Source organism: Aythya marila (assembly GCF_965140915.1).
Source record: "Aythya marila genome assembly, chromosome: 2".
In the NCBI taxonomy this organism is placed as follows: Eukaryota; Metazoa; Chordata; class Aves; order Anseriformes; family Anatidae; genus Aythya; species Aythya marila.
In genome coordinates this window covers 92,413,590-92,475,761 of record NC_139043.1, presented here as the reverse complement: position 1 = coordinate 92,475,761, position 62,172 = coordinate 92,413,590, and the positions used below count along the sequence as shown (strand labels likewise).

The following is a 62,172-nucleotide window of genomic DNA, read 5'->3' as shown; positions in this document are numbered from 1 at the left end:
GTACTGTCTAGCCCTGATTTTGGTGTGTTGTGCCGGGCTGACTTTTGCCCAGTGACTGCTCTCTCAAGCCCACACATGTGTGTTTTTTTTTTCTCCTCCAGGCTTGCATGTTGAATTTGCAATGTTATAATGAGAGCCATTTTATTATGATAATTCGTAAAGAAATCTGTAAAGGGTAATGCTTGCAAATTTCTGAGCCAATGTTTGCCTTCCCCTGTAAATACATGCTAAGTCATCATTTTTAAGCAGTAGGTGATGTTTCTGAAGGCTGTAAACAGCTGCAAATACTATTTAGAAATCACTATTTCATTTTAAAATGTTGTCCAGTTAAGAAGGCAATGGAAATCAAAGCTGCAACTAGTATGTATTTAGTACATGGTAAATCTGGAAAGTTGAAGAAAAGATGGCAGTCTGTACTGGAAACGTCCTTGCTGCTACAAGGACAAGTGGGAAAAAAATACTTGAGCACATATTTAAGGAATAGATAAAACAGAGAGCATTAAATCTATGTTATTGCTAAAATGAATGGTCTCTACTGCATGAAGGGTAGAAATATTGCATAGAGCTGTTTCTGTAATGGGAAGTATTAAGAGAAATAGTGTAATATATTATGATGGTAAAATATTTTCTACTTAATTGGTAGCAAGTTAGTATGTTAAACAGCAACTGCTGACAGGAAACATTTTGATGGATTGAGTAACTTGAAGTAACTTGAGCCTGGAAGTATTAAAAGCACTTGGTGAGGAGCATTGTGAACCTGTGATGCGAGTTTTCAACAGTCATTGGAAGGCTGGGAAAAAGTCAGAAGACTTGAGGAGTGGGAGAAAGGTTGAGATTGTTTCAGTATTTAGGGAAAGGTAAGTAGAGAGATTAAGAGCTAAAGTGCCCAGTGTAACTGCATTGTGCAACCTGTGCTCTGAGTCAGGTTGCTGGAGACTTTTTCAGCCACTTTGGGGAGGAAGAATAATTTTTTTTTTATTATTTTTTTTTTGACATAAACCCCTCGAGAGAAAGTTGTAGCATCAATGTTCTTCCATCCAATGTATCTTCCTTCCCTCTGCTTCCTACTGTGAGAGGGTTATGGACTACAAATTTCAATTTGAGGTAGGTATGAAATTTTGCAATGTGGGGAACGCCAGTGTCCTGGAAGGAATATGCTATTCTCTCTGAATTCTCCTCCTATCAATTTTAGGTTAATTTGGATGCTTTCTCATTTCTAGTCCTCTTGCAATTCACCTTCTGATGCTTTTTTCGGGTAATAAATACTTGAGGTATGTCTTATACAAATATAGCCTTAGGGCTATGGACTCTGCTTAAGGCTGAACCTTGCAATTTCTGTTACCGTGTCCCTTACAAACTTGCCTTGAAGAATTCAGGCTGTACTCACAGCCAAGGGAATTCTAGCTTGGAAGAAAAGACTTGTCTGTCAGGACAGTTTAATTTGACAGTTCAGTGTTATAGCAAAGAAGCTCCGATGGGTTATGAAGATGTAAGATTGGGAGGAGAGTGAGCACAAGTAGAAAGTGCTTAGGATGTAAGACTTTGAAACAGGTACAGTTTCATGTTTGCATGCACTTGCTTACTCAAGTAACAAAGTCTGTCGTGGTGTTCCAGAGGAAAAAAGTGCCCTTAAGATGCTGCCCCCTTTGTATGAACAGGAAGGGGAAGACTGTAGTTCTGTCACGGGAATTTTGGTAGAGGTCATGTCAGAAGTGCTCCAAGAACAGGAAAACTGTTATTGCAGGAGTTTCTTAATGGATTTTTACATGCCTATTTCAGCTAAACAATAACTTTACCTAGTGCATATCCCTGCTCTGAGCTGCAGCTACTACAGCTGAAAAGTCCCAGCCCCCTGGCTCCTGTCCCAGACAGCTGAGTCCAGTGACCCATGAAGTCTCCCTTCTGGGGAACAGGAAGAAGGAGCTCAGAAGTCAGGAAGTTCAAAATTCCCACTATCTGCGAGTCTCGTGACAATGACCTGCGAGAGATTTATGGACTTCAGAAGCTTTAATATATGCAGTTTAATTATTTTCTCAGCATGCACCTGTATTAGCTGGGTGGGATTTTTGTTAGGAACAGATCTCTGACCAAATTCCTAGGCCTGTTGCATATATGATTTTAATGGACATCTAACTATCTGTAATCAAAGACATAAATATTTAGTGCAGATTTTAATTAAAAATATTTTAAAGGAAAATTTAACTTTTACATATGCTCAAATTTGATTTTGTTGGGATGATCCTTTATGGAAGTCTTTACAACCCATAGTCTTTCAAATTTAATGTGCAACAGGTAATAAATTGTCCATTCGAGGCCTAATTTCCCTTGTTTTTTCCCCTAATTTAACTTTCTGATGCTCCAAAGCTTGCTTTAGAAATTAATCTTCAAAAGCGATCAAGAGCTTGCAGCTCCTAGGTTCTTCTCACAGAAGCCACCCCTGTGGCCCAGTGCTACCAAAACTTGCCACAAGTCCAGGTAGATGATGTCAGTTGCTCTTCCCCTATCCACCAATGCTGTTACCCCACTGTTTATGTAAATGTATATAAAAATGTATCTTTATGTAAAGATGTTCGTGCAAAATTAATTACTCAGGTTTTCTTAATGTAACTTTTTTTTAATTTCTGATGCTTTATTTTTTCTCTTTGCAATGCTTGAAAATATAGAATGATCATAAAATTACCAATAATTAACTATTTTATGATTATTAAGTTAATAATTATTATTAAATTGTAATCATGACATAACTACTAAAATAACTACTATTTAAATGCATAAAGGGGTTTGCAAAAAGTAAAGTCTAGTAAGCAAGTGGAGTCTTTAGTCTTCACAAGCTCCCATTCCAAATCTCAGGGAGGGGTGGGGAGTGTGTCAGTGAATGGAGAATACAGTTCCGTGGGTTTTAATTTTTATGTTGCTGATCCTTAGGAAGTGTCTGTTTATTTACAAGGGAAGTGAAGGAAGACAGAGGACACTTGGAATAACTGGCAGGCTTTCCAGGTTTAAAGTCTGGCTGGACAGAGATGTGAAGGTACTTGTTGGTAAGTAGGATTCAGGGCACCATGTAGGTGGGACAGTACTAATATAAAATTGTGAAATTGGTTGAAAATAAAGCAAATAGCAGCACTGTTTATAGAGTGCTAATGAGTGGCTGTAAGCAGAACTACATGTATCACTCCCCTAACATGGTTTAGAGCTACATCTAATCATGTCTGACAAAGGCTATCATCTTTGCTTACAGGCAGGTGCAACGGTTTTTTATTTTTTTGGATGAGAAAAGTTTCTGTTAACCTCCTGACATGAAAACACTTCTGGTGATAGAAAGCTCGGGTCCTTGCTTCTCCACATTTTTTTGACCAGCTGGAAGAGTGCTACCAGAGGTACGAATATGCAGGGCAGGACAGCTAAAAACACACAGATGGCCTGTACCCAAGGTGGGTAGGCTTTCTCCTCCTTCATAGGGAAATCTTCCTATGGAGATGAAAAAAAAAAAATGTTAGGAGCACTTATGTTTTGTTATGATTTCCATATGTATTTTATTATTATTATTATTTTAAGTATAGCAGAAGTTTTATTCTTGCTCTACAGTAGCATTTGGTGGCCATGTCCTTTGGATACTCCTCTCATGAGTCTAAACACAGCTGTAATTTATTTTCTTTTAACTTGCACCCTCCCTTGGTAAGATCTGAGTTTATTCCAGTCTATGCATATATTTATATTACAAAGGTTTATGCCTTTTTTGTGAATGTGACTGCAGTCTGTGTGCAGTTTAGGGCTAGAATCTATCTTCAACCCCCTGCCCAAAGCCTCTCTGAGAGGGATGCAAGAAGCTGCAACTGATATTGAATCAGCACGATCCAGATTGGAAGTTCTCATCATCAACACATCCTTGGCACCGAATTAGCCAACACTATTCTTGGACCACTGCCTCTGTCCCTGTGAAAGCCGCACAGTCGTGGATTTGTCAGTACCCCCAGAGATGTGGTAGGTCTCATGGGGAAATATTTTTATCCCCAGTACATGTTATGCATCTCTGAAGCTCTGCTCATACACCTGTTATACCTCTGAACCCAGTGTAGCTGTGGGGTCTCCGTGAGACATTTTACTTCAACAGTTCTCTGCATTACTCGCATCTGTAAGAAACGTGTAGTGTGGTGACAGGATTTCTCAGAAAGAGGCCTTTGTTAACTGGAAAGCCGTTTTGGTATTTGTAACCTCGTAATCTCTGTGCACGCTGCAGCCTTCTCACTCTGGGCATTTTATCACTTCAGACTATTACACAGGTAAGTAGTAGCTAGCAATGATTTTAAAGGATCTGATAGGGGAGAAGAATATGTAATGTTCACTTCTGTTCAAAGTGTTGCAAATATTTGGGAACGTACGTGTTTAGGGTTCCAGGCTGTGTAGGTTGGTGGCTTCTGTATTTGGAGAGCAACAAAGGCCACAAAGACAATTAGCAGGAGCAGAGGGCTAATAAACCTCCATGTGATCTGCCAGTAGAGGTTTAGCTTTCGTCCAGTCATCCATTTCACATCTTCACTGAACCTTTAAAGAGGAGGCACGTTTATGAAGATGTCAGAGCTGAGTGGCAACAATTTCACTTTTTCTGTGTTTTTCCTATAAGTTTTAGCTCCCTAAATCTTTTCTATTCCGTACCCCTCTTCAATAACTTGCTGTATGTGTTAATAATATCAATATAGTAGGGCTTCTTTGATTCTTAAGAGAGATGAGTGTAACTATGTCAGTTTATGTTACCTGAGTGCCTAGTTTAAGGCTTGCAAGCACAAAAAAATGATGAACTTATTACAGCAGCTCTGTAGAACTACTCAAACCTTTAAAAAAAATTCCCAAGGGGATAAACATAGTTTGTTAGAAAGAAAGCCTGAATTAACCAGCACCAGATAAATCAATCAGTTGATGGTCAAAAACATTGCAACCTGAACCAGCGTCTTTGGCAGTGTGTATTGGCTGTTATAAAAGATTGGGTCAATGTCTACATATGCACCTCTTTGTTTTGTAAACCAAATGGGCAGTAAATACATGACATAGGAATGTGTGAAACTGGTTATGACGATGTAGGCTGGAGTGAGCACCATGTCACTTGGGAAATGATCCAAGGATCTTAACAATGGATCTTGAAAACAATGCAGGGACTTTCGCTGTAATTAAGGAGGATTTTTTCTTATATTTAAAATCATTATTGTGCCAGAGTAAATATTGGAAAGGCAAAGGCGAAGTCCCAACAAGTGCCAGAGAAAACAGCAGAGAGAAAAAGAAAAAAAAAAAAAACCAAAAACCACCTGTTATTTGTTGAGAACTGAGGAAATTGCTGGACTGGAAGGATCCTGATTAGAGAAGATAGGTTTAATCTCAGTCAAAATGAGGTTTCTTGTCATTTGCAATTACAAAGTATGTAAGAAAGTTTTTAAAATGAAGAGTGAATTTAATCCATCTTCATGTCTGAGGGGATGCTCAACAAGCTGGCTGAACATTTTAATGTGGGAGACCTACCACGTGTTGCTTACCATAAAGTGTTTTGGGGAGAAGCTAAGCAAGAAATGCAAGAATATACAGAACAAAATGGCAGTGACAGAAGATATATGAAAGGATTCTGCCTTCTAGATGTGCTAAGCAGAAAGCATCCCTCTTGTTTTACAAATATGAGATGAAGCAAAGAATGGTAAGGACATTCACAGAAGTGGTAAGTGCTACAGAAATGTTAGTATTACATATCTCTATGTAACATACATGGTTTGGGAGGGAAATGTCTCGTAAGAGAAAAAAGTCCACGTTTGCAACTTACCTTTTAATTTTATAGACATACACAACCCCAGTCACTTCAAAGAAGGCGATGACTAGGAGAGGCACTGAGCCTGCATAGCGGTCAAAAATGTCAATCCAGTAACTCCCTGAACTCAGTGTAAAACAGAGAGCAATAAGGAAGGAAACTAGGCATATTATACCTGAAGGGGAAAAAAAAAAAAAAAAAAAAAAAAAAAAAGGTATTTTTGTAACTGGAGAATGGAACTTGGTAAGAATATTTTTGTTCTAAATTAGTTTTGCTCTTACTCTAGTGATTTTTATTCTCTCTTCATGTATGGAGCTAGCTGATACCACTTCCCAAACTCCGTTTTCCCGTGTGGTGGCCAAAGGCACCCCTGTGACTTGAAATGTCCTTAACTTGTTTGAGGTTCAAGCAGGTAGTCTGCTCACAATTAAAAGATCAGTTTCTGAATGGAATGGTTACCTCATCGAGTTGTAAATAGGTTTGTTTTTACATGAAAAGTTGCAGAATGAGAAGGGTGTAATTTAGATGCCACAGGAAGGCTGTAATGAAGGAATGACAGCAATATTCCACATATGAATTTAAAATGAGATGTTACCATCTGCTCCGGTGTGTTCACCGTAAATGTGAAATAATCGGTAGCAGCACAACCCTGAACGAAATAGGGGTGAGTGACCTATCGCACAGCCACGACAACGTGGTAAGTTCATGCACAAATGGTTGGGGCAGACTGGCTGATGCAATTCACTGCCTTAAAGTGATTTGTTTAAGTGCCAAAGGCCTCAGTGGAGGCACAGCTCTTCCTGATGGTTGCAACAGCTCAGAGCAAACTGGACTCCAGACCTGGCAATTTATTGAGCGCGCTCAGACTGAAACAGCTCTTGCAAGCTAAGGACAACAATGACAAGGGCAGTACAATGCTGGCAGCTGGTGACTTCTGCCATAACTGCTACCTCATCTGTGTGCTTATCTTCTGCAAATACAATCCACTGCCGTTACCAGCGCTGTACAATAGCTAACTTAATATTGCAAATTCTTAATCTCTTTATGATATTTATTAAGCAGTTGGTCATTTGTGCCTCTGTGCAGAAGCCGCCTCCTTTGAACAAAGCAAAGCAAATACCTTACCAGATAAAAGCTCTTTCGGTATTGACTTAGATATGATCTGAAGCTCTAGAAGAGGTGTGAAGACTCCCTCGATGTTCCCAAACATGGAAGAAAGGCCCAAGCTGAACAACATTGTGAAAAACAGGATGGCCCAGGCCTGTGAGCCTGGCATTAGGATGATGGCTTGAGTGAACACAATGAAAGCCAGGCCAGATCCTGATACGCTCTGTAGAATTCACAAATAAATAAATAAATAACCACATTATACAGGCCTAAATTTAGCTTGAGGCATAGAGTTACAATGCACTCTTTGTATCTTCCCTTCTGGACCTCAAGAACAGAATTTCAGTTAGCATGATTTCCCAAGAGAGATGGACTAGTTCAAGTATCACTCTGACTTATAGCAGGAATAATTGGGAGTGCTACTGTTTTTCGGGTTCGTGCTAGATGAGATAATCAGGATGTTTCTAGCCAGTATACCCCATTAAGCTGTACAGTTTATAAATGTGTTTCTGAAGGTGGCCTCCTAAGGCCATAAATAGAAAAATATATTTATACCAGAATATATAAAAATACCATATTTGACAATCAAAAAGTGGGGTAAAATCAGTGGGAATGGTGAGGCTTTTTAACATTGTCACCTCTTATATGGTATCCTTCCCTGGAATCAAGGATGCTGATCAGGCTGGGGGAGCTATGTATACGACAGTCAACACTTGATATCAGTTGTGGGGAGCATTTGTGGGGGTGGAAATGAAGAGTTCCATTTTAATTTTTAATGGTCTATCAGAGATGAATAGAGAATCATAGAGCAGAACTTCAGAGGTGGGTTCAGAGAAGAGAAACAGGTTTATGAGTATTCACTGAAATAGCAATTGTTTTGCTAAGGCCATCTTAAATAATTTTTTAAAAAATCTATGGTGTAATAGCTGCTGGAAATAAAAAAGATGCAAATCTATTATTGCTGCTCTAGCAGTGAAAAAGTTGAAAAATTTATGAATACAAAACAATCCACCATTGCCATGACAAAAAAAAAAAAAAAAAAAAAAAATCAGGCAAATTTCTTAGAATTCAGGGGAAAGATGTTTAAAACTAAGCAATGAAAAATGCTAATGTAACTCTATTTTGGAAGCAAAATATCTCTAGCTCTAAAGGGTGATAGTCTTTGTGATAAAGACTAAATCATAAAGGGTATAATCAGAGCAAGACAGACAAAACTGTAACTGGGTCAGGTCAGGGCTGGAATGCCTTTTTTTGGACTTCTCCATAAGTAAAATATACTATTTCACCACAATTGTGTTTTAAGGATGTTGTGCATTAACATGCTCTATCTCCAGCACATGCTCACACATTTCTCCTAAGATTTTTTTTTTCCCCTCAAGCTTCTCTCTTACTATGTCCTCCAAACAGCCCTGATCTTTGGTAAGGATTTGTAACAAGAGAATACAAATGTAAATGATAGCTACAGCACTGTATGGGATGACTGGAACAAGTGGAATGAGACTGGAGAAGAAAACAGAAGAAACCATGTTAGTGACAAAGGGAGAGTTTTAGGATGGTTGAGAAGGGAAAGGAGAGGATCATGATGTATTTTTGTATTGTGTATTTAAAACAAAACTGAATAAAAACACATTGAGATCCTGTGTAGAGAGTGGAAAACTAAAGGGGAGAATGCAGGAGGGAATAGGAATTTGGAAAAGACGACAGAAGACTGATAAGATACCTTCCTGGTGGTCATATGTGTGATCAAAAGCAAACAGTGCACGTGTATTTTAACAGAGTTTTGATACCTTAATTACCAAATATGGATTTAGCAAATTCCCATTGAGCATCCTTTTGCTATAATCTTTCAGTTAGATATTTCCTCTGTTCTGCTTATTCCCCTCACCTCACCCAAAGTAGAACTGCATTCAGTGTCCATTGAGTATGCTTCAAGTAGGAGGACCTTTGAAGACTAGTTCTGGGATAACAATATATTATTTTGAATGCTATGCCAGACAGCTTTGAATTCACGTTGTCCTACAGCAGTGTTGATGTTTGATATTTCAATATTTTTTTTTTCATGATTAGATAGCATATATTCATTACAAGTAAAGTACAAGTACTTGTAAGAAAAAGAAAAATACCAGTCCTAAAATTTTTAAGGGTTATTTTGTTGGACACAATTATAGTACCTGATCAAGAAATTCTTGAAGGTCACAGCTTTTCAGTTTGAGTCCAGCAATTTTTTCTGGATATGATGAATTCAGGAATGTAATCCAGTCTGTATAGTTCTCTCGCATGATGCTTTGTTCTGGAAGATCAAATTCATTGATGATACTGATAATATTCCTGCCAGAGAAGCCAACGTATGGAAATGCTATGACATGTATTCAGGTGTTAATAGAAAGTTGTGTTTATTTTCGGTGCTTTTATTTATAGCAAAAGAAAATACTAAATATGGATCTGTATATAAATATATATAAATCAATATTGAAAATTGTAATACTCATAATAGTAATAAAGTAGGAGAAAATATTAATTAGTTCTTTCTTGCAGATACAAACTCTGAGTACATCATGCAGATGTATTTTATTGTAATATGTATTTTTTTTTGTATTACTATAAAATGTATTTTTTTTATTGTAAAACATATTTCTATTTTTATTTTATGATATGTCAAAGCCATTTCCACCACTTGTGTTTAATAACTTAATGAATCCTGTGGAATACAGAAAGGTGGTTTTTAACTACTTCTAATGCTAGTCTGAGATGATCATTAATTAGTGCTGTTATATACACTAATTCCAATGTATTCTTCTATATTTTTTTTTTTTTTACTTCTTACAAATGCTACCTCTGATCATTCTTGCTTAAGTGCCTTGATGCTTCATATTTTTCCATGTCCCCATACAGCTTTTCCTTTTCAGTGAGAATAAATTCTCTAAATGCAGGTTTTCAAGTAATGCATTATCTGTATAGGTGTTGAAACCAGAGCATAGCACTGGAAATGGAAGTTTCTCACCTGTCCAAGCAGTCCCAATAGCCTGTGGTTGCTTTAAACCCCAAAACAGAAAAGACTGGGATGGAAGCATAGAGGGATGTCAAGCTGTTCACAATTGCTACTGTCACAGCATCCTTTTCACAGTCATTTCTAGAAATAGAATTCAAACAATGTGGCTTAAATAGGCAAAATTTACCTTCCCTCCTCCCCCAGTGATATAGAAAATAGTTCCGTATTTATTTTTAGCCTACAGTACAAGTTGTTAATCTATACAGAAGGTATTTGCTGAGCATAAGAAAAAAATCTGTTGTAACTAGTAAAATAGATCTCTAAAACTTATTATTCTTTCACATTTCTGCAAACATTGTTTTTGAAAATGTCTCTTTTTAGATTTTTTCCTTTTTTTTTGACCAAGGAGGAAAAAAAATATCTAATTTGGCCTAATGGGAAGATGGCAGATGCTAAGATTGCTTAGAAATATACCAAAGAAAACGTTTTGAACATTTTAGAAAATTGCACGAAATGCAGCAAGAATCTAACCAATTTTTAAAGGTTGCAGCTCTACTTACTTTGGGGGGTTGTAGCTTGAGAATGCAATAAGCCCTCCAAAAGCCAAGGAGAGAGAGAAGAAGATCTGGGTGGCTGCATCAAGCCATACACGGGGATTTTTCAGAACATTCAGCTGAAATAGTTAGAATAAATGCATGCGTTTAGTTTGAATTATTTTTTTCTCACTTCAATCATAACTGGTCTCCTGTTTCACACGTGTGAAATTGTCAGTTGTGTTGCAATCTAAAGACACGGCAAATGGGAAGTAGTACAAAGTATGTCAGTAGAGCAGGTGTTTTTGAAGACATAATATGGTCTATTTAAAGGAATGTGCTAATTATAAAAACTGTTTCATTTTAAAATTCTCATTGAAATAATTGTACATCTTTTCTGTCTGATAATAGAAATGTGTTTCTGGATGACAGGCAGTAAGCACGCAATAGGAACAGTATGTTACATTTTTTCTCACTGTATTTCTTTTTGTTAAAATACTTACTGGGTATCTTTTAGTTTAAGAATATTATCTTCCTAAAACTGTACAAAGTAATACTTAATCTTCATTGCTTTGCAGCAAACTGATTTCATAGTGAACATCTTAAATCCAAAGTACTGTGAAAACAGCATTAAAAAGCAACAGGACAACATAGGAAAAATGAGAAATTGATATAGGGAAATTTGGATTTTGATTTACGAAGGTTAGATGTGATAGAGGAAGCTAACTGAGAAAATCCATGATTTTTGAGTTACAGGGAATAGTATGCAATTTTAAATAAATATCAGGAGAAAAAAAATTCAATATTGAAATTAGTCTTAAAAAAAAAAAAAAAAAAAAGAAAGATAAGATCAGTAATGCAGAAAATGTTGAATGTATTGAACAAATTTTTCCTGCAGTTGGCTAAGTAGCACTATGTTCATACTTTATAAAGTCAATTACTTTCCCATCCATTATCAAGAAGTGGGAAGAGAAAACTGAATTAGCTAAGAATGAGCATTTTAAAAATCAGTTGCCCTAAAAGTAATACCTGGGCTGCTGAGAGTTTCACTTTGCTTTATGTTACTCTGAGCACAGATCAGTCAAATTGTCACCCTAGTCATCCAGGCTGAACAACGTGCTTTCTGGGTTGTGTCTGCATGTTTGGGCTATTCACTTGTAGGGATGAGAGTGTGCCCCCAAAAGTTAGTAATGTTTTGGGCTTCTCTAAAGCTGGTCTGAGCTTGAAGAATCAGAACAATGCATTCACCTCAATTTTGACAGATGCAGTAAATGCTGTTGCTGCAGACACTTCCTCCACAAGTGTGCAGGAGAACTGGTATTATGTCTATACAGCATCGTATAACAAGCAGGTATGTGTGACCATTATCGGCTGAAATGCTTCAGCTTGGATAAACAGACTATTTTGAACATATATTTAGGAAGATTTTAACCAAACCCTCCAATGCTTGCTGGTAGGACTTCATGCAGAAGCATATTGCTGTTGCAGTGCAGAAACAAAATATTTGTGTTGCTACCTGGCCTGGACAGTTTGATTATGTGCTGCCAAGTCAGTGGTCAGTGCAGATAGATGAAGCTGTTACAAATCTGGCTTCCTGATTAGGGTACGTGGGGTTGGAGGTAGTTTAGTTTTGTGTTAGATGTAACGCGTTAACTAACACTAGAAAGTGTTAGTTACAGAACTACTGAACAGTTTAAAGAAACTGTGGACAGGAAAGTGCAAAATAGTGCATCCAGCTCATTGTACTAATGTACATGTGCCTGAATGTTCCTGGCCATTATTGTTAGGCCTACCTTTGCTTTCGGGGTGCTGTGTTGAGACCTCCTAGAAAAGCCCCTTGTAAATCCTGCATGTACAGTAAGGTGAGAAGTACCATTCTGCTTAAGCACATCGTAGCAAAGTTGTTACCTGAACTTAAGCAAGTAATTATGGACCTAAAAGTTACTTTATATTTTCAGTAATATGCCATATAGGTTTTGTAAGCATGTTTTCAGAAGACAAAGTGTGCTGAGGCTAGAAACACGTGGATGAAGATATAAAATCAGAATGTTAATAAGTGAGCACTGAGTAATGAGGAAAGGAAGCATTCACTGCCAAAGAGCCTCCAAATATTTACAATCCCTATAAATCTTTCAGATGTGAAAGAAGCTGGAAAGGAGGCATTTGTGCTCCTGAGCTGACATGTATAACCACAGAAGCTGAATGCTGTAAAGGCTTGATGGGATCCTTTTTCTGCTGGCTGTGAGGTTTGTTTTTTTTTCCCTCCCTCCAAGAACTTTTCCAAAAGTCTCTGTTCCAGATGCTGTGTTGCTGCTTTCCCTTCAAGGGCTTGTGAGCATAACTTCAGTATCTTTTTTTTTTTTTTTTTCCATTGTCTGCTTCACGTTCCAGGCAGCCAAGGATTTAGAGGGTGTAAAGTAAACCATCAGACTTCTCCATGCCTGAAAGTCAATGGAAAGAAACACTTATTATTTGTTCTAGAAGGTAAGGAGTGAAAGTGTTAGATGGCAAAAAGCCAACTATGTATTTCTGCATGAAAATAAAACCACAGCCTGCTGTGTTGATCCATATGTATGTAGTTATTATCTGTGAGATCTGCTAATGGGAACTAAAACCACAAACTTAGAAAGTGAATGAACTCCTACAATATTTGAAAAAAAAAAAATGATAATTTAGCTGTTTCTCAATTCAAAACTACCTAAGATGTGACTTTTAGCACTAGGTATTGCTTTCTTTCACAGATTATCTAAAACAACAGTGATGTGTAATGGTTACCAGAGAATGGATGTGGTAGCTATTACAGAGCAGGTATAATTTCTGCTGCAGTGCAAAATTAGAAAACAAAACAAAACAGCTGCTTTTGATAAGCGGAGGAAGTAAAAAAGTTAATGGAGGGGAAAAAAAGTATGGTTGAGGCAGAAGGGTTTTTATCCTTTAGAGATTACAGTCTTCCAGAGAGGACTTCACTTTGCTAAAGCATTACAAGCTTCCTGCAGAAGGACAGGAACAGGAGAGCAGTTCCCCCCTGTACAAGCCACTTTGGGACGTCCCCTGTGGAGCAGGGATTTCACTTGTTATTATATTTACTGATGGAAGTGGTGGAAATAGTTAGCTTATTAACATTAAATAATCTAACAGAAAAGGCAATACTGGTACTACAGCTGTGAGCAAGGAGAAGAAAAAAAAAATGTAGTAGTTGTATTCTTACTGTCTTTTTGCAATTCTTGAAGTGTCAAAATCTTCCTTAACAGTTGTGTTAGTTTAACAAAGCAACCCCTCTGTCTTACATTATAACCTTCTGTGCAATAACAACACACATGGTAGCTATCACTTACCAGGCTGTTGCATCAGTTTTTCCATGTTTGTAGTTAAGAATGTAGTTCCATCTCCAAAAGCATCTTCAGATGGCTCTACAAGGATGTCCCTGGGAACTGCTTCCGTAAACAGGCTAGTCGATAACTGCAGGCTGATTGCAGTCAGATTTTGATTCTGACTTCAGTCTACAAAACCATCTGCTCTTCTTTGATGATCCATTCCTCCTCAGCACTGTGACACCTTCAGGATTTGTCATTCTTGCACTGAATGCAGACAAATCTAGTTTTTGCATTACATTCACTGTATAATGATCCTAAGTCCCGAAGACATCTGATATCTTCTAGAGAAACTTGACAGCTGGGCTGAGACCAAATCCCAAAATGCCAAGCCCTACTCTGGCTGTGTTGTCCAGATCTGATTTCTGCATTAAGACAGTGGATCGAAGCAAGGAGGCTTTCATCTGGAGGTGTGTGTATATGATGTGTGAGAACACAGAACCATGGTGGTGTTTGTATTGTTAGATTACTCAGCTGTGAGGAAGCATTCGTTGCCCTGTCTGAGCCCTGCAAAAATGCAAGTGCGTGTCCTTGTCTCCTGCAAAGACCCAGGCTGTCCTTCCTGAGCTCTGACAGTATTCAGATGGATGCCCTTGTCACCGGGCCTGCAGGGGGAGGGATAAAAGAAGTGTCATGTCTGAGCTTTCTCTTGCTGTTGACCCTTTTCAGGCTGGCAAGTAGTGGATCTCTGGGCTTCTTGGCTTATGTTGCTCTTAAAGCCTGTGTTCCTGTTGCAGGCTATCCTGATCTGTGTTTTGCAATCTCTAGAGAGGATTAATACCTGTAGGCGGTTAATGCTGTGTGTTGTCTCTTTGCTTTTCCAAGCATTTCTGGAACTCTTGGTATTTCGTGTGTTAAAGAAAAAAAGGAAAAGTAATGTTTCTGACTGTAGTGGTAATACTTACATCAGGGGTGAAGAGGTAAGCCAGACCTTCAGTGGCTCCTGGTAGAGTGAGTCCATGAATAAGGAATATAGTTAGGACAAGGTAAGGAAATATTGCTGTTACATAAATAGCCTAGTCGGAAAGTGAGAAATAAGAGAAAGTTACTGACAATAACATTAACTGTTTGCAACACGCCATCCTAATAATAGTAGATGCTACAGCTACAGATAAGCACTGAAATCTTTAAAGGAATTATTAATTACTTTTAGTTCTTTTAGTTAATAATTTAATGATAATGTATTAAATAATACTTTAATTAAAAATACAATTGCTCTTAATACTGTGAGGGGAGACTGCTAGGGCAGAAACATTTGCAAAGGAAAAGGAGGTGAGCACAAATCTGTGCTGCTGTTGTGGTCTTGCTGGACCAGCAGCACACTGAAATGGCACACAGCAGTGAAATTCAGTCGCTGGAAAAGAACATCCACAGTGCAGAATAACACCCTGCATTGCTTGCTCTCTCTCTATCCCTTCCCTACCTTTCCTGTGGTTTCAATTCCTCGGATGGTGCAGAGGTACACAATTGCCCAGCAAGCTGCTAAGCACAAAACAAGCCACCACTGCAATGTGCCGCTCTCAGTGATGTCGGGTGTTATGTTCAGAGTCTTCCTATACCAAAAATAATTGACTGCAGTACTTTCGTAACATTCTTCATTGAGCCCTGGAAAAAAATGTGGCATGTATAAGAATAGAAGTTGAAATGTGGTCGTATTTTGCCTGGTCACTGTCTAATAAGAGGCAGTGCTTTACAGCAGTGGAGAGTGGCAGGGCCCTCTCTTTGAGCCCTCCAGATGCTGCAGCTCCTGTTTTTGCACCTAGCCAGAGTCGCATGTCTGGAGAGCTCAAAGCATCCCTGTGCATCTCTGGAAGCAGGGATTACACAGCACAGAGCCAGCGCTGGTACCAAGCCCATAACCAAGAGGTCCAGTGTACAGCGGGACTAGGGGAGCTGCTTCTCCTCTCTCTGCCCGGTGAGACTTGAAGTGCATCTCTTCCTCTGCTGAAGACAGCATGCTGATTTCTTGCAGTACCTCCTCCTCGGGCTGCTGTTTTGCATGCAATCCCATTCAAGTTTAGCATAACATTTTTTTTCCCCCCCCCTCCTTTGATGATTGCAAGTGCTGTTAGCTTAGGCTATCGGCTCCTGCTGGGGTTATCTGATGCACTGAGCAGAGCTCACGCACAGCACTTTGCTGCTCTCCAGACATGATTCCCCATGCTGCAGGGAGGACAGCTCCTTCTGCGTGCACTGAAGGTAAGTCAGTCATCACATCATGACTAGGAAGGGACAGAACGTGTGTGCGGGAAGGAGAGTGATTAAAAAAAAAAAAAAAAAAAAGACAACTGCATTTTGGCTACAGCCTGGTGCTGCATTTACTGGTAGCAAGTTCAGGTGGCTGAATGAGGTAAGTGGCTGCTGGAGACCTCCTTTATTCTCTTGTTTTAACTCCAAAGCTAGGCATGATATTTTAAGATAATCCTAAAGCTACAAGGAACAATTCCCGCATCTGATTTGATTTTTTTCATGTTGTTTGAGATGCCAGCTTTTTTAATCAAGCTCTCAAACTGCTCCATTTCTCCCTTTCCTTGTGACCTTTCACTCCTTTCTGAAACAACCACCTTCCCCAGTGAAAATCTGAACATACACAAATGCGCAAGGTGGCAATCATGAAGTTGCAGTCAAGCAGACTTGCTCGGTTCCTTTCACTGTGGTAGAAGCAGAGAAACATTCCATACTGTTCATACCTGGCCATCTCAACAGTGATTATTGGATTGTTTGTTTCACTTTTTGCTCTGCTAAATGGCCTTTAAAGAAGTAAAGCAAACTGTAAGCAAGTATAAGAAACTAGGTGGCTGCCCCATCAAGACTTTGTTGTGCTTTAGTCAGAAAAAACTCGTTTTTCATCCTCCTTGTATCGCTCACTCCTGTCTTTCCTTTTTTCTCACAAGATTTATGTAGGAGATGTTAATTTGAGTGTCTTCAGCTAGAGGAAAGAGGCAAACCAGCTTCTCGCTGGGAGAGTGTTGTGGTTTAACCCTGCCGGCAGCTAAACACCACATAGCATTCACCAGGTACTAGGAAGAAAATTAACTCTGTCCTAACTGAAACCAGGACAGAGAGGTTTGTGGAGTGGTGCCCGAGCAGAAGGAGGGAGCCCCCTGCAGCCCCCGTCACCTAACCCTGAGGTGCAGAGCCACCAGTGTTTTTGGAGGACCAAAATAAACCCTGGAAGCAGACATGGTAAAATTCCTAGTTATGAGGTTTAAATAAATAAATAAATAAATAAATGTAATATTGATAAAGAGAGAAGTCGCTCAAAAAAAAAAAAAAAAAGCTGAAAAGTAATTTTAAAGAATAGTGAACTGTCTTTATCCTGTTCAGGTCCACTTTCTTAGGTCTTAATAATGTTCTTTGTAATGAGTAATGTGTATCTAGTCTGAGCCTCCAAACTGTCTCTGTTTTCCCTGCCATCTCAAAAGTTTGTATTTATTTGCTCCTTTTTTTTCTTAACACTTATTTAGTTTCCTTTTCTGAAATCAAAAGGGTGGTGGACTTTCTGGCTGGTTATGTCATAACCAACGCATCCCCACCTAATGGAAAGTTAAGTCTCAATTAAAGCAGTTACTGAAAGATGTAGTCATAAATTTGATTCATAATTATGTCTGCAATCTCATGCCTTGATATGTAGTTTATGGTGATGGTCACAAGGACTGTTTCTTTCTGGTTGGAAAGCACAGGACGCTTTTTCAGGCTGGTCCCTGTATTATAGCACAAGCACAAAAACCAAACTTCTCTTTTCCCCCCATTATTCCCCAAGCTCAGACATTTGTGATCCTCCTGGTGCTGTCAGGGGTGCCTGGAGCAGCAGTTACCTGTTCTGTTTTCATTTAGAGGACAGACACTCCAAGGCAGGGGCTCCTGGAAGGAGTTTATGAAATACCACATCACCCAGGTTAAAACGGTGTTGTAGTACAAGCTCACCAGAACCGACACCATCCACGAACCAACCCCTGCAGAAGACACAAGACCTCAGCTTAGAAAACCTTTGGAAGAAGTTACCAGACACAGCACTTGCTGTTAGAAACTCACATCTCCTAATTTCTCAAGATTTATATATATATATATATATATATATATATATATATATATATATATTTTTTTTTTTTTTTCCCCAGAAATTTTCATGGGAAAGAGCCATTTGTGTCCTCAGTAACCCAACTCTGGTGCACAGTCCCCCCGCTTCACCAGCCCTGCTCCAAGAAGGCCAGTGCTCCCCTGCTTTGTCCTTATCCTGCCTTGTGCTCAGCCTTTTACCCTTCTTGAGGACTTTGTGCCAGCAAGCACCCATCCGAGCAAGCAGGTGAGAAATGCCAAGAGCAGGGCTGTGGGTGCACCAAGAGCAGAGACCTTCTAGGTCCCACAGCTTTGGGCCTTCCTTGTTTGTCTCCAGGAGCTGCCTCAGGGACAACTGCTGAGGTTGTTGAGGTCTCCTGCGGTCACTTCCAGCAAAGGGGGGGTGGGAGAGGGGAATGAGTTTTTCTCTGACACCATTAAGGTTGTCTAATATGAAAAATGTGAGAAATAAGTGCTGCCTTTAGGAATAGGGGCCTGTTGGGATCAGACATTTGGGGTGCCTGACCTATGGAGCCCTCTGGGGTTGCCAGAAAACAAACAAGTAGCATAAGAATAGGGGCATGTAGGTGAGGCTTAAACAGACATTGCTGCTAGTCTCTGTCATGAAAGCAAGATGAACCAGAAATTAATTTCCTGTGGTGGTTCCTTTTGCTAAAATATTGTGTTTAAAGTTGCTCCAGTTCCTACAAAACATATTGGGTACTATACAGCCCAGGGAAAGTCTGAAATATAGGCTACTTATTTAGAAAATGGATGTTGACAGCCTTGCTGCAGTATATAATTCAGTATTTTCTAGAACATGTCACAATTTTAATAGCAGACCAAAATAGACGGAAGTTTCACAGCATAAAGGCACTCTTTTGTCCCATAGTATATGAGCATATGCCCTAACCTGGTAGCTTCTGCTCCTACAATAAGGAAGGAGGGATATCAACACTACAGATTATACTTGCTTGCATTTTTGCAGGGGGAGGATGGACAAGCCTAACTATCAGAGATGGGTCTAGCTGGAGGCACCACCCTGCTGCTTGGTGTTTCTTCCTGGTTGCCCTCTTACCTTTCGATAACTCCTCTTACCCACCCCTTCTCCTCCCACACACACCCACAGGCATAGCTGTCACCACCGATCCCATTTTCAGGCATCTGCTTTGGGCTTAGGAGATGTCAGACTCCTTTTCTTGATCTCCTGTCTGTCTGTCCATCCCCCCTCCAGTCCAGCTCTTCCTGGAAGGACAAGACAGACTTCTGGAGGAGCTCTGAGGCAGGAGCAAGAAACACCATGCATGGCAGCTGTCATGAAAGCTCCCAGATGTGGTATGAATGGGCCAGTGTTGGCTGGCAGAGCTCGAGATGGGTCAGCCCCACCAGCCCATGCTGGTCCTTGCACAGACAGCTTTAACACCTCACTTGACACCTCAGACACCAGAGGGACACAACAGGCTCCTCAGCACTGTGGGAGCAAGCCTAGTTCACATAATTTGCTGATTCATTTAATCAGCCAGTGAGGTTTTCCTTATTACTTATGTCTCAGAGAAGGCTCTGATTGCTGTGCTTCCCACAGCAAAGGTTATAAGGTTTGCCTTTATGGCTCACATGTGCTTGGAATAACACCTGATGGGAGTGATTTTCTAATGGGCAACAGAGGCTGTAGGAAATCAGTGCTGAGCAGGAGCTCAGCTGCGGTTCCTTCAGCCTGGACCCTGAGAGACCTACCAACTCCTCCAAGATAAGGTGAGATGGCACTCCAGGCGCTGATGCTGCCTTTCCTCAGGCACTGTCCTAGGGCGAGTTCAAGATGCAGCAGTGGGATTCCTTCAAAGATGAGAGCGATGAAGTATGGGATCAGGAATGCCCCTGGAAAGATAATTAAGAGCAATTGAGCCACACAGTTATCTGCATCTCACTCAGATCACTGTTATCTCCTCTACTTCATGATGGTAACAAAGTCCTTTAAAGAAGTGTTGATAGAAGCAGCATTGCTGGGGAAGCCTGTTGGGTAACTTGTTTGTGGGTTGTTTTGTTGGGGGAGATGGAGGAGGGAGGGCTGGGAACCTTAGTCCTAAAAATGCTTCCCCTCAGGCACTTTGACATCCCATTAACACAGCAGCTCTACACAGCCTCTCCCTTCCCTCCGTTTCCCTTTCTTTTGTTGCAGGGATAGCAGCAGATGTACAAGCTGGGGAGTATGCAACTGGAATCTCTAAAAATTGAAAAGGTTTTATGGCTGGCCCTTGCACGACATTAACGCTTAATACAGTTCTAGATATGCGGTTGTTAATGCTGTTCCAATGTCTTCATGCAAGATCTTTCCTCCCCAACGTAGCTTTACACACTGATTTTCATGAGACCAGGTGAACTTGAACATTTTCATGAGGCCATGTTAAACCTTCTGGCACTTCAGTCAAAGGGGTCTAACAGATGGATATTTATTGGCATGGCCAACTATCACCATGCCCGCAAAATGTCTTTTCTTTGGGGAAACAAACACAAATGCTGTCTCAGCCCCTTCCATCCCTCCTATCAGCTCAATCCAGTTCTGTGCCACTTCATCACTTAGTCAGCAGTTCTGTGCCTTGTTATGCCATAACCACAGCCCTGGTACTGAGAGCAGAGCAATTCATCTTTCCACTCAGTCTTTGGCCAGGAGAAGGAAGTCAGGCAGCTAGCAAGGATTTCTGCTCTTCCAGGAACTGCCTCTGTTTTGCAATCACTGTTTAGAAAGGCTGGGCTTATAAATTGAATCACTTAGGGCTAGGAATTGCAATAACTTTGCTACCTATTGCTAGGTAATTGCAGTAACTATATGATACTCCCAGGCAAGGTTTGGTGTTGTTTTTTTTAATAGTTCAGTTCTTTATCAAGAAATGTATGGGGCGGCGGGGATAGATAATGCTTCTCTAAATGAGAGACTGCACTTAATTTGCCATAGGTGGAAATAGGAAATGAAAGTCTCTATGATCTGTTTTCCTTCCACGTTTTTAACTCCTAAGAAGCAGATTTGAAAAAGAAGCATTGGAGTTGATTTCCAGCACGTAAGATTCCCACTTTGGATGCTTGGAAGTCCTGCTCAGCAGTCCCACTGCTCGTAGGAAGCTGCTCCTGAGAGCAATTACAAAGCCCCCTAAGAGGGAGATTCACAGAGGGAGGTAAGGACCACAGCAGTTCCTTCATGTAAGTGTTATACCACCCAGGACAATCCAGGAGATGCTGAGCCCTTCCTAGCAGGCCATTCCACAAGGGACCTATCTCCCGTTTCATATCTACCTGGAAATAGCTGTGTAATAATGAGTGCAAACTGCCCCGTGTTATCTCTCTCTCCTTCTCTGTTTGCCAACAGACAGCAGGGCACATTTAAATATTCTGCTGATATAAGCCTGTTTACTTTGTACTGGTTTGTATGCATCTCCATTACATTTACAGCATAATGTCATATTTTGCTCCAGTGAAAAATAAAATCTCAATGTAAAAAGTATGCTACCTGCAAATATCATATGATGGCAGAAGACTGGGTTAGCAAGAAACAGAGCTAATCTTTCTCAAACCAAAGTCAAATAAATGGCTAATAGTGTAGAGGCTCAGTTCAGGTTCTTCATTTATTTGCTTGCACTGTTTTTAGGCAAAAAGGAAATAGGCAGGAAAACATAGATAATCTGCTCAAGTACTTGAAGCTTGCACTTCTCCAGTGTAAAATTCCCTACTGGCATAAAGTAAAAGGGGTGCAGGAAAGGTAGTAAATAAGTAATGGTGAGTAGGAACTCACCATCACTGTATAATCAGGGGGTCTATTTAATCGATAGGGGAGAGTGTGCCAGAAGACAGAATTTAAATACATTTTTAAAAGATGCCATGGGAAATCTAACTGTAGGAAAGGCAAGGAGAAAGTCCAAGAAGCAGAACAAAGAATTGTGCTGGTGTCACAAAACAGAGCCCACCATTCAACCACAGGTACGGCAAAAACATACCAGCACATGTATCATGTGTAGCACAGGTACAGCAGAAATTCAGTAGACTTGACATATTGGTAAGTAGGTTCCGTTTACAGTAAAGTCCAAAGCAACAAGGAGCACAAATGCGTGTCATGCTCAGTATTGTTGCTGAGAAGAGCCCTTAAAGTGGGGACAGCTCTACAGTCATTGCAGTAGAAAAGAAAAATCCCAGTGCACTCTAAACACATTTAGTGTTTTTAGAGGCTGACCTCAGAAATGCCTTGGGGACCCATCAACGTTTTAATTTGCCATTAAATCACTGAAGTGCTTCCAGCAAAAAAGTATTTTCAATGTACTCCATAGCAATTGAGAGGCAAATCAGGTCAGAAAAGCTGTCTTAACCCTATTCAGCCCTCTGCCTGGAAAATGATAATCGATGGGGATGATCTTTGTATATTACCTACATGTAACAATCTGGGAGAGAAGAGTAGGAACTACTAGAGAGCCTGTTGAGAGTTGTGGATGACCTTGTGGCCGCACCAGCAAGCAGAATGGCAAAGAGTCTGATGATGGAGAGCCATCTAAAACTGAATCATGGCAGCCAGCAAAGCAGAATGACACCACCAAACTGGTTTTGTCACGCCTTAGAAAGAGAAAGCAATGGACCTGACTAGTGGAGATGTTAAAGCAATTTTAAGTACAGGCCAGGTGACCTGCTGATCCAGACGTACCAGCTGCAGAAATTGGTGAGCCTCAGTGAGAAATGGAGAAAAATACCCGATAGCTTTGCTTAATGTTGGAATATCAGCGATGACTTCCTAAATGGTGAAGAAAAAAACTTAGAGGAATTGATAATGATCAATATGATCAATATTGAAAATCTTGACAGTGCCGGCAGATCAGCTAGCAAAAGTAAGGCAAGTAACTTAAAATAATGATCTATAGACATAACAACATTTGAAAGGTCAGGACATGAATAACAATTTTCCTTCAGATCAGAGATCTAAGAATGGAAAAAAAAATTGTAATGACTGGAGTAATCTGAAAAGTGGCAGAATAGTACGGTACAAGACAACAAGTAGTCAGAGATCCACATCACTGGTGCTGTTTGTACATAGGAGAAATGGTGATGCATTTTTCCAAAAGGCTGAGAACTGAATGGCAAGATACCTGTGGTAATTTATGTTTTACCTACAAGAAGTGGCAGGAGGTGCTAAGTGCTTACTCAGACTCAGAGAAAAAGCTATTAGCTATTGAAAGGGGATTATCAGAATTGTCCTTTTTCCCCCACAAGGGTTCAGGTATAGTAGTGAACTGAAAATTCAGCAAGCCTGAAATTAGAAAATAACACCCTCAGGTGCGCAGCATGGATGTTGGAACCTAAGCACCAACTACTTCTCTCTGCATATCTGTTCTTCCTGGCCCATACTGCTTGCTCGTGAGACTCCTTAGCTTCTAAGGATGTCATGATTCCTCATGGTGATGATTCTTTCCATTTATTGAGCTTTGGAACAAGTTTCGTTTTCTGGACTGTTATAGCATCCTTCTCAGCTTCTTGGTGAAAAGCTAGGGCATGCAGTTCCGTTACTTCATAATTTTGCTTGTAATAATTTAATTAATTCTTCTGTCAAAACCTGAACATTTCTGCTCTTTGCAACACACTTTTTTTTCTTATTTATTTTACAATACCTTCCAGGCCTATATGCTATTTCTCTGATTTTATTTTCCTTCTGAGAATGCAGTGAGCCAGGCAACTGCATTTTATAGCAAGCTGTCATTCAAATTTTAGCTAGAGGTCAGGTAGGCCATGGGTTAGGAATATCTGCAAACCATTGCCTCAGAAGTAAATGGAAGTTCTGATATAGAACTTATGTGTATTTATTTTCCTAGAAAGAAAGTGTGTTTTGCATTAAAGATATTCTCCAGTTGTTGTGTAGGCTCAGGCACTGCACATAATTTTTATTACCCATGGGTTAGATAGGCATGTATATACCAGCTGTAATCAGAAGGGCAACACTGCAGTAAGTTACGGATAGAATAATCTGTTGTTGTTGTTTTAAAAGTATACTCAGTTGAATATGCAAGTATATATATGTACATATATGGCTATATGACTTGTTTGAATCTCATCTTCAGGTGACAAAATATATACCGGGCCATTTAGAAACACCCTTTCAATCCCAGCTGCCTGGAAACCTCTATGTTTGTCTCCACTTACTGTGGCAAACAACCTTCATATCCATTAGTCATGAAAAGTAAATAGCTAACCTAACTCGGGCAATAAACCCAAATAATCAGTAACGAAAGCAGGTGATAAATGTCAGCAGAACTGATATTATATTAGATCCAAGTTACTGAGTAACACTAATGTGCGATGAATAAGGTTCAGAGGTCCGATGAGAACAGCTGACATGAGACAAATATACAAGCATTTATTTTTATCTCTTGTTTTTTAAAAGATGTAGAAATGAGGAAAAGCGCATTGCCTAACTCTTAAATGCTTGGATATCACCTGGACCAGTTGTGAAACCATTGTCTGCACCCCAGAAGCCATTCAGCCTTCGACTACACCTTCTGTGCCGTTTCCATCATGGGTTTCACTGTGCTAATGGCTGTGGCTGCAGGTGCCGAGCCACCACATCTTCTGGGGCCCATGGTTAGCCACAATGCTGCTGGTCTGTCCTGTGCTCACATCTCCAGGTGTGCACAAGCAGGATTTATGCTCCAGTACCCCTGAAAATCTACTGGGCTTTTGCACCTGAGTTGTTTGTTTCCAACAATGCAGCTTGATACGGAAGCAAACAGAGTTTCTGAGCACGGTATGGTCCACAAGAAAGGTTGGAGTGGGTCTCCTTGTCCTCACACTCACGGTTTGCTTGGGGTGGGAGCAGTCTGTAGGCAGGGGACCCCTGAGATCAAACCTCAGCAGGAGGTCAGTGTTGGGTGATCTTCTGGAGGGAGCATGGGGACAGAGGAGGCTGGAAGCTAGCTGGCCACAACTGGTTCCCCACCTCCAGCACTGGAAAGTGTCCCTTGGTACTTCATGAGAAGGTGTAAGAGCATTTTTTTACGAGCAGGAGACTGATACTTCACCTTCCATAGCAGAAGTTTTCACAAAAACCCGAAGCACAGTTCAAGCAGCCTCATGCAGCCCGTGGCTTCAGAAGCATGGTGAGATGTGCGGAGGAGATGTTTCTGTCTGTCATCCCACGTGTTGGTTTCAAACTTTCCACTGAGTGATTCAGGTTAATTGCTCATTACATTATAAAAATGTTACATTATGTTAATTTTACCATGCTATTTGTTAATACTGAATGTTTTTTGTTCCTTAGATACAAGGAATAGATAGAAAGATAAGTAGAAATAACAACATAGTTTCTGTTCTATTTCTCTGTGTCTTTCTTTTCTTCACATAAATTTTGTGCCCCTTCTTATCCTTCTCATTCATTTCAGTCTCTTTCCTCGTGAAATATCTGTCCCTAGATGCTGGATGTGGACATATGAGGGTGTCATTTGTCTCCATCTTATGCATTCTCTAACTCTGTTTCAGTTTTTAACTTTGTATGAAGGGGTCCAGATTTCTTTCCTGGCTTCATGCAGTTAAAGACACACAGAAAGCATATCTTCCAGATCATTCAGAAATATGTTAGCACAGGATTTAGCACAGAACCAAGCTGCTTTCCTTTTGCTTGTCATTAACACAGGTAATTTAATCTTGTTCTCCATTTCCTAGAGCTTAGTGAGCTTTGGGCTATACTTTGTTTCACTCTCAGTAACTGTTTAAAGCACAATCAAAAAAAATACTGAGGCACCTGAGGCACATCAGATAAAAAATGAAATTAAGTTCTTTAAAAATGAAATTCTGTGTAAGTGCTGGCTGTTCCCAAGAGTTGTCTGTTGCTTTGTCTTTGCTTTTCAGGCTATCCAGGGATCTGAAGATGCATCTCTGGTCGTGGTGGGCACCATTCAGCTGCCTGGTCTCTGGTGTCCAAGGCCATCTGAGATGCTGCTGGGCATTTGATTGACCTTAACTCCTGCTCCTGAACCCCCTCCCTTCAGGCCCCATGCCATTTCTGCTGCAGAGATGGCAATCTAAAGGCATTTATTCCATCTCACCAATGTGTGCATCATTACCTGAAGTGACAGGCTTTTTCCAGCCATTCCAGCTGCCACACAGAGAAACAGCGTGCTTGCAGCTATGGCTTTCTAGCCACCTGGTTGTGGTAGTCTTCTGCAAGCATTTCACTGGTTTTCACATTTTGAAAATAAATAACATGAAGTGTTAAGTCTCCTGTGAGACACCTAACCTAATGCTTCTTCTCTCTTCTTATTTGAATTGGTGCTGTAGCACCTCATTTATAGACTGTGTTAAATGTATTCATTCCTTTCCAGTTTCTTTAGCTAAATTGATTAAATTCTTAAGTCATTCCTCATACCATAAGTTTTCCTGACCTTGAATAGTTCTTGGGGCTTTTCTGCATTTTTTTCTTATTTTTCTTTCAACTTGATTTGGAAAAGTGGTCACAGATGTTGTCTTAGTACTTGTAGTAATATCTCCACCTAATTCCTAGTGCTCTATTTATGTGTGCCAGCATTCTTTTGGTTGATACAGCTTGCTCAATTTCATTTGTTCAGCTACTCACCAGAGTCCCTAAGTAGCCACTTCTTTCTAAAATGCTTCCTGCTACTAAAGACAGCATCCACCCATGGTTCCTCGGTTGATTCAAATACACGTAGTTTCCCAAGGAACACAGATATCTTGGTATAAGATGCTTGGATTTAATATTTTTTCTACTATTTGCAAGTTTGTCCCAGTTTGAATTTTATACTTCTCCAGTTAATTGAAATATAACAAATAAAACTGGGCTGAAACAATCACCCTGCTTGAGACAGCTTATCTTGACAGATCTCAAAAGCTACTGTAAGTGGTGAGCTATTAATTACTCGTTTCTGATCCATCCGTATTTACTAAATTGGCTGTTTCTAAAGCAATTCTTCATGGGAATGATGCCCAGAGAAAGTCTTGGGTGGGTGTCAGCATCACCTCGCATTCTCGTGCTTGTGTTAAATCAGCCCAGCATTTCAGATGGCTTCAGAGCCATCAAAAAGTGTGATTTAGATTTGCTCAGTTCTGGATTACAAGTTACCTCCTAAAGGCATCAGAGAAGGGAGGGGAAACTGGTTCACGGGGGCCTTCCCAGGACTTCTTGCTTTTTTTCTAAGGATAATAAGCTGCAAGTTCAGCTTCCTCCTCCCGTCAGCACTGTAGCAGCAATGTAAGAACTGTAACATCAGTTATCATCAGTTTGGCCTTATTTCCTAAACAAACGCATCCTTTAAAAATTAAGTATATGTGTATAGAGAAAGTCAAGCTAAAGAGAAAGCCAGTGGTGCAAAATGTTTATGAGACTTAGACAGCTTAATAAATAAATAAAAAGTGATGCAAATATATAAGTTGAATGCCCATGTTATGTTAGTACAGTTATATAGGATGATAGTTTAATATTTTGGCAAGGTCCCATTTCAGTCTTACCGCCTCCGTGTATCTGACACAAGTATGGAAACCGCCACACGTTCCCCAAGCCAACAGCAAACCCGATGCAGCTCAAAATGTACTGGAACTTGTTGTCCCACTTCGGCCTGCTGTCTTCTTTAGGAGCTTCAGGGGGCATGTCAATGGGTAAATCTTTCGACATTTGTGTGAAATGTCCTTGGCTCTCTAGCCCCTTTTCCTGTAAGTGGGAAGATGCTTCAACACCTGCAGGTGTTTCTCCTGCAGGTTTTATGGGGGGTGCCCGAAGGATTCTGGAAAAGGAGGTGGGGCAAGGAGTGCTGCAGTTTAAAGACCAAACCAGGAATTATTATTGTATAGACAGAGTGACCTCTCATGTTTTGCAGTTCCTTCTATAGCCAGAGAACTTGGGAATATGTTGTTAATCGGTAACTCAGGATCAAACAGATTTTTATTTTTTGTTCTCCTTCTGTTTTCAGATGCTTTCAAAGAGGTGTGATGCTGAATATAATTAAAAAGAAACACAGCAATCAGATTTATTAAAACTGTAAAACACTTAGATCTGTGAACAAACTGTTGCCATTTCCTCTGTTGCTTTGCTAACACAGTTAAGTGAATGAAGATGTCTTTGGTAAGTGCAAATTAAAATTAGTATTAATTGGATCTACCTATTACTGCACTAAAACCTCTTCCATGCCATGTATTGCTCTGTGATAGTCATTGTTGATAGCCACAGTCTGATAAAGGTGTGTTTTCATGGCTGTACTTGCAGTTGCTTTTGTCCATCCTGAGGTGCGCATGGCCCAGATGCAGCCTCACGGCTTCTGCTGCATCGAGTGCTGCAGAGCACCTCTTCTGGTTTGAAATGCCAGGTGTTAAAGCAGCTAGCTGGCTATCTATTTGCTAGTTCTTAAAATAAATAAAAGCTCTTATCTTTTGATATGAAATTTCAAACCTCTCTTGGTTATGTTCCCAAGCAAATCCAAGGCAGGACTCTGCTCTGGACAAGACCACATACATTTGGATATCAGAATCCAGTCCATTTTCACCACAACTTCTTGAGGTTAATCACTTCCCACCTGTCAATGAGTCCCAAGTGACTATTTTTATTGTTCATTAAATAGTTACTGAGGAATGTAACAGCTGAGTGCTTGCCTTCAAATGAAAGCCTGTGAGAATGACTTCTTTTTGTTTGTTTTCTGTCCAAAATACCGGGGTTTTGCTGTTTTGCACTTCAAACCACTTCAGTACATGCCACAGAAAGCAGCACGCTCACCTCCATCCCTGCCACCTGCAGCCAACTGCTTCAGGCTCAGCTCAGTCCATTCTCAGCGGCTGAGCTTTTTCTCAGTAGGAAAAACACCTCAATTTGGTGGAGATACACTGTAAAGGTATACTCTAGAGTCGATGTAGAGTTGGAAAAGACCTTCAAGATCACCAAGTCCCACTACTAAACCATGTCCCTTAGTGCCGTGTCCTCATGTCTCTTAAATGCCTCCACGGATGGAGACTCCACCACTTCCCTGGGCAGCCTGTTCCAATGCTTGACCACTCTCTCTGTGCTGCTACTTTCTCTCTCCAGAGACCACGTAAGGAATGGGACTGCTGACTTACCTCTCCTGCATCACATGGAAATGTGAAGCACAAAACAATGTCAAGGTAGGTGTGTGAGTGCCTGTGTGCAATTAATAATATATATATATATATAAAAAATACACAAATCAAACTCTCATTTCCATACTTAGAAATGTTTTTTATTAAATATTTTCAACTTCTGTATGAGATATAATATTGGTGGCTTTGTGCAACACGGTGGCATGTAAAGTAAAAACAATTTAAGGTGCAAGAGAAGTCAGTATAAAATTACCCTTCAGATTGGTAACCCAACCAGAATGATCGGACATGGAAGAGTCACTTATGGCTTGCCAAGCGCAGTGCATCTGCAGACAGAGACCTCCAAGACAGTTTCAAACAAGCTGGCTTCAAAACCAGAAGCAGGATAAAGGATTTGGCCTGGTGCTCCCATCACTCGCAAAGGTAGACATTTTGCTTCCAGGATCCAAGCTATTACCTCTTCACAGAGCATTGCATTGTTAAGAGAACAAATATTTACCTGGAAACAGCACACAGTTACCCTTTATGGCAACAAAATTAATTCTGGATTCTTAAAGAAAATCTTTTTTCCTTTCTTCACTAACAAGGCGTTCTTTCATATTTTTACAGGGCTTTATGCTGAATTCTTTAAGTTTCCATTGACAGAAGTCTCAGACGTGGCGCCTATAAGGCCTGTGCGATCCTTTTTCTTCTGACAGCAATTTCTGATGGCTTTGTAGATGGCAAAGGCGGGGATGACCAAACTTGGCACACCGGCAAGTATTACAATAATAGCATACACCCAATTGGGATATCCAACCTTCTGTGTTTTCGGGAACTCTTCCTGAAAGAACAAACAAGCAAGCTGTAGGAAGCCATGTGGAGAATATACCCACGAGCATGTACTTGTTCAGTATTTTAATAGAACAGAAACAGAACCACAGCAGCAGCTAGACACAGGGAACAGCCATTTGCTGCTTCCAGAGCAGCTTCCAGCTCAAGGTTTTGCAGTCTTAGCCATTTGGGATTTATTTTTTTTCTTAGAAGCAATGGGGAGAAGAAATACGGTGAGGAGCAGGGACTGCTGCAGGGGAATCAAGGCTTGGTGGCCAAATAGCCCGTGGGCAGGCAGGCTGAGAGCAGGGTGTGGGAGCACCATTGGGGTTTTGAGGAATGGAGCTGGTGGAGGAGGGAGAGGCAGCCCCATTTTCCCCATCTTCCTTTCTCTCCGTCTCTGTCTTATTAAAATAAAAGTTGACCTTCGCAAATTTAACATGTTGTATGTCTGGCTTTGCCCCAAGAATGCTGACTTTTATAAGGCTAGAGAGCAAAAAATCAGAGCTAGGTAGGCAGGGAAGAAGAGATGAGGTCCTGGGGAAAATGATGCATCCCCTTCCTTTGTCTTGTTATGCCCTCCCTGGTACCACATATAGCTTATTATTCTTCAAGGGGAGGAAAGGAAAAGTAGGTAATTTATTACCCTAATTATAATTCAAATGATGCAAGTATACTTGGAAGAGCGAAGAAGAAATCTGGGTAGGAGAATATTAATTTATTCTGTTAGCGTTGAGTAACCAGCACTACTCCAGTTCCATGGTCTTAAATGCACATGGAAACACATGCAATATCAAAATGCCTTCACAGACTTGGTCTTTTGTCAACACAGAAAGGTTGTGACATTTCCAGCTCTTCTATAACCCCTACCATGGAACTGATGTCTGTTTAAGTGGTCCTGTTCCAGTTTTACCTGACAACTGGATTAATGTTTGGGCTTTACCCAATTTAGAAAAGCTGCTCAGGTGTTGCTGTGTATCAGTTGTAGGCAGTACAAATCAGGACTTATTTTTCTAAGTGTTATTTTTTTTATGGCTTTATGTTTTGTAACAAGTTTTTTTTACCTGCAACCTGTTTCAGGTGGGAAATTAATATGACTCTGGAATTAAAGAAGAATATATCCAGTAATTCTGAATAAATGAGTTGGTTTTATATACTTACATAGCTAGGATCCCAGACACTGTAGAGCAGTTCTTCATTGACCTTCACCACAAAATAGAAGAAGAAGATAACTAACATAATGAGAGGGCTGATAACTCTCCAGGTAACCTGCCAGAAGATATTGGGCTTGTGTCCAATCATGAACTCAATATCCTTGTTAAACCTAGGGACGAAAACAGGAAGTTCAGAGCCATAAAAACAGGAAAGGATCAAAGGCTGCCTGCTCAGAAGGAGGAAAGTTCAAATGACACCTAGCTGTGCTTCCTCGGACTTTGCCTTGGTCCCTGTGTCAGGACTGGCAATGACATCAGGAGGTAAGCCCCAGCAGTGTGAATTTAGGCAGATATTGCCGTAACCATGCTAAAAGTTTCTAACTCATAGCTCCCAGAAGTAAGTCAGGAAAATTAGTTCCAGAAATGTACTTTCTTCAACAATTCTGTGAGCTATATACGAAGTAGTTCCAGCAAGAAAGAATCAGTGTAGACAGAGTTTCCCTATAATATGTTACAGTTTTTTAGAATTTTTGTAAGCATCTCAGAACTGCATCAATTAAAAGAATTGACACAATATTAAGAGGAAGCAAATTGGAGCAAATTTAAAAATTAGATTCTATAAATAATGCTTGTTTAATTTGGATTTCTACCAGTTTTTTCAGGCTGACTACTGAAGTAATATTTAGCTTTACGTTTGTTTCATGAAGGACACCTAGAAATGTGTCATTTAGGTTAAGCACAGAGTGCACAATGGAAGAATGGGACAAAAATGTCTCCACAGGAAGAATCCAACTCTGCATTGCAAGTGATATTGTCCTGAATCTAGTTTATGACCCCTACAAGTGCTACGTGCACACAGTGCCTGAATAAAAATTAGTTTGGCAGTTTGGGGCTTCTATTGTTGTTTTACCTGATGCAGTCCCATGGGCAAGCCCCAAGGAAGCAGCATGCTGTGCTGTACCTCTCAGCAGCCCTGTGAAGGTGGTGAACACCAACCATGCAATGTTGAGCTAGAGGAGGTTCCTTCTTTTCCCTGAATAAATGCCCTCTGCCCCTCTGTGTGGAGTGCTCTGCTCTGTCTGCCAGTTGTGGAAGAAGCAGAAAGAGCACCCTTCACTGCTCCTGCCAAGGCAGGGCCACATCCTATGGGCAACCCAAGACTTTGGAGGCAGGAGAGAATGGGTAGGATGTGGCAGTGGAGTTGAGGTGGGGAAAGAGGAGCTCCATGTTCCAGTTCCTGTCATGGATAACTTGCAAGTCCTCCTTCTGCCAGGAGAGCCACCATTTTACCAGTGACTCTTCTTCAGATCTTGAGAAGCAGATCATGGACATTCCTCTGGAGCAGATAACACCACCTTGGGGCAGCCCTGACAAGCTGAGAGCATCTCCCTGTCCTCACTTTTCCCACCACCATGCTGGTGCCCTTTGCCAGCCCTCTGAAATGCCCCACCGCCTCCAACCACTCTACAGGAAATACAGATACCATCTGCAGGGACATGTAGTGGCCATTAAAGTGGGACATTAAAGGCTGGCATTGAAGCTCCCATCTGAATCAGTCCCACAACGGCCTAGACCCATGTTTATATCCTGGGAATAGTTTTAGTTTGTCTGTGTAAAGTGTTCTGATTTTAAGAGGAAGGAAAAGTGATCAAACGAGACTTTTCTGTCCTTACTAAATTAAAGTAAGCCTTCTTTCACCAGGGTCCTCTCTGTGCTCACCTAATTTACCTAAACAGACTCGTACCTCCTCAGGTATCAAACCGTATGTATGGGAGCAGGGGCCAGAGGTCCGTCACCCCATTGCCAAGAGCTGCACAGCCAGAGGGCTGGCACAGACTCAAGCAGCAGCTACAGGTGGTTGAAGGTCCCCATAATATTTTCATATTAATTATGAATGGAAAGGTGGAGAAATTACATCTCTAAAAGGTGGATTTATTACATCTCTAAAAAGTTGTTAGGAGAATTACTCACTGCTAAAATAGATAAAGTCCTAAACACAAGAGGAGCATATCTCCGTAGCCTTGGATTTGCATCCTGTTGTAAAACGATATCTACAACCTGCAGAAGGATGCCTGCTTTGCACAACATCATCTAGCACTCATTTTAAACATTCCTGGAACAGACCTGTGTTTTAAGCTTTTGGCTCAGTGTGCTTGTACTGTGCTTCTGCTAATTAAATACTTCATGTAATTATTCTGAAGAGGGTTTGTTGTGAATGCCACCATATTTACACTGTAAGTGAGTTATAGTGGCATTTATATAATTGTTGCAAATAAGTATAAAACAAAGCTTATTTTAAAAATAAATTATTTGCACTCATATTATTTTACTCTAGGCTACTTGGTAATGCTTAATATTCTCTTTCCGTACCTTAGGGATGTGCTTATTTCAGCTGGCTGTTATAGAGCATTATCTGTCACAGCGTATTAACAGAAAAGTGGAAAGCTTTCATGTACAAACAAAAATCCCCATCAAATCCTTAACAAATCATCTTTTTTTCTTGTTGAGATCTATTTTAGAAACCTAAATCATATAAGCCACCCTAAACTACAGTTGCATAATTCTAGAAATTTCTCTAACAGAAACAGTGTGCATTGAGTTATAGCAAGATTGCAGCTAGACAACCACTCTATTTACATGCTATTTTCTAGTGAAATTTAACTTTCTTTCATACCTGTCTATTCCGTAAATGTAGACAACTGAAAACATCTCACAAAATGCGATTATTAGCAAAGGAATAGAGCCAGCAAAACTGTCGAACAAACTCAGCCAGTAATTACCAGACGCCAGGACAAAAATAAAAGCTATCAAGTAGGACCCTGCACAGATGAGACCTGTGAAAGACAAAACAACAGAAAACAGTAGGTTTAGACACAGAAAGAAGAAAAACAAACAAACAAACAAACAAAAACCACAAGCAAACAAACTACAACAACAACAAAACCAAACCAAACCCAACCATTCAAACAAAACCAAGTGAAACTGGGCAGATTCTGAGCTCCTCAGATGTACTGATTTGCTTGTCTCAGAGCATCACAGCCATGTTCAGGCAATCAGGGAAGCCTCTGTTGTTGCTGTGGAGCTACCTTGCCTTGCAGAAAGCTTGCCTGAGGAAAATGCACGTCAGTGGATAAGGAACTGGCTAGATGGCTGCACACAGAGAGTGGTGGTCAATGGCTCTATGTCCAGGTGAAGGCCCATGATGATTGGTTTCCCTCAAGAGTCTGTCCTGGGACTGGTACTGTTTAATATCTTTATCAGTGACATAGACAGTGGGATCAAGTGCAGCCTCAGCAAGTTTGCAGATGACACCAAGATGAGTGGTGTAGTTGATGCAACAGAAGGAAGGGATGCCGTCCAGAGGGACCTGGACAAGCTTGAGAAGTAGTCCCAGGTGAACCTAATGAGGTTCAACAAGGCCAAGAGCAAGGTGCTGCACCTGGGTTGGGGCAATCCCAGACATGAGCACAGACAGGGAGAAGAACTCATTGAGAGCAGTCCTGTAGAGGACTTGGGGTTTCTGGTGGACAAAAAGCTTGACACAATCCAACAGTGAATGCTTGCAGCCCAACTGCATCCTGGGCTGCATCAACAGAGGGGTGGCCAGCAGGTGGAGGGAGATAGGGGATTGTGCCCCTTTGCTCTGCCCCTGAGAGGCCCCAACTTGTAGTGCTGCATCCAGGCCTGGGGCCCCAGCACAAGAAGGATGTGGGGCTGTTAGAGTGGGTCCAGAGGAGGGCCACAAGGCTGGAACACCTCTCCTGTGAAAAGAGGCTGAGAGAGTTGCGGATGTTCAGCCTAGAGAAGAGAAGGCTCCGGATAGGTCTCATTGCAGCCTTTCAGTACTTAAAGGGGGCTTATAAAAAGATGGTGACTGATTTGTTGCTCAGACAGATAGTGATAGGACAAAGAGGAATGGTTTTAAATTAAAAGAGGGGAGATTAGATGTTAGGAGGAAATCCTTCACTCAGAGGGTGGTGAGGCACTGGCACAGGCTGCCAAGAGAAGCTGTGGATGCCCCATCCCTGGAGGTGCTCAAGGCCAGGCTGGATGGGGCTTTGGGCAGCCTGGTCTGGTGGGAGGTGTCCCCGCCCATGGCAGGGGGTTGGAACAAGATGATCTTTAGTGTCCCTTCCAACCCAAACACTTCTATGATCCTATGAATTTTAGAACAAACTTGCCATTATTCCACGTGATTAATACTGCCTTTTGTAGCATATAAACTACTCATTGAAGAGGTGGGAGTGGACATCACTTGTCTCTGATAAAGCACTTACCTGTAACGAGTTCCTTAGGCCATTTAGGGGGTATAACATTAAGATCTTGTAAAGGTACAAGCACACCTTCCATGTTTCCAAACATAGATGACAAACCCAAGCAGAATAGCATGATGAAGAAGAGGATGGACCACAAAGGTGAGACAGGCATCTTGGTGATAGCTTCAGTGAAGACAATAAAGGCTAATCCAGTTCCTTCAACTCCCTGTGGAAGGTTTCAGAAGCTCCAAAAATTAGGCTCACTAACTCACACAGACTTTAAATTTACATCTGTATTCACTAGAGTTGGTGTATACTACACCACATCACAATAATTATGCTTTTTGTTTCCACAAAGACCTCCCAATGCAGCAGTGTATTTACTGTAATTATAATACAAATCCTATTTCATGGAACTGAAAATGAAAAAGCTGTGTGATACCATTTTACCCTTGATTGGCTGTTTATCCTAGCATAGTTCTGCCATCCATAAAGCACTACCACTAAGTGAGACTGTGGTGGAAAATGGTAGCAATGACAAACTGTCAAAGCGTTATATAAACAACAACAACAAAAAATTATTAGTGGTAGGAGAGTAGTTTGTACATCATGTGTGCCAGAAGACACTCTGAGTTATGATTTCATTTTTCAATATATTCATGTTGCTTGCAATAGAAAAGATGTGACAATACTGCTTAGCCTATAAAATCAAAATTTCAGGACTCTGGATGCCAGCTTGGCAGCAAGTCTGAATCTGCTGTGCATCTGCTCCCTGCTGTGTGTAATGCCTTGTGAGGTACCAGAACGGGCTGTCCTGTCTGAAGAGGCTGAGCCAACGTTTCCAGTCCTCTGGATTTTATAGATACCTGTATTGATCTGTAATTCCCCACCTTTTCAACATATATATATATATATATATATATATATATAAGTATATATATGTATATGTTTTAAAAATATCCCAGGTATATGGATTTAGTCACAAATCCTTCTTGTACCGTTTCTTTTAACCCCCATGTCAAGGTTCATCCTTCCTGTGTAGTGGCGCACCTGTACTGATCAGGGCAGGGCTTGCCTCCCTCTGGGAGTCTCTCCCTTATTTCTCATTGTATTTTCTTTCCCACCACAGTTGCAACCAGGTAATTGCAGAGAAACGCCTGCCTCTGTTTAGCCAGGAATAGCAGGTCAGCCTGGAGCACTTGTGTGTTCAGGTTCTTTTCTGACATATTGCCAGTACTTATCAGAGGAATTAAACTGCTTATCTCCTCAAAAGCAAAATGATATTATATGGGATAAACAGAAGTAATTCTTTAGTACAAGGGCATTCTAAGAAAACTTTAGTCAGTGGGCTCCAACAGTATAGAAACAAACTGTGTAGAAACAAACCAAAAAAAAACCACACTCATGATGAAAAACAGTCAAAAAAATGTTGTTATAGTTTCTACAGTATTAATGGTATTGATATGAGCTAGGGTGTACAACTTACATCATTCAAGAAAGTTTTCAGATCACAGGTTTCAAACTTAAGGCTTGCAAAAATCGTTGGATCAGTCATGTTGCATAACTGCTGCATTTGTTCAAAGTTATCTTGGGTTACATTGCCTTCTGGCAAGTCAAATGCATTCATCAAGGTGAGAATGTTTCTGTAAAAGTGAAATACAAGTACTTTGAAATTATTTATTTGTAAGCAGCATCAGGATTCATTTTGATCCGCAAGTTGTTAAGAACACAATGCCTTTTATTCAAAGGAAGCAATGCTTCTATTGCTCAGGATCGGATTATGAAATCAGAAAGTCCAGCAGTTTTGTGCAAGTGCAATTCTTTCTTTCTTTTTCCAAGGTGAGCCCAATGCTGTCTTTCAAGACACAGCCCACGGCTAAATGGATCGGGCACTTGGGGGGCCTGTGCAGCAGCTGGGTGCCCCCATTTGCACTGCAAAGGGAAACACTCAGCAGTTCAGACTGGAAAGCTTCTGGGGACACGGAAGGTGCCTGCAGTTTCTTATCATGGACTTTCCCAGCTGAGTAAGGAGGAACTAGACCAGATCCTGCAGGGTTTGGCAGCCCAGCTGAGAATGGAGTCTGAACTGCTCTGTTAAAATTAGGCACCTCTGTGACACCCAAGCATTTAATCTCTACAGGAGGCAACCTAAACACAAGGCTGACACAGCATATATTGCATTCAAGCCATACATCAGCTCAGCAGGTAGAGATTATTGTGATTGCTGTAATTTTTAGTAAAGTTTCTAGACAATTTTCCAGTAGGTGGTAGGAATTCATTAAATGAATTAAAATGAGAAGATTAATGACTGGGTAATTTCTCCATGTAGTATGCAGAGTCACTAGCAGTGGCTGAAGTGTCCACACTATAATCCAGATGTGTCCAGTATTGTGTTATTTCATTTCACACTAAAACTATAGATATTCTAGCATGTTTTAATAAAACAATATATCATGAACTGAACCTGCCTTTATGTTGGTAGAAATTGCACATTAACTGCAGTTATACTTGAAATAACTGTTCCAGGAAAACAACAACAACTACGAAAAAACAAACAAACAAACATTAAAATATGGAACGTCTTCCTCCTCCCCTATTACTTTTGGAAACACCAGAGAATAATGTAAAATATGCTTGCTTATGTGACATCTTTGTAGGAAATAAGGTGGCACAAACAATTTTCACCCCCTGTGGGATGATTTTGATTTTCTGGAGTAATGGGTGGTCTGATACCATGTGGGTCAGGAGCTGTAATTGTTCAGAAACGACAAAAGCATTATCATCAGACTAAGAGAACTGCCTCAGCCAAACAAACATCTGTATATTCTTTTTTTTTTTTTTCTTTTTCATTCACTTACCTGTCAAAACAGTCATCGTATCTTTCTGTGGCTCTGAATCCAATGATGGAGTATATGACAGTCGCTGCATAGACAGATGTGAAACCATTGATCACTGAGATAATCACAGCATCTTTCTCACAGTTGTTGCTGCAATTCAGAGAGAAGAAACAATGGATTTCAAGCACGTTCACAAAAGAAATACTAAAAGCTTGCTACCAAGACTAACAAAAAAGTAGTCTGCAGATGCATAGGTACATCAATATGCCCTCTAACAATATTCAAGTACAGCTGTTAAGATTCAGTGAATTAAAACTTGGTGCCTGAAGCAATTTAATAGCTATGCTCTTCCTTTTTTTTTTTTTTTTTTAATCTTCAATCTTCTCAAATAATCCTATGAATAAGGAATAATTGCCTCTTTTTTTTTTTTCTTTTTTTTTTTTTTTTTTTCACAGTCTTGTGGAGATTAAAACAGGAGGGGCAAAAAAAAGTATGTCTTGTTTTTGTGCCTAGAATGCATGTGTTCTCACACCTGTTGGCATAGTCTGTATCTTAGCAGCTGGGCTATTCTGCTGCGGGGTGAAAGATTTGGGTTTGAACTCATTCAAAAGGAAAAAGTGTACAAAAGCTTTTATAAAACTGCGGTACAGTGAAGCTGTGGTAGCCAAGACTATTTAGGAACAGTTTTGTTTGACTGATGGAAAAAAAAAAAAAAAGGCTCAAAATGCCGCAATCTTTGGAAATACTATGGGAAGGTTATGCTGGCAAGGTCAGACAGGCTGCCTATTCCATTGAGAAAGCTAAACTGCTTTGTAGAGACTTTTTTGCTGCAGATATTTCTTGCCAAAGTATCTGTGCTGAGATGGAAAAACTGCAGAGCCAGAAAAAGACTTTCATCTGAGAGAGAAGATAAAAAATCAATATGAAATTAGTTAATGGTTTTATTAGAAGGCTGTAAAGCTCTAGATATTGTATTTCTCTTGGGCAAGGCAAGACTCTTCAGAGTAATTTGATGTTGTCACGTATAATTTTATGATCACCTTTGAGGGAAAGCCAACAAAGACTTGTGGCACTGTGACCTTTCCTGATTCATAGTTTTGCAAGTAGATTTATAAGGGGTGGAGGGCATTGAATTGATTTTTTTTTTTTTTTTCTGTGCTCTGTTGTCAGTTTTTCCACTGTAACATGAGATTGTCAATGGCAGGCTTGATTAAAATAATTCTTTCTCTTAGAGAAAGTGAGATGCTCAAGCTCCTCCTTGTTATGAGTGGGACCAAACTAGATATCTGAAACTTAATTTGGAGACATTTGTCAATAATATTAGGTTAAGGGAATGACACACGGTTTATCTTTCAAAAGGAGAATGCTGAAGGGATAGGTCACTGTTCCAAAAATTTTGGAGGTAATTTGCTTGTTGGGTCAGTCCTGGGTGAAGGGAGTCGGTACTCCATCTCTTCCCTGGCCTGATCACACACATAAAGGAAGCAACTGAATTTTAATTTTAAAATGTCTAGATATATCTGCCAATCCCTAAAGCAAAGATTTAAGCCACACTCTGCTAATTGCTTTGAAACGCTTGTAACATCACCCGGCTCCAACAGTGTGGAGACGAATAACAACATCACATGCTGAGCAGCCCTGCTCAGGAAGCTCCTAGTGGCAGGTAGCCAGGCTCCTTCTTTCCAGCCTGACCCATGCCATCTTTCTGCAGGAAGCCAGCCAGCACTGGGACCTGAGATCTTGGCTTATGAGAGCTAGGATCAGCAAGATGAGCTGTGCCTTACCTGTTTGAGGGGATGGTGTACCTGTCACAGGTAATTACTGACTAATGATGGAGCAGGAATGGACAGGCTTCATTTGAAAGAATGAAATATTCATAAAAGATTTTGTTTTCGTCTGGATACTTACTGAACAGAGTTGTAACTGGAGAATGAAATGAGGCCTCCAAAGGCCAGGGAGAAAGAGTAAAACACTTGAGCACCCGCATCCAGCCACGTCACTGGGTTAGCCAGCTCAGTAACCTGAGGTATCAGATATACAGCTTTAAGATTATATACCATGGCTATTTACACTGATTATGAAGAATTTAAAACAATAATTAAAAGAAGAATATTGGTCATGCAGAACTTACCATTTTTGAGGAGTGTTAAAAACAAAAGTTCAGCACTTTTGGCAAACTTAATTGTTTTCAAAAAGAAAACCTGTAGGTTTTCTGCAAGTATTTTGAAAATTGATAAAGAAATTACTTTCCATAGCTGGCAGCTGCCATGCCTGTTTCCAGAAAAAGGTTTCTGTTGTTTAGCATTAGCAATGACCACTCAGAGGTCTGCTCATGGAAGATGAAAATTCGTTTAATTTTGCTTAAAAACTCTTGTATAGTTACACCATTCTCCTAGGTCTTTTATATAGCCATATTGACTAGGTGGGTTCTCTTCCCAGCTCTGTGACAGGTGCTCTATAGTTAGAGACCATAACCGTCCATAGCTAGAATACACAGCACCCCAGGAAAAGAAAGCAAGCTCCCTTAAAATAACTTCCTTGCATCCCTCTGCAATGATCCTTGTATCTTTTATAACAGATACTGATGGTTGGGAGAAAGTATTTGTACATCTGTGCATTTTATATCCAATGTGAAGAAAGATTCACCTGTCAGAATCAAGGTTTTAAAGAAGTCTGAGGGATAGTTAGAAAAACACCCCTGAGAGGATTCATTTTTACTCAGATACTAATTACAGAGAGAGCTACATCATGTTTCAGTAAGGGACGGGCTGTGACTTACATTGGGAGTGAAGAGATACACAATCCCATTGACTGATCCCTTCAGTGTCAAGCCACGGATTAGAAAAATGGTGAGCACAAGGTACGGGAGAGTTGATGTTACGTACACAGCCTGCACAAGGAGCATGTAGATACAACAGTTAAATACAATGAAGCACTTCAATAAATATAGCACCAAAGGGAAGAAGTGAGGGGAATGAACAAGGAGTGGTGATTAACAAACAATAATGGCAAGTTTCAAATGAGTTGCAATCAACATACTACAGAAAACTATGCTCAGGAGAAATAGCATGTGAGTATATTTTGACAATACTTTTACAGTCATAGTGCTCTACTTAAGACAAATTGTCATTGCCGAAATTCAACTTAGATCATTCAAAAGCAACATGGAAAATAATCTACACCCTGATATCTGGTTGATGCTGCCAACGCAAGGATGGGATCTTAGGGCATCTCTGGACAGCAGAACATTGGTTACTTGTGCAGAGAGTATTAAGGGCTAGCACAAACCCAAGTAAATCGTATATGTATGTTTTGAAGAGAATAGTAATAGCAGAAAGACAAGTACCTTGATCCCGTGTTAATGTGAGGATATAAATAATTAAAGAGTGTTCTGCTAAGATCTGTAAGGACAAGGAAGCTGACCTGCTCACAGCAACGTGCACATAAATCAAACCAAATTACACCAAATCAAATTCCATTTCATTCAGCTTCCTTCTCCAAAAATCATTCCCGGTGATGACACCTGAAGTTTTAGACACGCTTTCACCCAAGAAATAGGCAGTTTCTACAGCATGATTAGGTCTGTACGAATAAGGAATCACAGCAGCATACCATCTGTTTTGTATAAAACAAAGTAGAGTACCTTTCCTGTTGTTTCAATGCCTCTGATTGTGCACACGTACAGTACGCCCCATGCGCATGTCAAACATAGCAAAAGCCACCACTGTATACTGCCTGAATCCGCAATAGAAGTGGAAGTGTTTAATGTTTCTCTGTACCAGAAATAATCCACAGGGGAGCTCTTGGCACACTCTTCTATGTAACCTGTAAACACGAAACAATTGTCATTCTATATTTATTCTATTTGCTTGAAAAAAAGAAAAAAAAAGTTAAAAAATAAACACAGGTGTTCAAAATTATATTACATAATGCTAGTGATTTTGTTCTTGTCAGATTTCAGATCCCTAGAGGCTGGTTTCACAGAAAAAAAAAATGAGTTAATGAGAAAATGAGAACATGTTAAACAACATTCCTAAAAAATATTTTTAACAGGGAAACAGATGATATTGTTATTTCTATTAATTCAGATAAAGCAGATAAATTATTTGAGGCTCACTCATAGACTCTTCTTTCTGTACAAATTCTCTTTTTTCCTACAAAAAAGTTAGAATCCTCTTGGGCCAAGGAGAATGTGGAGAGGACTTCTGAGTTTTTTTCCACATACATGTCTATTGAATGGATTATTTTTTTTTTAAGTAGAGGAAAAGTAGCTAGGCAGATGTTTTTCAATGGTTGTGCACTCTTCCCACCTCATCTCAAACAAAAACAAAACCAAAGAAAACAGCATTGGGCTTTTCATACACACCCTGTTGTGTCCTGCCTGGTGGAGCCCATGCTCCTGCTCACAGCCTCCCACAGTCGGACGACTCTTCACCTCCTTGCTCTGATCAGCAATACTTTCTTCGCCTTCCTGTTTTGTGGGGCATCGTTCAAGGTCTTGTCGCCTTAGGTTGAATTCTCAGCTGCCTGCAAGGCGCTGACCCATGCAGTATTCTGCCCTGGCCTGCCCTTACGTGAAGTGTTGCTGTCCAGATGCTGGGAGGAGAGGAGCATGGCTCCCAAGAGCCGCTCCCTGAGCCATGGGAACAACCTGTTCTATACACTTTTGTGCAGTTTTTCTTTTTCTTTTCAATACGCAATTAAAGGGCTGTTGGAGAAGAGGTGGGAGGGAGCAAACAGGGACTGGAGTTTATTGCCACTGTGTGGATGAAAGGCAGTGTCTGGCATCTGCCAGACATATACTTGTATAGCCAAAAGCTTTACATTCCCTCCCACATATTTATAAATAATTTCCATTATTTTCCGCTCAACTGGACAGGAATGCTGGAACCTGACTACGATATGCAGATACTTCCAAGACTCAAGACTCCCAGATAGCTGTGAAATTCTCAGCACCATTTTAAACCAATATATATAGCACATTATCCATTTTACTCCTGGTTGAAAGACTTATGTGAGGAAACATGAATCTTTATCACTAGCGCTGATGACTCGCATAAGAAACATGGAAGTGCTATTAGACAATGGGTCACTCAGGCTGGCATATGTTAGTTATGAAGAAACATTGTCTAAATCAGGAAAACATTAATGTTTATGCTAGACTTCTGTTTTGTGAATATTCTTTATGTAAACATATCTGTCAAAATTGTTCCAATGGCTTCAGCTCAGAAGTTTCATATTAAAAAGTCCATTTTTGCCTCAAAGATTAAATATTGATCGTACTTTATAGAGAATGCATTTTTAAAAAACATAAATACTAAAATAGCACAATATTCCTGAAGAAATTAGTTTGTCTTACTGTTGTCTTACAGAAAGAGTTCCTATTATTCTAGTTGCTAGAAATAAAGAAATGTGTTATGCAACAAAATACAGTGTTTCATAAAATATACCTGTTCTGTTGGCAGTGACAGGACAGCTGCTCCAAGGCAGGGGCTCTTGGAAGGAGTTGAAGAAGTACCACATTACCCAGGCAATGATAGTATTGTAATATAAACCCACTAGGAAAGATACAAACATTGCTGCTATGCCTGGGGAAAAAAATAAATAAATCAGAATACAATATAAATTTCATCACTCTTTAATTAAGACATATAAAAACATAGTAAATAGAAAAAAAAAAAAAAAAAAGAGAGAGAGAGAGAGAGAGAGAAAATAATAATTAAAACAAACAAAGATCAGTCCAACCAGATATAAGAATACTAAAGCAGCTACAACAAATTTGATTTCAAGGACGTGAAAATAATTCCTGTCTTCAGACTGTCAATACAAAGAAACATACTTTTACTCCTTCACTTCTCCAAAACATGCCAATAAATGAAGTTAATGCTTCAAGGAAGGAACTCTAAGGCCAGAATCAACACTCTTTTGCAGTGCACAGAGTGGAGCACTGTCACTAAATGGGGAAACTGGGCTCAAGTCCCATCTCTGGGCACAGGTGTGCATCATGGTAGGAGCCTTATGTTGTTGGTCCTCAGCAATTTTCTACCCTCCTCACTGTTCTAATTCCATGGTTTATAGCTTTTCCCTTCTATTTTCCACCATTTCTTTTGGATGTAGTCTTTATCACTGTGAATTTGTTACCTAACGGCTGGACAGGTTATTCCAACATAGATATGCCACATAAAACTACGCTGGGAGTGAAGCCGATGCCCATGTAGGAGCCAACTTTATGGGTGGGTTAACTCCTTACAGGCACTACACAATCCTGTTCACAGTCTTGCCCTCTCATATTTAGGGAGTTCAGGGTGCTGGGTATATGTAAAGTTCAACTAACTTGGGATTTTGCCTAAATGTGACCCAGATGGTCTTCCCCTTCCACAATGTCATTGCAAAGGTGTGTGTTTCTTGCAGGGGATTATGGCAGTCAGGAGGCACAGTATGTGGAAAGCTGTGAGATTTGAGCCAGTATTTCTCCTCCTCCACTTGCTCCCGAGTAACCTCTGGTGACTTCTCTGGCAGAGACTAAATGCTAATGATTAGGTCCTGAGGGCTCTTGGGCTCTGAAGAAGCTTGAAAAATTCCACAAGTAATATCTTTTGTAACTGATTTACAGACACATTTGATGCCATCAGCAATCTTAACTGGCTGCGTTTCTTCACTTTCAGGTGTCTGGTGATCACAGGCTCACAGAACGGCTGAGGTTGGCAGGGGCCTCTGGAAGTCACCTGCTCCAACCCCTGCTCCAGCAGGGACACCAAGAGCAGGCTGCCCAGGACCATGCCCAGGTGACTTTTGGAGATCTGCAGGGTGGGAGACTACGGGGCCTCTCTGGGCAGCCTGTGCCAGCACTCAGTCATCCACACAGCTGCATAAAGCAGCTTTTACTGCATTGTTAGATGGAGTATTTGAATGCACAGGAGTTTAATACAGATGTGAAGAAGCGTAGTCTGCAAAATGCTGTCTCCATGACTCTGAGTGTGGTACTTCTCTCAGACGTAAGAAAGTAACCTTACATGTAGTTGGAGTCTGACAGACCAATCTTAGGAAGATTTAACTATTAGCTATCCATCGAAGAATTGCAAAACAAATTTTTGGCACACTTGACTGTCCTACTGGTAAAAACAGTAAATTGTCATAGCAAATGGTAATATCTCTGAAGCCTGAAATTGGTGTCAAATTATGGAAAGGTTTTAACTGGACTCACAGTATCTGGGAATATGGACACAAAATTTTCATAGTGCTTTATCATGATTAGTCTGACCTATCAATGGAGAGCTAGTGAGAAAGGGTAAGTAACAGATCTTGGCATCTTTTATGTCACACCACAGTAAAATTCTGAAGTTGTGCTCTTAAGGTTATCAGTTCAGAGACAAGTACTTTCTCATGTGTTCTTTAATATCCTCTTCAGACTTACCAACGCCTTTCAGGGTAGGGTGGATGGAACTCCAGACTCCCACACTGCCTTTCCTCAGCCTTTGACCAATGGCAAACTCAAGATGAAGCAGGGGGATACCCTCCAGAATCAACAAAATCAGGAAAGGGATCATGAAGGCTCCTGTAATGGATAAGAAAAAATGTTTCCTGTCAGTGAAATACTACAATAAAGTACAAACTTCAGTTCTGCTGGCTTTTCAAACAGTGGCTGAATTGCAGGTATACTTGTGGAAACCCTCCTCCAATTTCTAAACAATGCTTTTGACTGATTGACCATACAGGAAACTTCATTACGTTTCAGGTAGGAATTCTTATTTTTCCCAAGTGGCAAACATAAACCATTATTATACAGTCCCAAGGTTAAATTCCAAAGGAGCTACCTTTGGATTGGCAATGGAAGACATATTATTTCTTTCCTGGCACAACTTCCATTTTTTTTTTCTTTGAAAGTTTATAGTTTTATAATTGTGAATCATACAAATTATATGAAGTAGTTGAATGAACTAAGCAAGATGCCTGGAAAGATTAGTCAGGAGCCTGGGGCTGGGTGCCAGTCTCAGTAAGGCTGTCTCCATAAAATGGCCAGTAACTCTTCCTGACAGCTGAGTTAAACAGTTTTTATTTTTTGGTAGGAGAGGTCTGAAGTTCAGGGTTCAAATCTTGTTACGTATCACAAGGCTGGTCAGTATAGGACAAATATTTTCAATTCATTTTTTCCTTATTTTGTTTCTTTATTATCTTCCTCAGACTTGGAGAAAACATACGACACCACACCAGAATACAAAAGAGCAGAGTCAAATGCTTGAAGACTGTGACGTATTAAAATTGTGGTTATCAGTCATCACATCTTCATCTTCCTAATTATACAGCAAATAACGTAAGTATATTAAAAAATGCAAAACACTGTGAACTGTCACTGGGTACTTGCTGACTTTTTCCCCATATATGCAAAGAAAATCAGATAGAAAGTGACAGAGGAAATTTGAACAATGGAAACTGTAGTTTTGAATTCAAGGCAGTTTAATGTTTGGAAGTGTGTTCTCATCTGTTTCATTGGGTATCTTCATAATGTCATATACACCAGAGTTTTAGAAACGATCCATACTGCAAATTCTTATTTTTCTGTGGGCTTTAATGAAGTCTGCTAAAAACAAGACTGTTGTTTCAAGCAGTCACTATTATACTGAAATCAGCCAGCTGTGTTTTATTGCTTTTTTTTTTTTTTTTTTTTTGCTTCCACTCCTATGGAACTCAAGTAATTCTAGCTACTCACCTGTCCTTCACTGACATTTTAAATATTTGCTAATCACTATTGGTACTGACATTTAAACTCATAAAACTCTATTCAAAATGCTGAGCACTTCGAAAACACACAGGCTACACATCTGAATGACTAACCACTGATACACTAAAAATACATGTTTTGAATCTAGTTGCAAAAGGGATTTTATAGACATGATATTCCCAGACTTATTTAGAGCATTTCATTTAGCACCACAGAAACAACTAAAATACTAAACTAAATATCTAAAATACTAAACTAAATATCTAATACTAAACTAAAAATCTAAAATACTTCAAAATCAACGTGTCTCATCTTGCATGCATTAAAAACTGACTATCACTGTAAAAATATAGACTGACAAAGTGGAGAGGTTTCAAAGGAGATCCAGAAGAATATGACTCATGGCATAATTTTTGTTAGTGAAAAACTGAAGGATTCAATATGAATTGCTATTTGTAGAGAAGTTTGTTGAACTTTCAACTCTACTGATTCTTCTTCTGTTTCTTTTGTGTCAGTATATTACCTTGGGAGATGGATTACATGGACATCGTCACCAAGGAGGACAGTATCCCATTTTTCTTCCCCACTTTGCATATCTCAGCATCCCTTCCCTTTCCCAGAGACCGTGAATTCCTTGCAACAAGATCCTTGCATTAGTGGGGTGCAGCTACCTGTTAGATGTAGGAGCCTCTGACTGGTTCTCTCTCATCTCAGAGGAAAGCAGACATTTTGTAATGCCAGAAGGGAATGGAGGATGGTGGTCTAGCTTCTGCCCTAGAACTGAGGAAATAGAACTACATGTACTACCTAAAGCCTTTGGTAATGATGCAAAAGGCTTAATGTACTTCACTGTCTGACCCATTTTGTCTGCAAGGACCTGCTTAGCTGTGCTGGAACATGATCTGGTGAGCCCTTAAGGGCCTTTCTTCATCTGATCAGACACTCAATGCACACAGATTTGGCATCAAAGGGCTTGTACTCTGCTGGTACTCCACCCTATTCCTGTAAGTAATACTTCTCCCAGCTATTTTACTCTTGCTTTCACAGATTGCAGGACTTTTGCAGTGTATGTGATAAGTGCCCTCTCACTGTTGTGATCCATCCCTGTACACCCTGGTGGTGGCTTTCCTCCTGTATGGGAGTGTCTGTGGGACAACATCCACTCGCAAAGCCTCTGGCTTTTCACATAGATAAATTTAGTTATCAGTGCACGGAGATTGAAGCAGGTGGAAACATGCCATGTTCTCCTATCTTGTATCAGGCTGGCACATGGTTGCTCTCCCAGAACTCTCACTCTGGCCAGAAACTCTCATGACAGTAAGATGGGACAAGGGCAAGGTGACCGTGTTTGTATCAGCAATTTGAGTTTCAGAGCATTCTGTCAGTTTTAATCCAGAAGCCCAAGACTCTTCCTGAGAGTCTGCAACCTGACCCTACAAAGTTTGTAAGTATGTTCTATCTTGACCTTTCATTTTTGTCTCCCATTTTGGATGCTGGATAGGCCTCTGCTGTATAGCAATCTCATTTCTCTCTGGTAAAGGTCTTCCTCAGCAATGGCTCACAGAATCACAGAATATCCTGGGCTGGAAGGGACCCGAAAGGATCTTTAAGTCCAACTCCTGACTCCACACAGGATAACCTGGGAGTTAAACCGTATATCTAAGAGTGTTGTCCAAACGATTCTTGAACTCCATTAGGTATGGTTACAAGGACTATAAAGGCTGTTTATTTTCTTATGCAACAAGATCAGGGAGAGAATTTCTAATCAAGTCTCTAAAAGATCTTACAGTGGCCTGATGAAGAAGAGGGATGCATCTCCATTAGGAACAAAGATGGTTAAGAAATGTCATTCACCATGAAGAATTAGAAGCATTTTCTTTTGAAATCAAGCGAACAACAAAAAAAGCATCAACTTTTCACTTTTAAGTAGAAAGCAGTCTGACTGATGTTCTGTTTCGGGCTCCATTTTTCCATGGTTGAGCCATTTTTGCAGGTCTTAACTGCAAAGTGCACCTCCTCTCACAAAACTCTAGCAGTCTGGGTAGACATCAAGCTTCACTCTTCAAGATAATGAGATCCAGGAGTAGCACTGTCCCTACACAATAACTCTCCAAATGCACAGCATGATCTATTGCTCCAAATCTCTTAAAATTAAGCCGTCTTCTGTGGTAAGAGGACATGCCACAAGTGCTCCATAAACCTCAAGGGCTTTCCTGAGGTCTCAGGATACTTAGAGGTACTTTTATTAGGATGTCATAAAAGAAGTCTTTAAGCATGACACATCTTTGAAGAGCAATCAGATAAAGGGACTCCATGACCTTTGCACAGCCACAGAAAGGAGAAAGGATGCCTTTCTTATAGTAACCTATCTAATAATTACAATGAACCCTGTAGAAATGTATATAAATAATGAGTAATCTCTCCAGTTGGAAGACCTTACAGCTGAGATACAACATTCTAATCTTGCTTTAGTACTGTATTTCAGAACCCGTTGTATTTGAAGATCTGCATAGCTATTACACATTTTTTGCTTAAGTGTAATCTAAGATTTTCTAAATTAAAATTGAAAAAAATATATATTATTGCTTTCACATAAAGGGAATACAGAGTGAGGAAGCTATCCTGCATTGACTCTGATGTTTTTGTCGTCATTTCATTCAGCATGTCATGCATGGAGATAAAAATGTTCTCCTTTATGCAGTGGCAAAGTTTACTGGAGGCATATGCAAGCTGTAGACTTAGACTTTTTTTTTTTTTATAATTGGTGGTTTAAATATTAAATATACCTTTTTTTTTCTTTCTTTTTTTTTTTTTAATAATACTCATCAGGGATGAAACTAAAATGTTTAACATTTGATTAAATGACATGTTGCTCAATAAAGGTTAAACAAAAGCTATGTGTAATGTCAGAGAGAGCTATCACCTGGGAGGAAGTTTCAATCTCATTATGCTAGTGAAAACACTGAGGCAAACACTGTAGCTTTTATACTGTGTGTATATGGAAATCTAGTTTGCCTGTGGTAATGATGTATTTTACAGCTTTTAAACATGGTCCCGCTGCCTGTATGTCCATCTCCCCATTCTTTCTTCTCTTCCTGCTTTCTCTCACATACTGCCTGCTGCTGACCCCCAAGGCACCAGAGCAATGCGTTAATCTTCTTGACCAGTATGCTGAGTGGCAAAGACTATGGCAAAATTTGTATAAATGTCTAGGAAATATGGATTTCCAACTGGAAGTAGATGAAGCAAGACTGAGATTGTTTGTGCAATCGGGTATGATGCCAAGCTGCACTGACTACGTGCACCTATGGGGAGCTGTGAACGCAGCTGAATAGGAATTAGAGATGCAGGAACCAGAAAATCTCACTAGATAGAAGGCATCTCAACACCAAAATATCTTCAAAAAGAACTTCAAGATCTGTTTTCACAATACTGGTAGCCACATGTTCTAATTCAAAGCCATTCTTTCACAAGGCAGCAAAGAGCTTTTTATTTTCCTGATTGAAGGGAGAAGTTGAAGAACAGGAATTGTAATGAGAGGACATCAGTGGTGGCAGGAGGTGAGGTGGATTTAGACCCAGCAGAAGAAACTGAGGAGCACTGTGCAGCAGGGAGGGAGAAGGGATTGCACAACAGCTCTCCATCCTTAAGTGTGATGAAGATAAGGAGTCCTTTCTAAGAAGCCATGAGATGGCATTGATGTCCACCGTTATGTTTTGATAATAAGTCACTGCTTTTGGAGTTCTGCAGAAGAATTGATAGGGAAAGCAGCTACATGGACAAATATCTGTACAGTAACTCTAATCCTGGAGCCAGCTATGTCATTTCCTTGCTGTGTGCTGCCTCACAACTTCTGCCTAAAATCTGAGAGTCCTAGGGATGCAAGAAGCAGGAGATAACTGTGTTAGTGTTCAGAAGCAGGGACAAGCCACTGGATAATGAGAAAGAAATTGATGAACTAGAACATAGTGTATATTGTGATATACACACAGGAGCAATGCATATCTCTTCAGTGACATTAGTCAGACAGTCATGAGGTATACCAAGTTATTTGTGTTTGCTGGATGTTCATTTTTTCAGCTGCATTTCATTCTGCCAGAACAAGATTGAAAGGAAAGCTAGGTGGAAAAGCAGGAGAGTGCCTGTAAATCAGTATGGGGAAACAGGGTGTTTACTTTCTAAGGATAAGTAGAAGAACCTGAAAAGCCAACAAGTGCCATGAATTTTGGAGATATCCATTCACTTTTTCAAATGGAAATTGTCATACATAGAATGGAGGTTATGACTTTTCTTGTCTGACTTGTAATTTTTTTGTTACAAGAGCAGGTAGTGCTGCACATGACCTCCAGTTTGCACTGCAAACCCTAAAAGCCAGCCCATGGAAGAAAAATCTTAGAATTAAAAGCATCTTCTCTTTCAAGTGAGTCAACTGAATAACGTGTAGTTAAAGTGCCAGTAACTCCCCACAGAGCCCTCCTTGGTCCCCACTCTAACTAGGAAGAACGATTTTCAAACATTTCTCTTTGTACATTTAATGTAAGCCACAAGTTTTCCTTCGGAATCAAACACCTCAAAGGAACAAAGACTTTTTATGCATATCCTGGAATGAAATGCAAGTAGATGGCGAGCAGAATAGACGTTCAGAAAACTGATGAAGGCATGACAAGCTCCTGGTGCAAATCTTTTATAATGTTCACTCAGTCCTGAACTGAACCCTAAGGTGTCACAGTAAGTTATGTGGTAATTAGTGTATATTTGGATTATAAATGACTTAATAATATGACAGCTAAAGTAATTAGTTAACTACTTTCATGCTGTTACTCCTTTTATCATAAATTACATGTATACTGACACTACAGCCGATAAATAGATCAGTCAAAAAACATTGAAAACCCTATTATGAAAAAATCTTTTGGGGTCCTGATCAGAATTATACTGCCAAGTAGATTATTAATATTTTAAAATATACATTATATATGTATGTAAGTATGTATATATGTAAAGTAGCATCAGTTTTAAATTAAGAAAACATACCGCTTACATGACAGCATAAAACTGATTGCGTCCCACAATAAAAACAGTCCTTTTTCTCCTGTCAGCAACATGATCTCATAACCTGCAAAATAACCTTCTCCATCAGTCTTCTAGAGATGACCATCACTGTCTCTACAAGAACTGACTGGTACTAACCAAAGTATTCTATTATTTGTTCTTGAAAGAGATTGAACCTAGTTATAGATGGTGTTAATTAAGATATATTAAAGACATACCTCCTCCATGGCTCTGGCAGAGATACGGAAACCGCCACACGTTTCCTAAGCCCACACAAAACCCTACGCAGGTCAACATATACTGAGCCTTGTTGTCCCATTTTGGTCTGGAGTCTGCCTCTTCTTTCTCAAGGACCTCGAGTTCTGTGTGGGAAGGTATCCTGTCCTCCAGGCCAGGATTGGGTAACTGTAACTTCACCATGTTTTTAGTTTCCTGCCTGAAAAAGCTGCCCCTGCAAGGATTTTATGAAGCAGGCAGCTAGTTAGAAATCTGCACAAAAAGAGACCATCTATTTGCTGTCTTCAGCTATATATAGTGAACCTTTGGCACTAAACTTGAAAGTGCAGACTTGTGGTAAAAAGAAGCGTCAGCAAATCATTCGATTGACCAAGTCAGCTCTGACACTTATTAATGCTTTATCTGCCAAGGTTTTATGGAACAGTCTGTTCATCTATAAGGCATTGATTTAAGTTAATGTAATTCAGGAGATAATTTGGCTATAAACTGTAATCACCTATAAGGTCATGAAACACCCCTCGCCACTCCCATGTTTAAACTTACTTAAATACATATATAGCACTAACAAATATGGAATAAAGTGATTCCACTGGCCTCAGGCTTAACATAGAGGTTTCATGCTAATTCTTATCATGAAGATAAACTGATTGTGAATCTCCATCACTCTCGTTTTCCCACAGTATAGGTTTACAAAATTGTATATTTTGTGATAATTACTGAAACATTCTTCCTTCTCTGCAAGAGATCTTATTCTATTAAATGTCCTGACAAAAAGGATGGAGAATGAAAGGGATTATAAAATCTGACCTTTACAATCATAAGCATAATCTGCTTACCCTAAGGCCTCTAATCATTACAGAACAAGGTCTGAAGAACATAACATCTTGTAAATGGACTTGAATCAAAGGTCCCTTCACCTTTTCACTGACCCTGTGATACACCGGTCAAAAAGAAATAAGAATCACAGGTTAACAAATACTGCAGATACTATTTGTGTCCGCATTCTTTCAGTACAATCATAACAACACAGCTGTCTGTACCTCACAGTTATCAAAAGGTAAGTAGTTGCTGCTGCATACTACGTACAAAATCTAACACAGTGTGTATCATAAGAATTTTGTCAGATAAACCCTACAGGCTACTTACCTATGATGATACAGGGTGATTAACATAAAGAACTAGAAGGGATCTTGTATGTCCAGCCCCTTCTGAAGCAGGTGAACACATCGCAACATCCCTTTGCAACCTTATCACGTCAATTTAAATTGATTTTTTTTTTGCACTCCCCATTATTTCAAAGCTGGTCTAGAACTTCAGATTTCTTATGCCTACTTTCTACTTTAAAGAAACTAGCTTGATTTCTATTTCTTGTTTCTAAGAAATATGATATCCAGCTGTATTAAATTCAGGACCAGCTCATAATAATTTGTACTTATGACAACTACAGGTCGGTGCAGACCTGATCCCTGCATTTAAACTGCCTCAGCCCCAGTTTTGCCAGGCTAAATAAAGCAAGGTGATTTAGTTTCTTCCTTGAAAAAAAAAAAAAAAGGCTCTCCATTATCTCTTGAACAGACAAGTTACCAAAAAAAAATTCACCCTTGACATAAAAAGCTATAACTGTATACAGCAGCCCAGATGGATTTTCCCTGTGCCTTGTAATCAGGTACTAGTACTTCCCTAACTGTACTTAAAATATCTCTATCAATCTGCTGAGTCGTATCACTCACCTTTGTCTTGACCTCGTCAGTTCCGCAGATTAGCTGTCTCCTGATTACCACTGGATCAAAGCTTTTCTTCTCCTCAGGTGCTTCTTAGCCTGCAGCAGGCTATATTTATTTTTTTTTTCTCAGTTACCTAAAGCATATTTTTTTATGGAACTCTAATACATTGAGCTACTTCCTTAGTTCCTGAATAATAATCTACTTTTTCATCATTAATGATACCTCTGAGCTTGCATCATGAGTGTTTCATAAAAATGCTACTTCTTTTGTTTTTGGTCATTAGTGTAAGAATGACAAAAGATTTGTTCCTAAGCTGATCCTTGAGGAACTGCATTAGTAACTTTCTTCTGGACCATCATTTCTGCTTTCAGCACAGTTTGCCATCATCATCAGATATTTACTTTGTTCTTTGTTCAGTTTATATCTCCTGTAAGGCAACAGCTTTACTGATGTTCAAAAGGATTGCATTCACTGTGCTTCCCTTGTACAGAAAAATCATTTTTCATTTATAAATGACAATACAGAACTCTCAGATCCCAGCTCTTCAACTTCCAGAGAAGGACGTTGACTTCTTGGTCAACAGCAAGAAACTGCAGGTTCCACGAGCTTCAGGCTCATCTGGGTTATTATTCTGCCTGAAACAGACGGAGAGAATCCAAACATTCACGTTATAGGAAACGAGATAGTAATAAATGGCAGGCAGATGACAAACAGGCAAAGCAAACATCCTCCTCTAGTTTAGGTCATAATATTTCTATTTTCCCTGACTTGCAGGCTTCACTTCTAGAGTTTTGCAAAGTCATATATAGAAACTCTTGAGTTTCTATATCTGGATATATCTATATATGACATTTCTATATCTTATGATCAGATTCTGAATCAGATCATGATTACATAATGTCCAAACAATTTGTCTTACAGCTATAAAGAAATGACTCCATGTGATCATAAATCCTTGACAATCAAGATTTCTTATAGAATTTATTCTAAAAAAGCACGTTTCTCTTCAGGCACAGTGTAAACTGATATTGAAGGAACAAATGTAGCCTCCTTTGGGAATGAAACTGAGGATAAATCAACAGGATATGAAATAAATGCACAGTTGTGTTCAGATGATATGAAAATTTATCTTTGTTAAGCTTCACATGCGAGCAATTTGCATCGGGATCCAAAACCACGTTTCAAATTGCACTCTGCTGCATTAATCCAAATTTCTGGAGAAGTTTATTTTACTTTGATAATACCTGGTTCCAGTGGTTGTTAGCTGTTAAACATTTGCGGGAGCAAATATGCTGGTATAGCATCTAGCTCAAATTTCTTTATCGGTGTAATTGCAGGAGTAATGACCTCGCCGCGCTGTGCCTTTCTCCGGAGCACCTGCAGTGAGTGGCACTGCCACCAGCTCCAAGAGGAGCTGCAGTGGCACGGAGGGGTTGCCTACATTGCCACCATGTGGACTGGAACAAACAAGTTGCATCGGCTGCTCTTGCAGAAGATGGCTTGTGCCTGCTCTTGCCCTCTGACGTGCTGGGGGACAAGATTTCTCAAATTAATTCACACTAATTGCAGCACAAGGCTGTGCATTGCCACACAGAGCCAGTGACAAGCTATCACCAGGCCCTTTCCTTTGTTCTGTGATAAACTTCTTCAAGTTATGCTAGGCTTAGGGCACGTCCCACAGGGTTTGTTATGGCCAATAAGCTCTATGAAATCAATCTTTTCACAATAGAAGCTGACAAACAAGACATATTCTGCCAACAGCTAATTGCAAATGCAGGAGAAAATGGATCTTACCTTTAGATTGGATTATTTGTGATTAACCATTTCTAATCACGCATTGGCTTTTTGTCAGCTACACCCACACTTTCAACATACCAATTTTTCACAAGTTAATGTGATTGAAAAGGAAATGTCCCTTTCTAGAGGTCTTATATGTTATTGGAACGTATACACATATATATATTTGTGGAAGAATATATGTATAGTATTCTTAGCTGAAGATGTCTTTCATCTGTCAGGACAACAAAGACATTCAGAAAGAGATGTGGCAATGGAAGGGGAAAGCAGCTATGGCAGAAGGATACCAGAGATGTAAATGAAGACAAGAGCAAGGAGGAAGCCTCCTGCTTCCCTCTGTGGGCCAGGTCTGTGCATGGCGTGAGGGGCTCCTGGCTTTGGCACCCCCCAACATGTCCATCTCCTGTGGTGGCCTGGCATGGGCAGGCGCAAACATGAGGTGGAAGCACTTCTGGTTGAGGCAGAGGGCTTTTTTCAGCAGGCCTGGCTTGAGTGACACAGATGGTTTTGGCTGCCATGGAAAAGAGGGAGGAAAACCCTCCTTGCCCTGCCCCCTGAGGTGCGGGTGGGGCTGATACCCTCTCCCAGGTCAGCCACCCAGCAGCTTTTCCTGCTTCTGGCCTTGCTCGGTTCTCTTGGTGTTGGCACTCCTGGGCCAGCAAAGCTCTCTAAACCTGCAGAAAAGCATCCCACAGAGAGAAGGACATTGTTGTCTTTTCTGTGAATTAATTGAATTGACTGACTGAAGCGTCTGGCTGAAGCACCTGCCCTCTGCCCTCCAGCCAGGGCACATGGGAACCTCTGCTGACTGGGTGCTGTGAAGGGGAGGACAAGGAGCAACCAGAATGACAGGACAGGTATGTTCTTTCCAGGAAAAACAAACAAACAAACAAAAACATTACTTCAAAGCCACTGAGAGAGCAGAGAGCAGAAGCAATTTAAGAGGCTTGCGTCTAGTCATAGTTTCATGAAATACAGTAAAATACAGTGAAATACAGTTTGTTTATTTCTTTGCAATTCTAATACTCCTGGTATGACACAGGATGAGTCTATAACTGCAAATATTTTGAGACTGATGTTTATAGAGCTTTGCAGCTAAAGGCAATTAATCATAAACACCAAGTTTATTCTCTAATCGTGCTTTACAACATCCCATGCTGTTAGAATTCATTTTTCTGATCCTTTTTATTACTGTAGCAAATACTGGTATAAAATCTTACTCTAGTGATTCTACAGCAATATCTCACCAGAGTTAATTAAACTTTTTTCAGTCAGCTTGTACTTCTCAAAGCAACATATACAGTAATCACAACTACTCTTTGTATAGTTTTGGTCATTTGACCCTTGGTCACATGCATCTATACTTCTCATGGAATGAATATAAAGGTTTGCAGATGCCTGTAGAGAGGTGAAGAATCTGTCTGCTAGTATGACAAGCACATATCTCTATATGTGCTTTTGTTATTCTGCCGTTTTTACAGCAGAATAAACAAGTTCCCTACTTCCACATTCCCACATTGACCAGTTTGCCAGTGCACCTGGGTGAAATGATTTCCAGCCACCAGCAGAGGTGACAACACTACATTCTTTCCTTCATTTTACTCTACCCTGTCTAGCTGGTGCTCCCTCTCTCACCCCGGCATAACAAAATATGTGGCATCATTGGGATACTATGCAAATTTCCTGTAGGAAAAAAAAAAAAAAAAAAGTACATTGTACGTAATATCTTTTTCTTACACTAAGACGGAGCTGGTCATGGTTAAGAGTTTAACGAGAGCTATTCAGGTTGGAAGACACACGACAAGCTGTTTAGCACAACCTCCTTCTCTAAGCAGGATCTGTTGGATCAGGCCAGGCCGCTGAGTGCTTTATTCAGTCAGGTCTTGAACACGTCTGTAGATGAAGACTATACAACATCTCTTGGATACATTTTACAGATTCAAATTGTGTTACTGGGAAGACTGTGTTACAAACAGTCAAGACATTGGTAGATTCCTCACTTACTACCTCCTTCCATCTTTTCAGTGGTAAATTATTATCATTATTTTCAGAAGTCCTCAACTATTTCCTGTTGCATAAAATGCACGTAACATTAGCTATTGCATTTTCAGACTTCACTAGCATTCTCACTGAGCCAAAGATTGTAACTAGAGAATTGTAAAATACTTCTATTTCATTCCCTCACAATATTTTTCTTCAGATGGATTTATTTTAACTTTGCTAAAAATTCAACAATTTTTGAAGAATAAAGCTGAGAAAGAGATGTAAATTTAACCTTTCTATGTAGTAACATTTTTGCAGCTGTTTTTACTTTTGAACATGCTCATGTCAGATTTGCTGTATTCCTTTCAGAGCTACATCATGCCCCTTCTGCAGAGCAGCCCTCAAAGTGGAGAAACATCATCTGTAAAGTGCTTCTCTCCACATGTAGGTAATCTGGTGGTGGCAAGCATCTGAAATGAAAGCCAAGGCATAGTGGTTTAGTATCTGCTCCTCCTGTTCCTCCTGCTGCTATCACCCGAGGCAAAAAGCAGCCTGAATCAGCTATTGAGGGTGACGAAGAAGAGGACTGTGCAAAGCAAAGGTTGTGTGGTGAGCCTCAAACAGGAAAAGATGGAAATGTAAAGAGAGTGGTAACCCTCCAGCAGGGTGCCTGAAGCACAGGATTCTTACATGGAACAGTGAAGTGGGGAAGATGTAACAAAAGTGAAGATGAACATTGTTCAAACAAAATGCTGTCTCTGATAGTCTGCTTGGACCTTCTTGTATAATACACAGAGAAAATAAGAAATCCTTATGTGAGTTAACAATGGGCAAAATCCTTGAACAGCTACACAAAGAAGGCGGACTGAGCCCCACGTTCAGGAGGATACTCAAAATTACCAGCCCAGGAGACTCTAATGATCCTACCAGTACGGTAGATACACAGACGAAATATTTCAGTCATTTAGTTTTAGGGCTAATATTCAACAGCAAGTGGTTATAGATTCTACCATATCAGGAAATATTCTGCAGATCTTTAACTTGGTCTAGGTTTTATGCTCTGTTGTTCTCTAACTCTACCTGATAAATAGCCAAAGGCACAGCTCCTCAGCTGGCATGATTTATTTCCCATGTGTGTGCTGCCAGGCTGCCATCATCACTTCCACAGCAATTCAAGTAGGGATACAAGAAGCCCAATAAACTTTGGAGGCTAAATCTCTTCCTATGCTATTGTAAACTTTTCTGGATGTTCCCAAGAAGTCATTCTGTGCCACCACAGAGGAGAAACAGAACAGCACTGAGCTGTTACTCTACTCTGTTTTAGGCTATTGGGAACACAACAGAGGTAGGGTGCCATATACAATGACTTCCGTGAACAACCCATTCAGGAATGCTTTTATGGTGTCAGGGAGTTTCCTTCAGTAATCTGACATGCCTAAAAATTGCCATGTTTATTGTGGAAGTAACACAATAGCCACAGAATTAAATGGAACAAGCTGTGAACATCATGGCTGCTAGAGTTCGTTCAGAACAGACCTGTCACTCTTTCCCATGTGGCACTTCTCCTCCTCTTTTCTACAAATAGGCATCATCTTTATTTTCTATATACTCGTAGTTTATGTGACACTGGCTTCAGCTTTGTATATAAACATTTCACTGGAGTAAACTCAGTTCCAGCATCATCTTCCTTCTTTGTTTTGCTCTTCTTGTTGACACTGGGCTTCAGGGCATCTCTCCTCTAGCAAGCAACAAAACATGTTGTATGGTTGGAGGTTGTTGCTTTCTATGTTCATTAAGCAATGAAAAGTGTGCTTTAATTAAGGTTGTTACTGTTTCCTTTTCCAGTGCTGTGGTATATAATGAGATGCTGATATGTTGCTGAACCAGTCCTGCATGCTATCTCTGCATAGAAGTCTACCACAAGGCCCAGTTTGCTGCAGGTAAGTTCATTCTCTCTTGGTCGCTGAAAAGCACATTACTTTTTGTCTTTCTTATTGTTATGATCCAATCACTTACAAAAACAGAGTGGTGCTGCTTAGGCTGCTGGCAAGAAGAGCGATTAGCCACAAGGGGGGGCAGTATACAGTAATGTGAAACTAGCTGAAGATTTTGTTTGTACTGTGTAAATCAAGTTTGGAAGTGAGGTGTCTAAGAAATGCAAACCTGCAGGAGCAGTTGTAAAGAGAAAAGTGAAGAAATAGTCTCTTCCTTGGACTCTGTTTTTGTAGGTAGCATTTACTTTCACATTTTTGTCTGTTCCCATTAGTAGTACATAAAGCAGCGAGCACTTTCAGGGCTACTTTACCAGCAATGTTTTCTCTTTTTACTTTTTCTGGTGGCTATCCATAATCTGTCTGTAATTAGTCACCTTGCACAACTCCTTACATAGTAATTTCTCAGACAGCGGTACCTTGCGAGTAGGGCTACATGCTAGGACTGTGCTTGTCCATTTGCAATGAAGCTTGCCACTCGGGTGATCTGTACATCTCCACCATCAGTGCTGCTGCACAGCAGACTTATCACATGTACATGCTGAAAGGTGACCATTCTTTAGCAGCCCATCCTCCTAATGCTACGATCTAGCCCTCGCACCCTTCACATCTGCAGGGCTCCCCAGCTATGTAAGCCTTGGCATCGTGGAAACCTTCAGAGCTGTGAATGACGATTGTGTATTGTTTAGCGAATGACAATTTTCTTTTTCCAAAAGAGCCCGCAGACCTCAATTTCAGGGACACTTCTTCCCACCAGAATATTGCTTGAGAGGCTATGGCCCACAAATGTGAGAACCATCTAGACAATAGATGCATTAAAAAGAACCCCCAAACTCAAGATTTGAACAAGTGCAGTAATTTTAATCTGAGGCGATATTAACAGTGCTTAGGAAGTTGGTGTACAATTCCATTCCTCCCACCCACCGTGCCCAAGTAACACAACAGTGCAGAAGAGATGTAAGGGTTTTTATTATTTTTATTGTTTAACAGGTGAGTTTGTATTTTCATAACAAAACAAAACAAACAAACAAAAAACAAACACCAACCAACAAAACACTTCATTCCTTCATTAAATATTTTGAAAACAAATTATTCCTTCATTCTACATACAGACACTTTCAAACAAATCAGTAATCCAGAACAGCTGGAGGGCAAGATCAAGCTCATAATAGAACTTTCAACATAATAACTTACAAAAGGGGACTATTTCAAAAATACTTAACACACTAAGAAACAGGAGTTTTGGTAGAAACTAATAGGACTGGTGCTTCTAAACCAGTTTCATGCTTTCAAAAATCCTCCTCAGAAAAACTCCTTGATCTTAATACACTGATCTGCAAAGTGTCCATGAACAATAGTTCAACAATCAGCTGTGCAAATAGTTGACACTTCTAAAGAAGTGATTGTATTTATTCCTTTGCATCTAACCACATATGATCAAGCACGTGATGCTTCCAATCATTTATTTATACTGAAAAGTATTTCACTTCCTGAGTATGTTTTCTTTAAATATTTTGATGTCAGGGACATAAACTATGAAAAATTGAAAAAAGCATAGGATGTTTCTTCATTTAGTATTAAGAACGAGTGAAGATGCACAAAGTCGGGGCACGAGTCTTGAATATATGGGCTTTGATTCACTGTCTACAGCTGTTCAGCTGAGTTGCTCTAACTGCTTGCACGTCCATATGAACTGCACTGTGGCTGGGCGGGCAGACACTTTCCACATCCTGAAGGAACGGCACACGAGTTAAGTTGTTCTAAATTATTTGTTCTACTGGGCAATTAGGGCACGTGGATATGGCCAGCTAGAGCTGCTTGGCTGAGGTTGTCACACCAACGTTAACTCAATCACATTCTCACGGCTGAACCTGCATAAACTTGGCATCCAGATAACCTTTGGCCTTTCTGGTGTCTGTGGTAGTATCTCTTTTTTTTTTTTCCTTCCATGTTTGTCCACTTAAACTTTATTTAAAAATAAAAACCAGTCCATAAGAGGTTAATAATTCAATACAACACAATTGGCACCAACAAGGTGAGCAAAATAACAGATGGAAAACTGAGCATTTTGGAAACAAACATGTTTAAGAATTTTGTTTAATGTCCACATCTGCTAGAGTTCTGTTAAATTGGATGGGCATCCACCAAGCTGGATTGTTTCTGGGCCATGCAATAGCTGATGGCCCAGAGCAAACATGTTTGGCAAGTCTATCCCTCAGTTAATAAAGAAATGCTAACTAAAAAGTGACAACCTACCAACAATGATTGAAGTCAAGTAGCAAAGACCACATTATAGACAACAGGGTAACGGTTTTCCCTTTGGGGTCTAAGGCTGGATTAGAAAGGAGAAGGAAAAAAAGACTTCCACTCCAAAGCACATGGCACTTTTGAAACTGAAGGTGGTTCCTGTGCTCTACAAGGAGCTAAGGGATTTCACGCATGGAAACCCACTGGGGTATTTATTGTTTATATCTATGTATGTTTATTGTGGTAATTAAAGGAAAAAGCTCTCCTTAAGTCTTTACAGAACTTGTACATCTGCAGGATTTCCACGGTCATGGGTATGTGAAGGGGTGCACTGTAAGCTCAAAATTTCAGAGTTGTGGAAAAGTGTACTTTGGGTCTGGGAGAACAGAGGTGGTCAGGGGAGAAGGGTGGCTGCCACCCTTCTGAGCACAGCAATCAGAGCCTG

General features: G+C 40.1%; 3 protein-coding genes across 3 annotated transcripts in view; all 3 read right to left on the bottom strand.

Moving 5' to 3' along the window:
* Window positions 1-2,583: 2,583 nt before the first annotated feature.
* LOC309874756 (sodium-dependent neutral amino acid transporter B(0)AT3-like) lies at window positions 2,584-27,559 on the bottom strand. Its single transcript, XM_082753260.1, has 12 exons — window positions 27,325-27,559; window positions 19,579-19,719; window positions 17,604-17,741; window positions 15,209-15,390; window positions 14,691-14,801; window positions 10,442-10,554; window positions 9,894-10,022; window positions 9,064-9,220; window positions 6,911-7,115; window positions 5,801-5,960; window positions 4,380-4,542; window positions 2,584-3,468 (listed from the first exon to the last, which is right to left on the bottom strand). The coding sequence occupies exons 1-12, from the start codon at window positions 27,485-27,487 to the stop codon at window positions 3,256-3,258; spliced, it is 1,875 nt and encodes a 624-aa protein (XP_082609386.1). The 5' UTR covers window positions 27,488-27,559; the 3' UTR covers window positions 2,584-3,255.
* Window positions 27,560-29,071: 1,512 nt separating this feature from the next.
* SLC6A19 (solute carrier family 6 member 19) lies at window positions 29,072-52,249 on the bottom strand. Its single transcript, XM_082753259.1, has 12 exons — window positions 51,967-52,249; window positions 45,392-45,532; window positions 43,428-43,565; window positions 41,621-41,802; window positions 40,757-40,867; window positions 39,886-39,998; window positions 37,999-38,127; window positions 36,627-36,783; window positions 35,162-35,366; window positions 33,559-33,718; window positions 30,892-31,054; window positions 29,072-29,740 (listed from the first exon to the last, which is right to left on the bottom strand). Exons 1-12 carry the CDS (start codon window positions 52,166-52,168, stop codon window positions 29,531-29,533), a joined length of 1,911 nt encoding a protein of 636 aa, XP_082609385.1. The 5' UTR covers window positions 52,169-52,249; the 3' UTR covers window positions 29,072-29,530.
* An 8,106-nt stretch (window positions 52,250-60,355) lies between these two features.
* The window catches only part of CCDC127 (coiled-coil domain containing 127), a 3,998-nt gene continuing 2,181 nt past the window's right edge, over window positions 60,356-62,172 (bottom strand). The window contains exon 2 of the mRNA XM_082754650.1: window positions 60,356-62,172. This exon is cut by the window's right edge and continues 1,639 nt beyond it. The gene's annotated coding sequence lies outside the window, so the exon portion shown is untranslated.

Excerpts from the sequence above, each read along its gene's own strand:
- LOC309874756 (XM_082753260.1), bottom strand. The coding sequence starts at position 27,487 with ATGTCGAAAGATTTACCCATTGACATGCCCCCTGAAGCTCCTAAAGAA. Across the intron at positions 15,391-17,603 it reads TCTAAATGAAAACAGAACAG|GGCTCAATGAAGAATGTTAC; the intron begins GTAACTGCTGCT and ends ATTTTTTTCCAG. Across the intron at positions 3,469-4,379 it reads CAGCCTGGAACCCTAAACAC|GAAGATTTCCCTATGAAGGA; the intron begins GTACGTTCCCAA and ends TCATCTCCATAG.
- SLC6A19 (XM_082753259.1), bottom strand. The coding sequence starts at position 52,168 with ATGGTGAAGTTACAGTTACCCAATCCTGGCCTGGAGGACAGGATACCT. Across the intron at positions 33,719-35,161 it reads GCCTAAGGAACTCGTTACAG|GTCTCATCTGTGCAGGGTCC; the intron begins GTAAGTGCTTTA and ends TGTCTTTCACAG. Across the intron at positions 31,055-33,558 it reads TACATTTACGGAATAGACAG|GTTTAACAAGGATATTGAGT; the intron begins GTATGAAAGAAA and ends TTTCGTCCCTAG.